Source organism: Nematolebias whitei, chromosome 1, assembly GCF_014905685.2.
Source record: "Nematolebias whitei isolate Nwh7 chromosome 1, NemWhi1, whole genome shotgun sequence".
In the NCBI taxonomy this organism is placed as follows: domain Eukaryota; kingdom Metazoa; phylum Chordata; class Actinopteri; order Cyprinodontiformes; family Rivulidae; genus Nematolebias; species Nematolebias whitei.
In genome coordinates, this window is record NC_056498.1 from 86,936,628 (window position 1) to 86,997,002 (window position 60,375).

Below are 60,375 nucleotides of genomic sequence, written 5' to 3' on the forward strand. Positions count from 1 at the left end.
AAAGCAAAAAAATCTAGAAACGTTTCGTCTCTCATCCAAGAGACTTCCTCAGTCTGAGGTGCTGTTTTCAGCTCAGTCTCTTAAATAGCACCTTCTTAGAGTGGATCAACCAGTTTGCTGCTGACAACCAAAACCAGCTGATCACATGCTCAAGAAGGACCATCAGCCTAACAATGGGTCATTAGCACACTGATGGCTGTTTACTACTCACAGAGGGCTGAGTGATACTAGCAATCACAGCATTGTAAGAGGGGGACAGTTGAACCCGGAGGCCTCCACCCCTGTTTAATGATGGACGATTTCTTTTCACAAAGATGGCCTCCTTTACTCCTCTCTCAAACCATCGTTCCTCTCTATCCAGGATGTGAACATCTTCATCCTTGAAAGAGTGACCGCTGGCCTGGAGATGAGTGTAGACCGCAGAATCCTGGCCTGATAATGTTGATCTTCTGTGCTGGGCCATCCTTTTGGCCAGTGGCTGTTTAGTTTCCCCGATGTAAGACTGATCACAGCCCTCCTGACACTGAACAGCATACACAACATTACTCTGTTTGTGCCGGGGGACTGGATCTTTGGGATGAACCAGTCTTTGCCGTAATGTATTTTGGGGTTTAAAAGCCACTGGGACGTTATGTTTAGAAAATAAACGTCTCAGTTTCTCTGATACCCCCTCAACATATGGAATGACCACTGGTCTGGGTCTGGGTTCCTCCTTTTCACCTGTTGGCTGACTGGAGTCCTGTTTGGGTTTCTTCTCTGCTTTCAGGAAGGCCCAGTTAGGATATCCACATTGCTCTAGAGCCTGTTTTGTGTAGGATTTCTCCTTCTGCCTGGCTCCCGAGCTAGTGGGGATGCTGTCTGCTCTGTGATACAGAGTCCTGATGACTCCTAACTTGTGCTCCAAAGGGTGATGGGAGTCAAACTGCAAATACTGGTCTGTGTGGGTGGGTTTGCGGTACACCTCGGTTTGCAAATGTCCTCTATCCGAGACTGAGACCTCACAGTCCAAGAAAGCCAACTTGCCATTTTTTACATCTTCTCGTGTGAACTTGATGTGTTTATCCACAGAGTTGATGTGGTCAGTAAAATGTTGGACTTCCTGAGATTTAATTTTAACCCAGGTGTCGTCAACATACCTGAACCAATGACTTGGTGGTGTCCCTGAAAAGGACGTCAAGGCTCTCTTTTCTACCTCCTCCATGTACAGGTTGGCAACAATAGGAGAAACTGGAGACCCCATATCACACCCATGTTTCTGCCTATAATATTGCTCCCCATATGTGAAGTAGGTGGACTGCAGGCACAGTTTCAAGAGTTGACATAGTTGTTCTGTGGAAAGCGTGGTCCTGCTGCTCAGAGTGGTGTCTGATTTTAATCTTAAACTGACCACCTCTACTGCATCATCAACAGGAATGCAGGTAAAGAGTGATGTGACATCAAAAGAGACCATTGTTTCATCAGTCTCCATGATGACATCCCTCACCTTATCCACAAAGTCCATGATGTTCTGTATGTGGTGTTCTGAGCTGCCAACTAAAGGGATGAGTACAGACGCCAGATATTTGGAAACATTGTAAGTGACAGAGTTAATCATGCTAACAATAGGTCTTAAAGGTACACCTTGTTTGTGGATTTTAGGTAAACATACAGACTAGGTGTGGCCTCCCCTGGGTACAGTCTGTGGTACAGAATACGGTCAATAGCCTTGTCCTGCTCCAAAATTTTCAGGCAATCTATTAACTTCTTCTTGTAACCACTTCCTGGATCTCTTTTCAGAGGTTCATAAGTGGTTAAGTCACTAAGGAGTGTCATAACCTTCTCATGATAGTCTTTCTGGTTCAAAATCACTGTGCACCTTCCTTTGTCTGCTGGGAGAATGATGATGTTTTTGTCCTTGCTAAGAGTGGTGAGTGCGTCCCTCTCCTCTCTACTGATGTTGGAAGGTGGTGGTTTGGCATTGCTGAGGCAGGATGAAACTTTGATTCTGAGCTGTTCTGCTTCACCCTCTTTCATTTTGTTGTTGCGGATGGCTGATTCTGGGGCTGTGATCATCTCCACCAGAGGAATTGTACTTGGTGCAACCGCAAAGTTCAGTCCCCTGGCAAGAATCTCTGTCTCCGGCTGGGTGAGCTGTCTGTCAGATAAATTCTTCACCCACTTTTCTGTCTCCCTGACATGTAATTGACTACTGGAGTGTTGTCCTACACTGAATGTGTTGTTATTGGAATAGTGATGGTGTTGATGAGTTATTAGTAAGTTAAACTTATTTTGTTGTCGAGTCTTGGACTTGACATGCTGTGCTAAGCGTGCCTGATCTGTACAGTCCAACACTTGCTGAAGTGTGGTCTGATCTAGACACATAGTTAGTTTCTGTTTAATGTGCTCTTCTTTGGCCTACAAGGCCTCAATAGAGACGAAACGTTTCTAGATTTTTTTTGCTTTGTTTTGCTTTTGTTTTTTTGAATGTCCAGAGGACCAGATTGAACTTTTTTGGATTTCCTTTTTATCCATCTTTTCTCTCCCACTTTCCTTTTTATCCATCTTTTCTCTCCATTTAAACTCCTTCATTTCCCATCTTTAAACTCTTCTATTTTGCCAGTAATTAATCTAGATGCCTTCAGAAATGTCTGTTGTTTTTATTAAGTAAAAAGTGCCAAGATTTATTAATCAGAACCAGATCAGCTAATCACTTGTACATTTTGATGTTAAATTTTGATTCTGTTAAATAAATGACCACATTTATTCTGATGGGTCAAAGAAAATTAACGTCTCAGTGTCACTGATTAAACAATCTACGCACAGTTACCTCGGTCACAGGGCTGTAATTTAACGCGAAAAAGAGAGAACCCGTTATTTAAATATATTGTAGTCAAGGGCAGCTAAACATAGACCTTAGAACCCTACAGCCACACAGTGATGATCTTTTGTGTGGGTCTTGAACGTCTCAGCGGTGGGTGGTAGACTGGGGCCAGAAATCTGCTGTTATCTCATAGAGTAATCTAGCTGTTTTTGCTTTTTTTTTTTTTTTTTTGCCATCTTATTTTAATTTGTATAACAAACAATAATTTATAAATAATCTGTATGCCTCTTTTATGAATGTCTATTTTTGTCGTTATCCACTGTTGTCATCACTCTTTGTTAAAATCAGGTCTCTCTTGTAAATGAGTCCTTGAGACTCATTGAGATTAACCTGTCTAAATAAAGGTTGAATGAATGAAAAGAAAGATGGAGATGTGGTCCGAGAGGCCAAGGTGGGAGTGTGATATGGCCTTATATGTGTCTCATATGTTGGTATAAACACAGTCTAGTGTGTTATTTCCCCATGATGGTATGGTGACATGCTGATAACATTTTGGCAGAGTGTCTTTCAGGTTTTTTTCTCCTTTCGGCTGCTCCCTTCTTCAGGGGTAGCAACAGTGAATTAAGTTGCATGAAGACATTGCAATTATTTTTACTCTGGATGCCCTTCCAGACACAACCACAGATCACCGAGCTACCACAGCTCTCTCTGTGTGGAGCAGAGAGTTGCCATACAGGGCGCCCCAGGGAGCAGACAGTGGGGGTTAAAAGCCTTGCTCAAGGACCAAGCGTGGGGCAAATAAAGGTGAAGACTGTTAGCTAACAGGTAAAACCAATTCAGTTCAGCTTTAGCTGTTTGGATTAGCTGCTAGCTTTTAGCTTGTCAGTCCTGTCGAACATAAACTTTATTTTTCAGATAAGAGGTAATTAAAAAAGCTACATGTCTGCAACAAATAGTAATTCTTGAGTTTTTTTTAAAGAACTCAACTATAAAATAGTCTAAATATCCTGTTCTGAATTCTTTAAACAAATAAAGCAATCATACCCAAAAAAGTTCAATCTGGTCCTCTGGACATTCAAAAAAACAAGAAAACAAAAAAACAAAAAACAAAACAGTTTGTTTTGTTTTTTGTTTTCTTGCTTTTTTTTTAATGTCCAGAGGACCAGATTGAACTTTTTTGAATTTTTCTACCTGGATTATTGAACATGTATCAGGATAAAGCAATCAGACATTTGTAGCCAGTGTTAAATTTCTGACTGTAGGATTCGTGTTGTTCTGCATCAGAAGCAGCTCAAAACACCTGATACCATCTCGTTAGGTGTCTGAACAGGAATGTGGTCAATTTACATTCCAAGCAGACTGAGCTGCAGAGTAGAAATGAACCAAGATTTTACTTTAAAGTCTTACAAACACAGTACAAAAATACTAAACCAGAAAATAAGAATACACATTTTACAATCTCTACAATAAATGTTATACTTCAGTTTCATACAACACAGAGGTTAAGTAATCAGTCTACCACAACTCTCTTCCAAACACATTCCAAACATTTTGCATCGAGTACAGATTTCCGAAAGTATTCCTTTAAAAACTGGTTACATTTAACTTCATAGCTTGTTCAGTAACATAATTTTGTTCTTAACAGTGAAACCAAACTGCACTCAGTTGAGCGCACACAGGTTTTTCAGCTGTTGACAGTTTACCACCATACTGACCAACACTTCTCCTTGTTTGGTTGGTTTAACAAATTATAACCAACTGGACAGGAAGTAATGTTTTTCAGATGGTTTTTAAGCTGAGGCTGGTTTACTGTGACATTTGGTGAAAGAATTCAACATGTTACTGTGTATTTCTATTGAAATTTGTCTCAAAGACTCACTGAAGTTAAATCAGTGCAATCAGTAGTGAGGAATGTATTATTGGGCAACATTAAAATCATACTCAGATGATATATTTCAGAGCTCTACCGAGGCCATTACTTATCATGAACTATGGCTGGGGGTGGGGGTGGGGCTATCGGGAACAGTGTTCACGGATTTGCTTCCAAACACACACATGCATACACTCACTTGCACAACTATAAACAAAAACACCTACACCCCCCTGAACATAAGAGGATCTGCGGTGGAAGTGGTCTCCAGCTACAAGTACTTGTGTGTACACATGAATGACAACCTCAGCTGGAGCAACAACATCACCAGCCTGATCAAGAAAGCTCATCAGAGACTCTACTTCCTCAGACGGTTGAGACGAGCTGGTCTGGGAAACTCAGTCCTCACCTCCTTCTACAGGTGTGCAGTGGAGAGCATCCTGTGCTCGAGCATCAATGTGTGGCATGGAGGCTGCACAGCTGCAGAAAGAAAAGCTTTGCAGAGAGTGGTGAAGGCTGCACAGAAATCTGTTGGAATCAGCCTCCCCACCATCACAGACATCTACACCTCCAGATGCAGGAAGAGGGCCACCTGCATCATGAAGGACCCCACTCACCCAGCACACACACTTTTTGCCCCACTCCCCTCAGGAAGGAGGTTAAGGAGCATTAAGTGTAGAACCACTAGACTGAGGAACAGCTTCTACCCTGAGGCTGTTAGACTCATGAATCTCTAACTAGAATAATCACTGTGAAAAACCATATCATGTTGCTGCTGATCTGTTTCAATGTTGATGTGTTCATGCGTGCACATCTGCTCACAGACTCATGTTCATGTTTGTGCTGATGTTCAATGTTTTTATGTTATGAGTGCTTAGTGTATATTTAGTTGATGTTTTTCTTAGTTCATATCTTAGATTTTATTACTGTTTTTCTTATACATTTTATTGTTGGATGTAACTGGGACCCTGTGTACATAATTTCGCTCCACCACATGTACCACATGAGGCGCGAATGACAATAAAGAAACTCTGACTGATAAATACACTCCCCTCAACTCACCGCCTTCACAGGCCTCCCTGCTTTTGAGACTGAGGAAGTCTTTTGGATGAAAGACAATACGTTTCTACTTTTTTTTTTTTGTTTGTTTTGCTTTGTTTTGGTTTTTGAATGTCCAGAGGACCATATTTAACTTTTTTAGCTAGTCCATGCATTCATTACAACCCAGCTGGACTACTGTAACTCCCTTTATGCTGGGGTCTGTCGGGTCTCTTTCTCACATCTACAACTCATCCAAAATGCTGCAGCTCGACTATTAACAAGAATTTGCAGGTTTGAGCATATTTCACCGGTTCTGTCCTCCCTTTACTGGCTTCCTGTGTGTGTCAGAATTGATTTTAAAATTATTCTGCTGACATTTAAGTGCCTCCTCCCTGGGCTGCCACCTTACCGTGGTGGAGGGGTTTGAGTGTCCCAATGATCCTAGAAGCTATGCTGTCAGGGGCTTCACACCCCTAGTAGGGTCACCCAAGGCAGACAGGTCCTAGGTGAGGGACCAGACAAAGTGCAGCCCAAAGAACCTCTACGATGAGCAAAATGAATGGACACAATGTTCCCTCGCCCGGATGTGGGTCACCGGGGTCCCACTCTGGAGCCGGGCCTGGAGGTGGGGCACGCTGACGAGCACCTGGTGGCCGGGCTTTTACCCATGTAACTCGGCCGGGCACAGCTCGAAGAGGAGACATGGGTCCCATGGGCTCACCACCTGTGGGAGGGGCCAAAGGGGTCAGGTGAAATGTGAGATGGGTGGTGGCCAAAGGCAGGGACCTTGGCAGTCTGATCCTCGGCTACAGAAGCTGGTTATTGGCATGTGGAATGTCACCTCTCTGGTAGGGAAGGAGCCTGAGCTGGTGTGTGAGGTTCTGGTTAGAAATAGTCAGACTTACCTTGACACATGGCTCTGGAACCAGTTTCCTTGAGAAGGGTTGGACACTCTTCCACTCTGGAGTTACCCCAGTTGAGAGGCGCCTAGCAGGAGTGGGCATTCTTGTTGCCCACCATCTTGGTGCCTGTACGTTAGGGTTCACCCCGGTGAACGAGAGGGTAGCCTCCCTCCGCCTACGTGTGGGGGAATGGGTTCTGACTGTTGTTTGCGCTTATGTGTCAAACAGCAGTTCAGATTACCCATCCTTGTTGGAGTCCTTGGAGAGGGTACTGGAGAGTGCGCCTCCTGGGGACTCCCTTGTTCTGCTGGGGGACTTCAATGCTCATGTGGGCAATGATAGTGAGACCTGGAGGAGTGTGGTTGGGAGGAACGGACCCCCTGATCTGAACCTAAGTGGTGTTCTGTTATTGGACGTCTGTGCTCGTCATGGATCGTCCATCACAAACACCATGTTCAAGCATAAGAGTGTCCATATGTGCTCTTGGCACCAGGACACGCTAGGCCGCAGTTTGATGATTGACTTTGTTGTCATCTCATCTGATCTGCGGCCACATGTCTTGGACACTCGGGTGAAGAGAGGGGCGGAGCTGTCTACTGATCACTACCTGGTGGTGAGTTGGCTCCGATGGTGGGGGAGGATGTCGGTCAGATCTGGCACGCCCAAAACGTATTGTGAGGGTCTGCTGGGAATGTCTGACTGAGTTTCCCATGAGACGGAGCTTTAACTCCCACCTCCAGGAGAACTTCAAACACATTCCAGGGGAAGTAGGGAACATTGAGTCCGAGTGGGCCATGTTCCACGCCTATTGTCGAGACGGCTTACCAGAGCTGTGGCCACAAGGTTGTCGGTGCCTGTCACGGCGGAAACCCTCGAACCCAATTGTGGACACCAGTGGTGAGGGATGCTGTCAGGTTGAAGAAGGAGTCCTGTCAGGCCTTTTTGGCCTGTGGGACCCCAGAAGCAGCTGATGGGTACTGGCAGTCCAAGTGGCATGCGGCTCGGGTGATCGCTGAGGCAAAAACTCAGGCATGGGAGGAGTTTGGAGAGGCCATGAAGAATGACTTCCGTACGGCTTCAAGGCGATTCTGTTCCACCATCTGACTTCTCAGTGGGCAGAAGCAGTACACCACCAGCACTATTTATAGTGTAGGTGGTGTGCTACTGACCTCAACTCGAGATGTCGTGAATCAGTGGGCAGAATACTTTGAAGACCTCCTCAATCCCACCGGCACGAATTCCACTGAGGAAGCGGAGCCTGGGGACTTTGGGTCAGGCTATCTCTGGTGCTGAGGTCATCGAGGTGGTTAAAAAGCTCCTCAGTGGCAGGGCCCCAGGGGTGGATGAGATTCACCTGGAGTTTCTTAAGGCTCCAGATGTTGTAGGTTTGTGTTAGCTTACATGAATCTGCAATATTACGTGGACATCGGGGAAAGTCCTCTGGATTGGCAGACTGGGGTGGTGGTCCTCCTATTCAAAAATGGAGACCGTAGAGTGTGTTCCAACTACAGGGGGATCACGCTCTTATGCCTCCCTGGTAAGGTCTATTAGGGGGTTCTGGAGAGGAGGGTCAGTCGGATAGTCGAACCTCGGATTCAGGAGGAGCAGTGTGGTTTTCGTCCTGGTCGTGGAACACTGGACCAGATTTACACTAGAGGGTGTGTGGGAGTGTGCCCGACTTGGAGAAGGCGTTCGACCGCATCCATCAGGGAACCTGTGGGGAGTATTCTGGGAGTATGGGGCACCAGGCCCTTTGATACAGGCTGTTAGGTCCCTATATGACCGGTGTCAGAGCTTGGTCTGCATTGCCGACAGTAAGTCTGGCTCGTTCCCGGTGAGAGTTGGACTCTGCCAAGGTTGCCCTTTGTCATAACTTTTATGGACAGAATTTCTAGGTGCAGCCAAGGTGTTGAGGGGATTTGTTTTGGCGGCCTTAGGATCGCTTCTCTGCTTTTTGCATATGAAGTGGTCTTATTGGCTTCATCAGGTCGTGATCTACAGCTTTCGATCGAGTGGTTCACAGCAGAGTGTGACGCGACCGGGATGAGAATCAGTTCCTCCAAATCCGAGGCCATGGTCTTGAGCCGGAAAAGGGTAAAGTACCATCTCCGGGTTGAGGAGGAGGTCCTGCCCCAAATGGAGGAGTTTAAGTATCTTGGGGTCTTGTTCACGAATGAGGGTAAAATGGAGCGAGAGTTGCGGTGTCGGCAGTGAAGCGGGCGCTGTACCGGTCTGTCGTGTTGAAGAGATAGCTGAGTCAAAAGGTGAAGCTTTCAATTTACAGGTCGATCTACGTTCCTACCCTCATCTATGGTCATGAGCTTTGGGTGGTGACCTAAAGAATGAGATCTCATGTACAAGCGGCTGAAATGAGTTTTCTCCACAAGTTGTCTGGGCTCTCCCTTAGAGATAGGGCAGTGTTTCCCCTACCATTATACAGGCGGGGTGCCTCACCCCGCCAAAAAAACTGAGCACCCCGCCTACCAAACTGAATTTGCCCCTCCCACCCCCACCCGACACTGACATATCATTAAGGTAGCGGCACAAAATACAGGCTCTCTAGCTAAAAAGCCCAAGGTAGCACTCACATTGCCTCTTCCCTCATGTTGAACGCCCCCCGCCCCAGCTCAAAAACTGTTAGTACAAGCTGTGCTCAGACATGTCTCTCTTCACCCACCCCCCCACCCCCACCCCCCGCACCGAAAATCATGGATGAGATGAGCACCCCGCCATGGCAAGCTAAGTAGGGGAAACACTGTAGGGTGAGAAGCTTGATCATCCGGGAGGGACTCAGAGTAGAGCCGCTGCTTCTCCACGTCAAGAGGAGCCAGTTGAGGTGGCTCGGGCATCTGGTTAGGATGCCTTCTGGACGCCTCCCTGGTGAGGTGTTTCAGACACGTCCCACCGGGAGGAGACCCAGAGGAAGACCCAGGACATGCTGGAGGGACTATGTTTCTCGGCTGCCCTGGGAACGCCTCAGGATTCACCCAGAGGAGCTAGACCAAGTGGCTGGGGAGAGGGAAGTCTGGGCATCCCTACTTAAGTTGCTACCCCCGCGACCTGACCCCAAATAAGTGGAAGAAAATGGATGGATGGATGAACACTTAAGTGCATTAACGGCCTTGCCCCCTCCTATCTCACTGATCTGCTGCAGCCGTATGTCCCACCGCGTTCTCTGAGGTCAGCGGACCAGTTGCTTTTCACAGTTCCAGGAACCCGTCTTAAGCGCAGAGGTGACAGGGCCTCCTCTGTTGCAGGCCCAAAACTTTGGAACGAGTTACCTCTGCTTGTCAGGCAGGACCCCTCCCTCAGTTTTTAAATCCTGCTTAAAAACCCACTACCATTCCCTGGCTTTCAACACTGTATGATCTGTGTTGAACCTGTATGCATCACACTGTGTTGGTCATTATGTTATTATCTGCTATTATTTTGTTTCTGTTTTGATTTTACATTGCGTTATATGTTGCTGTGTGCTTTGCCTGTTTGTACAGCACTTTGGTTGGCCCTGTCACTGTTTAAAGTGCTTTATAAATAAAATGGTATGGTATATCTCTCCGACCTTCATCCATATGCTCCTTCTCGGGCTTTGAGATCATCGGACCAGCTGCTTTTGGTGGTACCAAAAACCAGGCTGAAGCTCAGCGGAGATTGAACCTTTTCAATCATGGGCCCTAAACTCTGGAACAATCTGCCCATCAATATTCGACAGGCCACTTCAGTCTCTGCTTTTAAATCTCTCCTCAAAACACACCTGTACTCATTGGCATTGAATAGTGTGATCTGATTTAGTATTTCATTGTTGCCAATTGTTTATCCCTTTTGCTTTTATTCCTTGATATTTAACTCAGGGCGATTTGATTTAGTATTTCATTGTTTCTACTTATGTTTCATGTTGTTATGCTTTTATTCTTGATGCTGTAATTATTATGTTTTTTTTTTTTATTTGATGCCGTTATCTTTTTGTTAAGCACTTTGGTAAGTTATGGTTTTAAATGTGCTATATAAATAAATTTGACTTGACTGATATTTATATTAAATGAGAAGATTTGCTGAGGTTAGAACAATGCTTACTGAGGACGCTGTGCAGCAATAAATCATGCTGGTTGAGAAGAGTGAGATTCTTGACATCTGAATTAGTTCAGGCATTCTGCCCCCCGGCGGCCCTGAGGAATGACTTCTGCCGTAAAATACTTGTCCTCTGACAAACACTTTGGGAAACAGACTAACTTTAAAGATTAAAACTCTAAAAAAATGAGAAAAACATTCCTTTATGAGTCAAAGTTTGGTACAAAAGTTTCCACCCATTCCTCAATCATTTTTACTTATCTTTAAGCTGATGTGTTTCCACTTTTTTAAATTTAAGTAGAGAGTTTCTGTTTTAGTGCAAATGCTCTTCTAATCTTTTTAAGTCACAGAGACATGGATCAAATAGTGTCAAAATGTGGTTGATAATGTTGCTGAAAATGAACAAGGACAATTATTTAAGTAGTAGCAAACACCACCTACTTATTAAAGTTAACCAGCAAAACCACAAAGAATGCTTTTAAATCTCTGCCCATCTCTGGTTCAGAGAACAAGAAATCCTGTTACTGTTAAGGAAGAAACATCCCAAGCAACTTTACAGGAAGTCAACCAGATAAACAGAATAAAAAAAGAAACCGAACACAAAACACAATTCTGGTTCTGTCGTTTCAGTATGAGCATCTGAGTCCTGTGTACAATACTGCATTTTGTTTTAGTTACTTTTTTTCTGTGTTCATGCGTTCTAACAAAAACACGCGTGACGCACCAAAGGTAGCAAGGTTTACATCATCCACATACCAAAATGTAGATAACATTCTGTTTGGCTAAAAATTTAAACAAAACTAACGTGTATAGTTTACAATTAAGCATTTCAGCACCTGATCAGTTTGAGACGGATGTAAAAAAATAAACTGCACCATTATTGTTTTGGTTTCTAGGGTACAAAGTGATGGTGAGCATGTGCAAAATAGGCAGCCATTTTTTTTTCTAAAAGCGCTGTACCTGCCGTCTATCCAGGTCTACCAACAATGAGTTCTTTTTTAAAATTGCCATGTTGAAATGTTTTTTAAAATGTTTATTACAGAATTCTTTTGTCAGACAGGAGGCAAACACGTCAGAAAAAAAATTATTCTCTAGAACATGTGTCAAACTCAAGGCCCGGGGGCCAAACGTGGCTCTCGTTGACATCTTATCTGGCCCCCAAGATGATAATTTAAATGTGAAATACTTTTATCACTTTAATTTTTTTTCAGTAATCTTTGATTACGATGTCAAAAGTGCAACAGAGAACGGCAAATGAGACCAATCAAACGCTTGTCGAGGAACCTGCAACCAAGAAAAGATGCTATCTAACTTGACTTAATGCAACTTCTGAAATTGGCCCTTACTTTGAAAAAGGTTTTATTTTGGCCCCCCTTTTGTAAGTGAGTTTGACACCCCTGCTCTAGAATATTTGTAGTCTGGACAGAGCATTATTTTTTCATCCTAATTTTAGTCTGTAGTGAACATCCTGATCAAATGAGACCACTTGATGCTTACACCCCCACCACACCGAGGTGAAGGACTTTCTCAGAGTGGACAGTTTGATCCGTGTTCATTCCTACTATGGGCACTACAGCGTTCTTCAAATGGGCTCAGGCAATGAAAAAATTAGTTTTATTTTGTTTTTAATTTACACATAAAAGCTTTGATGAAGCTGACATCAGCTGTGAAGTGAGAAGATTCATTCTGATTAACTCGAAGCTCATGTTCACACTCTACATTGTTCTGAAGGAACTTCAGTTTTATCACAAGATAACATACCTTAAATTACTTGCAGGTAGGGCATTCTGAACCACCACCCCCCCAAACACACACACATTTTTGCAGTAACTCTCGAATGACTCATGTTTAGTTGAGTGACAACAGGAGCCTTAAAGCTTACATGATACGAGTGTTCACAGTAAGAAAATTCAAGACCAGATAAAATATTCTTGAATTTCTAAAACCCTTGTTTTATTCAAATCTCTACAGTAAGAAACAGAAGTTGATTAACATACACGGTATGTTTAAAAGCTTAGCTTCTCCCCGGAGCACCCAACATAATGTGAAACTTTTAAGGTAATCTCAGACATGGTCAGAAGGTTCATGCTGGATGAGGTCAGTGGACCAGCAGGTTGTCTTTGAATGGAGACATGGGCTCCGTCTTACGGGAAGTCATCTTCTGAGCGTCCCTGGAAAAAAGATCAACAATAATAAAAGCAAAGAAATGAACGTTTTACCACAAAAAACATTATGTAAATTTTTATTTTAACAAGTTTTTGTTTTTTTTAATACCCCTCAGCTTTAGAGCTCCAAAGAGGGCTGGGTTTCCTCATTTATTTAGTCTAATTACAATTTTTTTATGTGAAAATTCTGTTTTTATTCATATTTTAAAATTTCACTTAGTCCAAAGGATGCACTGCTACAAAAGAGCACAGTGTGGTATTCTCAGTCTAGCTGCATATTTTGATGTATTTTGTGTTTGTTTTTTTCTAAAGCTACAGAAGCAGTTATCAATAAATAAAATAAAGAAAAGAAATCCTGTTAAAAATGGGACAATGGACAAATAGTATTAAAGTACTTCAGTGCTTATGCACTGAGACTCCTAACTGCTGCCGTACACATTGCACCGCTCTATAAGTTGCAACTGTCCAAATCTGTCTAATAAAGTGGAAAAAAAAAAAAGTCGCTTCACCATATTAGTTGCATGTATTATGTGTCAGCGATGACGCGTCACGTTTGTTACGCGTCACGTTTGTTACGCGTCATCGTTGACAGCCTGGAAATGTGGGCCGGTGTTGTGTCAAAACTCGATTGGCTGCCAAATGGCGGCTGCAGGTGTGTGCACGGGAGGACTTTAACAAGAATTTAACAAAATTAACTTAAAAACAATTGTTTGTTTGCTCGACATTATAGCACAAGTGTGTCTCAGTCTAACTTGTCCTTAATAAATGCATTTTGATAGTTAAATCAGCTGCATTTCAAAAGCCAATTTGCAGGAGCGTGCAAAGGGAGGACTCGCTGTGCATTTCTTCGAAATTTAACAAGATAACCACCTAAAACGATTATTTGTTTGCTCAGCATTATAGTAAAGGTGTGTCTCAGTTGAACTTTTCCTTAATAAATGCACTTTAATGGTCAAATCAGCTGCATTTTGTTGCTCTAGTGGCTGAAAATGTTAGTGTTTAATATTTTCAGTCAGAATGAATGAAATTGTCAGATCTGTCAAAAACTGAGTTATAAATATGAGGAAAAAACATAAATATGTCGCTTCGAGGTATAAGTTACAGGCATGCATATGTATGCAAAAAACTATGACTTATACAGCGATAAATACAGTAGGTAGATTAGCTGGTACTGTGGTACACTGGCTGCGTTTTTAGTTTCAAAAATGATGAACCAACTCTTTGTAAAGCTCTTGAAAGCCAATAATTGGTCACATCACCAGTTGTTGGACCTTCTGTCAAAAGGAACACACATCAGTGAAGCATTTCCATATTAATAAAGTGAAGAAAAGTTTCCATTTTATAGTATATTATAAAACAAATAAAAATATTCTTACGTTTTGAAGCTGTAGTTCTTCCACAGGCTGCTGATGGTGGCCTGGACTCCAGGGTTGTTCTCATTATTTGTAGACGAGCATTTCTTCACAGAACCAACACTCTTCTTCCTCAGACCGCTGGCTCTGGCTGGACCCAAAGACCGCACCGTGGCTGTTGGACTCCCACTGCTGGACTTCACCCTCGACAGTCCTGAAACCTAGACACCGGAGCAACGAGTGCAGAAAAGTTTCAAACACAGAGGAGACGGGCAGCTCTGCCCCACTTCAAAACAGTCACAGTAGAAATCTAAATCCACAAAACTCTGACTCGAGTTCATTTTTTTGTTAGAATTTCGTCCCATTGCTATAGAAAACACAAAGTAATAGTTTTGTTGAGTTTCTTAGTGGTTTTGAGGACATCACAGGGTGTTTTTCAACAAACCCACCCAGAAGAAGATCATTTAAACTAAAACCTGTTACACATTTCCTCCAGGAGTTACCGGTAGGTTACATGATGTCCTTATCTAAACTTCTCAACAACTTCGTCTCCGACTTGTTTGGAGAGTTCCTTGGTCTTCATGCTGTCTCCTAGTGGTAGACTTTCAGTGTAAATGTTGATTCTGGGGGCTGTCAGAAAATACTGAGATCTTTTGACAGATTGCTCACAGGTGGATGATTAACCCATCATGTGGTCTCTGAGGGTAACAAGCCAAAGAGACACATGCTCACACTGCTTTTCTCTTTGATAGACTTTAATTACCCATTCCAGTTTCATTAAACAATGTGCTCTCATTTAACTTCATTAATTCACTTCTAATCAATTTAGAAATCCACTTAAACTCAGGGCTGCAGAGCAACAAAGCTGAAATAATATCAAGACATTTTCAACCCACTCCAAGTCGCAGCTTGCTGTCCTGAAGGTGACGGGTTTGTATTTAAGTACGAAACAGTTTTATGTGGTTTGTATTTAACAATGAAACAGTTTTATGTGGTTTGTATTTAACAATGAAACAGTTTTATGTGGTTTGTATTTAAGAATGAAACAGTTTTATGTGGTTTGTATTTAACAATGAAACAGTTTTATGTGGTTTGTATTTAACAATGAAACAGTTTTATGTGGTTTGCTTGAGCTTTTGTTACATTTTCTGTTTGAACTCAACAAGCTGAAGGATCTACAGAGGGCTTTCAGTGACCTGGCTCACTTTAACACTGCTGGACTACAGACAAAACATTCACCAGGACCTAAGGGCATTTTATTACTGTGTTAGAAAAGGAAGAAACTATTGGATGCAACTTAAACGTAACCTGACCTTTGACCCCAGCACAGCAGCTTTCCTTTCTGCTTCTGCTGAACAAACGTGACTCTCTGGTTCTGGTTCTACTTCAGTGCTTGAGTTCATTTCCTGAAGAACAAATGAAATACACATGCATTTAAAGCAGCATTAGAAGTGCATTGTTGTGTACAAACAGCGTGAGGGATAATACTGTGCAAAAGTCTTCAGCCATCGCCTCATTTCTTTCTGTCCTGCACGGCTCGACTTCATGGTCAAGTGGAAGAAAGAAAAGAAAGTTTCAGACCTCCAAGAGTCTCCAACAAAACATGAAAGTCAGACCTGATCGTTTACTCAGTGTCAGGGTTTCACTTTGTTGGAGGCAAAATACAAATTGACAAACTAAACTTTGCTAATGTTGGATTTTTTCCAGAGTTTATGAAAAAATAAGTTTTTATTCTAGGTCTTGTTAAAAAGTATGTAAATATAAAATTCATGTGTTTTTTAAATGTTGACACAAGACTGGCTCACTTCTTGAGTCGTTGAGACTTTTAGGACAGAAGATGAGTGAAAAATCAACCCAAGTGTACAATCACTGTGATCAGGACGGCTTTAACAGATGAAGAGATGAGCTGTGGCTTCAGACCTGAGCACCTCCCTCAAGTAACGACTTGCTAAACATCTGAAGGTGGAGTTCCCTGTGAACGTACAGATGCAGCATCCTCCAGGCTGTAGGTGAGAGATTCCTCTTTGTGGAAGGAAATGCGCGAGGACTGGGAGTGGGAGAAGTAAGCGCTGTCCTGGGAGGGGGGTGAGTCAGAGAGTTCGTCCTCCAGATTTTTATCAGGAGATGAGGACTGTGGGGGCGTTGAGCCTCCAGAGGCGCTGTGGATCTTCTGAGATGTAAAACTCTCCTTCTTGTACTGAAACTGCTGCAGGGCGCCCAGGCCCATGGTGGACTTTGTTGTACTGGAGGGTTCGGCTGAAGAGGAGCCTCCTGACCACTGGAACAGCTTGAAACCCCGACTGGCTGAACTGGGGGACGAGCTGCTGGAGGACAGAGGTGGACTAGGAGTTACCTCAGGCGGGATGTCATGAGTGTGGATGCTGAGAGAGGATTTGTCCTCAGAAGGGTCACCAGCTGTGGGCTCTACCTCCTGGTTGGACTCCGTGCTCAGACTGGTTACTGAACTGGAGCCACTGAAGAATCTGAGCACAGAACAAACATCAGAAAACAAGTTTAATGCAGGACAGCTTACTTTGCAGCCCCCCACTCCCCCCCCCCACAGCCCCAATGACATCACCTGCTGCGGGTGAGATGGCCGGCCTCCTCCTCTGTCTCCTGGTTCCTCCTCTGCAGCAGTGTGGCGAAGCGGTTGCGTGGTCGGGGCTGAGGCCTGAGTGGAGTCTTGTGTGGTTGCTGTTCTGATTTGGATCGCTTCTGTCCAGGAGAGGAATACAGCTGGAGGACTTCCTGGTCAGATAAACAAGAATCTGACAGAGACAAACGAGTTCAGCTAAACAAGTAAACAAGTTTAGGACTTGTTATTTACTTTGTCTGAATCCAAACTTGGACCAAGGAGCTCGTCGTCTATGATCTATCATTCCTTTGTCTCCCTTCGTATTTTTGTCCTTATCTCATAAAGTTACAAAAAGAAACTTTTTTGATGTTTCTGACAGAAGTATTTTTATATGTAAATGTTTTAAAGTTAATGTTTTCATTTCCAAAAGCTGAGTGACAGAAAACGTTTAAATCTACAGGCAGCTACAACCATCTATCTAAAAAAGTGTTTCTGGCTGGAAGACCAGATCATTTTTCAGAACAGTTTCATGAACTAGTCTCAGTAATTTCACATAAAGACACTGTGATCTAATAGTCAGTATAAATATGAGAATGTTTTTAGGCCAGATGAGGACAAAATCATTTTAACTGATCAAACGTGTTTAGAAACTGTACATGTGAGGAGTGATGGATCCTTACAGATGTTTTCTTGTGCAAGATGGATTTTGTAAGACTGTAATTTGGTGGCATCTTGTCCCACCTGGTGCTTGTTACATCAGTGAGTTTTTATTGGCCGTGCTCACATGATGAAAATCCTGTTTGCACTAATAATGTCAAATAAATCATCCGATATGAGGTTGACTTCATTCGTCCCTATGAACCTTGTTACTGGTGAGGTCGTAGTTGAGCACCATCTCCAACACTTACTCAAAGTGCAGTTTGTAAATGGACTGTACTTGTACAGCACCTTTCTATCTGATCAAAGCTCTTTACAACACAATCTGTGCCTCACTGAGCCATTCATACAGCACTCTACTAGATCTCTACAAAGATAATTGATCAAATCATTCTAAAGAGACTAATCAGTGTTTTATCACATTCATCCACTGATGGGACACACATCAGAGGCTATGAGGGGTTCAGTGTCTTGCCCAGGGACACTTCGACATGTGACTGCTGGTGGAATCAAACCTCCAACTCTCCGATTGGAGGACAACTGCTCTAACCACTCAACCACAGCTGTCCCTGTGTGTGAGGCGTTTGTGTGACCTCACACTAGTGTATGACATTGCACCTATTGCTATTTTCAAGGTTTGACCAAACAGCTATAACCCTTAAGTTAAAAGTGGAGATGTTCGTTTCTTTAAAGAATGCTACGTCTGTGTTCAGGCTGAGAACTAAAAGTGAGGATGAGTTTTGTTGAATCATGAAAAGATCAGACTGAAAACATTTAAATGAATGAGTCTTGTCTCACATTAATATTTTAAGTCACATGGACCTGGTTTACAAACCAGCACTGAGCTCACCTTCTCTGGGCCTTTTCACCTGTAGCTCTCTGGAGGGCAGCTTCAGGCCCCCCAGGCTGACGACCCCCTCCCTTCCCCTGGTGGAGGGAGGCCGGTCTGGAGAAGCAGCAGGGCGAGGAGAAGAGCCACCAGAGGCAGGTGTGAAGCCCCTGCTCCAAATGCTGGACCCAGCTGAGGTTGGCGAGTCGTTCCAGCTGTTACTGCGAGCCTTACACCTCTGGAAACATTCACTCAGCTGTATATTTTTGGTCTGCGACAGTTCATTTCTGCTGAATGCGATGCAATACCTGTACGTTGGGTTTGTCTGGATTGAAGTTGTCAATCCTCTCCAAAGTGTTGACATCAAGGTTTCCCAAGGCCATTTCCAAACCTTTGTCCTCTTCTAGATTTCTGAATTCACTGCCATCAAGGACCAAGTAATGTACATGCAGCTGAGAGGAATGTACAGCTTACCATGAGCAAATCACAGCTGAAAGTGACTCTGCAGGTGTTGTGATGAGGAACAGGAGGATACAGGCCAGCATAGCTGAGGGTGGCTGGATCTATGTGCTCTGGGTACGGGTTTAATGGAACCACTTTCCTCCTGACAGGATCGAACACCAGCTGGTACAGGAAGGTGTTGTTGGCTCTGACAAACCCCTCGATGTACTGTTCAGGGATGATCAGATTTGTTTTCAGGTACTGACCCATCTTTCTGATCACCTGAGAACGAGGACAGAGGAGCACACAATAAACAGTGCGACACAGAAGCAAAGCTAGATTACATGTACGTTACAGCCTTGAATGGGGTCAAAGTGTCCAGATGACCTGACTGAGAATTATTGGATTTGATACCTGGATGACTGAGCATGAACTTGGTTGTCAGTGTGAGGATAAAGTGTACTCTGATCTAACTTTCATTTAAAATATCAGTAAAAGGTTATTTTCAGGCATAGATTCCAGAAATGGAATCACCTCCTCTCAAAGAGATAATTTAAAGAGTTTTTATTTTCAGTTTATTTATATAATGAAACACCAAGTCATAACAGAAGTCGTCTCAGGGCACTGAACAGAAACATTCATATACATAAAAAAGCCAATAAGTAAAGTTATGTGTCTAAGGAAGCAGCAGATTGTGTTGAATCTTCACTTCATCACAGTCTCCCATCCTGAGCGAGCACAAAGGCAACAGTGGAAAGGAAAAAACCCCTTTTAATAGGTGCTGCTGCTCGGTGTAATGTTTTTATACTACTAGTGCTTAGTGCATTTTTAGTTGAACCTTTTTCTTAGTTCATATCTTAGATCTTATTACTGTTTTTCTTCACAATTTATACTTTTGCTGGATGTAACTTGGACCCTGTGTACACAGTCTGGTTCTACCACATGTACCACATGTGGCGCGAACAACAAGTAAAGAAACTCTGACTCTGAAGAAAGCTGCAGCAGAACCAGGCTCAGGACGATTGGCCATCTGCTTCGACCAGCTGGGTTTGAGAGGAGCAGGAAGGAGGAACACAGTAATCCACTTATAAGAGTATTTTAAAATTATTATGTCTTCATCATCATAATCATTAACAAATAATTAGTAACAAATGAGAAGTCAGGGCATTTGTTAAGGTGCTTAAAAGCACAGCACAATACTGCAACTTTCCACGGGCTTACACTGCCCTCTGGTGGCTGGTTATGCATTAACATTCTCTTTATTAGCCAACAAAAATATATATTTTTTTGTTTTATTTATTTATTTATACAGGCAGTCTCACTGAGTCACGAGGAATCATTTTAAAGAGACCTATTTGTAGGAGCAGATGGTGGGGGTTAAGGGCCTTGCTCAAGGGCCCAGAGTGGGACAAATGAGGGTGGAGCCAGGTGTGGGTGTTTCACCTTTTACACCCACACTTTGACGTTGTCAGTCTGGGGAGTCGAACTGACAACCTTCTGATCACAGGCCCACCTTCTCTAACCTCTGCACCACCACTCCCTTATGTTTATAGTACAGTATATTTCCACATCATAAAACAGATTGAATATCATCAAACACAGAAGGGATTTTTAGGAATATTTTGGCTATTTCTTGCAAAGCTGTTATGTAAAAATAAGAAGTGGTTCATGTAAAGGCCATTTTCCAAACTTTAGACTCCCATCGGTTGCTCAAAACAGTTATATTTATATCAAATCCTATGGCTATTTAAAAGCACAAGTCACAGCAGCAGCTAGCTGTGGCAGTTCTAGAGGAGCCTGACACTTCTAGCAGTAATATTATAAAACAAATAACGGTTTAAAGTTTTAAAAATGGACTTTACATGAATCACTGACATTCTAGAGACTGGAGGTCTTTTAAGGCAGCAGCAGTTCATTGTGTTCCTGGTCCTACTTGGACTAGATGTTAGCTTGTCAATCCAGTCTAGTTGGGACAAACCCAGTCCACTATATCTAAAAAAAAGTTAAGTCTGATCCTCTGGACATTCAAAAAACAAAGCAAAACAAACAAACAAACAAAAAAAGTAGAAACGTTTCGTCTTTCGTCCGAAAGACTTCTTCAGTCTGAGGTGCTGTATTCAGCTCAGTCTTATACAGTGCCTTGCGAAAGTATTCGGCCCCCTCAAACTTTTCAACCTTTTGACACATTTCAGGCTTCAAACATAAAGATGTAAAATTTAAATTTTTTGTGTAGAATCAACAATAAGTGGGGCACAATCGTGAAGTGGAATGAAATTTATTGGATGTGTCAAACTTTGTTAACAAATAAAAAACTGAAAAGTGGAGCGTGCAATATTATTGGGCCCCTTTACTTTCAGTGCAGCAAACTCATCCAGAAGTTCAGTGAGGATCTATGAATGATCCAATGTTGTCCCAAATGACTGATGATGATAAATAGAATCCACCTGTGTGTAATCAAGTCTCCATATAAATGCACCTGCTCTGTGATAGTCTCAGAGTTCTGTTCAAAGCACAGAGAGCATCATGAAGACCAAGGAACACACCAGAAAGGTCCGAGATACTGTTGTGGAGAAGTTTAAAGCCGGATTTGGATACAAAAAGATTTCCCAAGCTTTAAACATCCCAAGGAGCACTGTGCAAGCAATCATATTGAAATGGAAGGAGTATCAGACCTCTGCAAATCTACCAAGACCCGGCCGTCCCTCTAAACTTTCATCTCCAACAAGGAGAAGACTGATCAGAGATGCAGCCAAGAGGCCCATGATCACTCTGGATGAACTGCAGAGATCTACAGCTGAGGTGGGAGAGTCTGTCCATAGAACAACAATCAGTCGTACACTGCACAAATCTGGCCTTTATGGAAGAGTGGCAAGAAGAAAGCCATTTCTCAAAGATATCCATAAAAAGTGTTGTTTAAAGTTTGCCACAAACACCTGGGAGACACACCAAACATGTGGAAGAAGGTGCTCTGGTCACATGAAACCAAAATCCAACTGTTTGGCCACAATGCAAAACGATATGTTTGGTGTAAAAGCAACACAGCTCATCACCCTGAACACACCATCCCCACTGTCAAACATGGTGGTGGCAGCATCATGGTTTGGGCCTGCTTTTCGTCAGCAGGGACAGGGAAGATGGTCAGAATTAATGGGAAGATGGATGGGGCAAAATACAGGACCATTCTGGAAGAAAACCTGTTTGAGTCTGCAAGAGACCCGAGACTGGGACAGAGATTTATCTTCCAACAAGACAATGATCCAAAACAAAAAGACAAATCTACAATGGAATGGTTCACAAATAAACATATCCAGGTCAAAGTCCAGACCTGAATCCAATCGAGAATCTGTGGAAAGAGCTGAAGACTGCTGTTCACAAACGTTCTCCATCCAACCTCACTGAGCTCGAGCTGTTTTGCAGGAAGAATGGGCAAGAATTTCAGTCTCTCCATGTGCAAAACTGATAGAGACATACCCCAAGAGACTTGCAGCTGGAATTGCAGCAAAAGGCGGCGCTACAAAGTATTAACGCAACGGGGACGAATAATATTGCACGCCCCACTTTTCAGTTTTTTATTTGTTAAAAAAGTTTGACACATCCAATAAATTTCATTCCACTTCACGATTGTGTCCCACTTGTTGATTCTTCACAAAAAAATTTAAATTTTATTTCTTTATGTTTGAAGCCGGGCAGCACGGTGGCGCAACTGGTAGAGCTGCTGCCTCTCAGCGAGCAGGTCCTTGGTTCAAACCCTGGTCCAGGGGCCTTTCTGGGTGGAGTTTGCATGTTCTCTCCGTGCATGCGTGGGTTTTCTGCAGGTACTCCAGTTTCCTCCCACAGACCAAAAACATGTATGTTAGGCTGATTGGTAACTCTAAATTGTCCCTAGGTGTGAGTGAGAGGTTGGTTGTCTCGTTTGTCTCTATGTGGCCCTGTGATGGACTTGCGACCAGTCCAGGGTGTACCTCGCCCCTCGCACAGTGATTGCTGGACATGGGCACCGGCGACCCCCGTGACCCAAAATGGAATAAACGGGTAAAGATAATGGATGGATGTTTGAAGCCTGAAATGTGGCAAAAGTTTGAAAAGTTCGAGGGGGACGAATATTTTCACAAGGCACTGTAAATAGCACCTTCTCAGAGTGGATCAACCAGTTTGCTGCAGACAACCAAAACCAGCTGCTCACATGATCAAGTCATCCAGATCAAATGCTGTTACACACTTAGATATTAAACTACATTCTGTAATTTTATACATATAAATACATTTGTTTGTTTGCAAGATGGCAGAACGGTGGCACAACTGGTAGAGCTGCTGCCTCTCAGCGCGCAGGTCCCTGGTTCAAATCCCGGTCCAGGGGCCTTTCTGGGTGGAGTTTGCATGTTCTCTCTGTGCATGCGTGGGTTTCCAGGTACTCCAGTTTCCTCCCACAGACCAAAAAAACATGCATGTTAGACTGATTGGTAACCAAGTTGTCTCTAGATGCGAGTGAGAAAGTGAATGGTTGTTTGTCTCGTTTGTCTCGATGTGTCCCTCTGATGGACTTGTGACCTGTCCAGGGTGTCCCCCGCCCCTCGCACAGTGATTGCTGGACATGGGCACCGGGGACCCCCGTGACCCAAAATGGAAGAAGCGGGTAAAAGATAATGGATGTTTGCAAGATTAAACTTTAGATAAAGATTTGGAGCTTTTCTTCTAAACCTGCTGCACAGCGAGTCTGTAGATTATATTTTATAGACATGTTCTGTACACAGACCTAATGTGTGTAATGAAAACATTTAGAGACATGGAAGCTGTGAAGGATTAGAACTGTATTAAATACTCAGCAGAGTCCACAGTGGAAACTCACAAATGATGAACAAACAAGGAAAAAAGGTTTGTAAGCTCAAGCTTCCAGGTAAATAAATCATAATAGTTAAATCATGTCATCAGGACAGATTCTTCTGTCTGAACAAACAAGGAGCTTCAGCAAAACCAAGAAAGCAAAACTGATTGCAGAAAAATTGCTTTGTCATTTGGAGCAGAAGACAATCTGCTTCCTCTTTGTGAGTCTGTCACTGAGTTTAGGAGAAGCAGTCTAAAGTCCCTCCCTCAGGTAGTTACTGTCCTAATGATCAAAGAGCTGCACTCACCTTCAGGATGTCGGGGTCTTTGGCCAGCCGCAGCAGCTTGCAGGCCTTCCCCAAGCCGATGCCGTGTAGGGAGGGCAGATAGTCACAGCCGGCCAAGATGCACATGTAACGAAACTTCTCCTCAGTGAAAACGTTGCCCAGGGAGCGACAGCGGCCCATGTTGCTCTGGTCTACTTCCAGCCCATTGCCCTGCTTGTCCATTTTGAGAATCACCTACAAAATAATTGTAGAAAACATTGAGTTCTCCTGTCTCCAGACTTCACTCTTCCAGCAACACTCTTCAGCTCGTTCTGGGGGATCCCGGGGTGTCCACAGGTCAGAAAAGGTATATGATCCCTCCAACATGTTCTGGGTCTGCCCTGGGGTCTCTTCCCAGTGGGCTTGTGGCCAGAAAGCCTCTAAAGGAAGGCATCCTGTAGGCATCATGTGACTGAGCCATTTAAATTAACTTCTTTTGTTGCAAAAGAGCAAGCTCGACTCAGGCTCCTGTCAGGTGAAGGAGCTCTTCGCCGTATCTCTAAGCTGAGTCCGGCCACCCTGCAAAGGAAGCCCATTTTAGCTACTTGTATCCAGAATCTTGTTCTTTTGGTCATGATCCAAACCTCATGAGCATAAGTGAGGGTTGGAACATAGACCGACCAGTAAATCAAGAGCTTTGCCTTTTGGCTCAACTCTTTCTTGACCTTGACAGACAGAAGCAATACCCTCATTACTGAGGACAAGGCCCCAATTCAATTCAGTTTATTTCTATAGAGCCAAGTCACAACAGAAGTCGTCTCAGGACACTGAACAGAAACATTCACATACCACATTCACAAACCAGTTAATGTTATTTATCTAAGGAGCCAACAGCTTGCTTTGAGTTTTCACTTCATCACATTCTCCCATCTGTCGATACATCTCCCACTTCATCCTACCATCACTCATCCCATGACGTTCAAATACTTGAACTCTTCCACCTTAAGCAAAGAATCATTCCCGATCTAGAGAGGCATTTCACCCATTTTTGTTTGAGAACCATGGCCTAGGACCTAGGTCTAAGCGGACCTGGGTCCGGATATGGTTCTGTCCGGACCTCTGCCCAATAAATTCAGGAAAATAGATTTTCATGGAGCATTTTTCCAGAGATAGACAGCTTAGATGCCAAGCAGAGACACAGGAGGTGTGTTCTGGAGGTTCACTCTACTTCAGGTGTTGCAGTTATAGCGTCACTCGGTTAATGAGCCAATCAAATCTTTAGTTTTCCCTGCATGGTGCCGTGAGCTCTCATCAGAGAAGAGTTGAGAAGGAACAGAGAGGAAGAGACAGCACGTCGTGCTCCTTAAGAAAAGTTGCTGCTGAAAACTGTTTGGAAGATGAATGGACAGAGAAATTAATGTTCATTCTTCCAGCAGGCAGTTCAAAACCTGTTTGCCTCATTTGCTCTGAAACGGTCGCATTAATTTAAAGTGGCAACGTGAAGCGCTCTTCATCTCTTTTGAGCAACGTTACCTGCTGGAGTCGAGCAGAGAGCAGTAAATTAACTGAACTGGAAGCCCAGTATGACAGATCCACTCTCCTCATCACAAATACTTTACAGCCCAGCAGCGGCTCAATGTTCACTCAAGGTATCGTGGATTTTGGGGCAACATAAATAAATTAGTGACGGGACAGTCGTGAAGGAGTGCTTAAATGTTGTTGCTGAGACATTTGAAGGAAAACTAAAAGACAAGATGTGTGAAACAATCAAACAAATCCTGATGTCAGCTTCAACATCAAGCAGAACATCAGAAATATTGGCAGATGTGCTGGCACAGCTGCATGCAGCTGTTCAGAGTCATCGATGAGTCTACAGATGTTACTGATGATGCTCAGCTTCCTACATGAGAACGGCTCCGACTCCATCCAAGGTTTAATTTAGTGGCAGGACAATCCCATGTCCATGTCTCTCATTAAGAAAAGTCAAATAAATAATAATCAAAAGAGAAAAGGTGTTAAATGTTCTGTTTTCAGTTTTTTCCTAAAAGAGACATTTTTAGTTATTGCTTTCTGAAGATGACGACGTGTTTTACTTGAAAACTTACATTTTTATAGGTTGGTGCCTCTTTAAGAAAAAAAAAAAAGAAAAATCTTTACTTGCTCCGTTTACACTTTTTATACTAAAAGAGCCACTTTTTAAATTGTTTTCTAAAGATGTTAACTTTTTTACTTTATGTGTAAGTCTTCAGTTCTTTAGGCTTGGACCGGTTCAGTTTAAGAGAAAAAGGCTTATTAGGCTCTGTTTGCACATTTAAGATGTATTTTACTCTGAGCTTTCTGTTTTAATGTGAAATAAAGGCCCTACATTTATTTGTCTGGGACTACTTTTAAATATGGTAAAAGAGTTAGTTGTGCAGTGAAAATGTGAATAAGCGTAGACAAGACCATAAAAGTCAAATGTTGGACGTTTGTTTGGACCTTTTACTAGGAGGACATTTTAGTAAGTGGACCTCAGTGAGTTTTAGTTGAATACCCCTGGCCTAGGACTTGGAGAAGCTCAGAGCTCTCATCCCAGCTGCTTCACACTCGGCTGTGAACCTCCTCAGTACACGCAAAGATCAGGCCTGAAGATGCCAATGGAACCACATTAGTTGTATAAAGCAGAGATGAGACTCTGAGGTTCCCAAACCAGACACCCTCCTCTCCACACCTGCACCTTGAGATCCTGAACATCACAAACAGGATCAAAGACAAGAGACAAACCCTGGCAAAGTCCAACATGCACCGAGAACGAGCTCGTCTTTGTGCCAAGAGCACAGCTCCTGAATTCGTTAGAGATCGGATCGGCCTTAAAAACAACCTGGCATCCCATACTGCTGCAGCAACCCCCACAGAATGCCTCGAGAAACAGTCATAAGCCTCTCCAGGTTCAGAAAAGGCACGTAGACTGGTTGTCAAACTCCAAGGCACTCTTAGCAACCCTGCAAGAGTGAACATCTGGTCCACTGTTCCACAACCAGGATGGAAGCCCCAATGCTCCTCCTGAATCAGAGATATTACAATAGAAGACGTGTCAGCCGTGACAGCCCCACAATGTCCAGAGCCTTCAGCGTCTCAGAGCGAATCCTGCGCACTCTGCCATCAAAGCTCGACTGCTTTTATCACCTCTGCCATGGGAACGGACTCCTCTTTCCCAGTCCTCAAATTCTGCCTGGGTCAAATTTTAATGTCTGCCAAACCCCCATCAGCTCTGCTTAGTTACTGTAAATGACGTTTGAATTATTTGTATTAGGCTTTTTTCTTGTTCAAAACCTGGAGTGCTCATAAAAAGTTGTCTGAATGTTACCAGTCTGCAGTATCACCCTCCCAGTCATTCAGACCATTGTACAGCGACAGCTGTATATATACGGTACTGTTCATATTCCTCTGCAGTTCATGTCTGAGGTACCGTTTTGCAGCCAAATGCCAGCAGGTCCGAGTCTTCAGTGATGACAGCCTGAGCCAGACCAGATTTAGTCAGGTACGCCAACTGAGCATCCGCTTCATAAGGAGCCACCACACAGTCCACGCCTCTGTCCCGGGCAGCCTGATTCAAACAAGAACACAAATAATTCACATTATAACGTTGATCTCACGGCAGGGGCTGATTTGCTGTTTATGTGGAAAGATTAAAATTTTTGAAAGAAAAAGCAGGTTTTTAATTATTCACCTCCATCATCTCTGGTAAATCTCCTGTCCTGGCTCCGTTTAATTTAACAGCAGCCATTTTTACAATTAAAGCATTCTCCTCTCACATCTGCACTCTTGTTGGTTTTAAACATGCAGCTCTTAAATGTTTCCACTCATCTTGTCAGAAAGAAGTTTAGTCTAATTAAGATAAGGATTCTTCAAACGTTTCTAATTGTGGAGTTCCTCAAGTCTTTGTTTTAGGCCCCATTATTTATTTTTTTCATTATATGTGCTTCAGGTGTCTTCAGAAAGTATGCAATCGCCTTTCATTGTTTTTAATTGTCTTTGTTATAGCCTTAGAGATGTTTAAACATAGATTATGTTCTCAAACTAAATTAAAATAAAACAGTAATTTTATTTAGACAAACTAATTTAAATGGTTATGAGGGTGATTTTGATCCAGTAAATTCTCATCATCACCTGTTTGCATTAGCATTTGGTGTGGTTCTTGAATTCGCTGTTAAATTTGAGAAACAGATCAACTCATTACTTAAAGATGCTAATCCAGTTAAGACGTCAGAACAAGTTAAGGTCAACATTTATTTAGATATTTATTAAGGTCCAGATGACCTGACTGAAAATTGTTGGTTTGTATACCTGGATTATTGAGCATGGACTATTTTGGTTTTGAACCATTTTGACATGACTGTCGATGAGGAAGAGGGCTGGCATCGGAGGAGGGGGCGTGCCAAAGAGACCATCTTAGCACCAACATAACTGGCTTGTTCCACTTTGGAGTAAGCTGTTTGGGGGAAGAATCAGTTTTGTGCTGTGTTTCCTTGACTGATGAAGCCTTCTGGATGGAAGGTGAAACGTTTCAGCACAAAAAAAAAAAAAAAAGAAACTGTCCAGATGACCTGACTGAAAAAGTTTGGATTGTGCACCTGGATTATTGAGCATGGACTATTTTGATTTCTTTAGATAATTTTGAGACAATAATGTCTTATTTACTTCTCGTGTGGATAACTGTCATAGTTTAGACCAGACATTAAGGTCCTGTTCAAATCGCAGCTCAACATGTGACAGGAAAGAAAGAGTAATTGTATCACACTTACACTCACATTTTCAAGATCTGGTTTACATTTTTACACCTTGTTCTTAAGAGTTTTAACATTATGGTACCTCTTTATCTTTCTATACTTCTAAACAATAAAGACTTAAAACCAGAAGTGACAGTGTTTCTGGTGGGGTCCCAACGCTGTGTAACAAACTACAAGTGAAGCAACTCAGACAATGATCAGTTCATATTACTGCTTTATTTAAAAAGTTCACTGGCGTTAAGTTGCATGAGCAGAATTGACCGATTTGATTGTGTCCGAATAATTGATCTATTTATATGCTTTAAATTTGGTTTTAGTTGAGCTCATTTTATCACTGATAGATTGATCCTATACCTCATAAATCCCTTTGGTCAAATATGGTTATTTTAAATGTACAACAGAAACAAACTTCAACTATATTTAACCAAAGTACACAAACGGCTTTGTCAAAATGTTGATGTAGCATTGACGTTGGTCAATGATACAACATCAACAATTCATAAATTGTCAAAAATTTAATATTGTCCTTTTATTTCTTTACACAGGCTGAATGAGGTTATTCAAGCCAGACTGCAGATCAAAGTGATCCTCACCTTAATCAGGTTGTGGGCCATGGTGGGGGTGATGTTCACACAGCGGGTGAAACAGTCTCGGGCCTCAGACAGTTTACCTTCACGCAGCAGCTGTCGGCCTTTTTGAAGATTAGTTTCTCTGCGCCTAAAAGGCACACAAGAGGCAGAACATCAGAGAAAACATTTGCACAAAAAGGATTTATGATCTTACTTTATTTACAACCTTAAGTTGTGTGAGAGCAGTGATGATACCATACCATACCAATTTATTTATATAGCACTTAAAACAGCAACAAGGCCAACCAAAGTGCTGTACAAAAGAACACAAACATGCACAGCGGACAGGAAAACATAAAATAGAAATACAGATACAAATAGCAGCAGAAGCTAACTAAAATGGCCAACAGAGTAGAGAACAGACCGGACCAAAACAAATCACACCGTGTTAAAGGCAAGCGAATAGAAGTGGGTCTTCAAGCGAGACTTAAAGACTGAGAGTGTGGGAGCCTGCCGGACACTCAGTGGCAACTCATTCCACAGTCGTGGACCTGCAACAGAGAAAGCCCTGTCACCTCTGAGCTTACGACGGGTTTCTGGGACTGAGAGAAGCATCTGGTCTGCTGACCTCAGAGAGCGCGGTGGGACATATGGCTGCAGAAGATCAGTGAGATAGGATGGGGCGGAACTGTTCAGTGATTTAAAAACATACATGAGAATTTTGAAATGGATCCGAAGGTGAATGGGTAGCCAGTGCAGGGAGGCCAAAACTGGCGTGATGTGCTCTCTATAACCTGTACCAGTTAAAAAAATGATGTGGCAGCAGAGAGCAATCACAGGTGCAACTCTGCTTCTTTGCCAAGAATAATAATGAAAAAGAGTTCTGGATGTCGTCTCTGTTCATGTTCAGGTATGTTTATGAAGTGGAAATCTGCTGCTTTCTACATTCCTTTCTGCAAAGTCACACGTAACAATGTTGCTCTGTTGCTGTTGAGGAATGCTGCCCTTTGAATAAACCAGTTATTGTCTCCGTTTAAAGAGGCACAACAAAAAAACACATGATTATTGCGGTTGACCCATTTATCAGTTCACCTCAGATCAGCGTGTTAGCCAGAAATATGAAAAAGTTGTGCCCCCTCATGCTATTGGAGTCACCTTCCACTGGAGAACTTGTGAAGTGGTGGTAAATTGTGATTCTGGGTGCAGTCAGAGGGATTTTTATGCATGTTCAGATAAAACTAATTCAGTTCATTTGTAAACAAGTAACAAGGCAGGGGCACAATGTTCTGACTGTGAAACAACCAGAACTAAAAATGTCAGTTTCACGATATTAAAACAGCAGCTGCGTGAAATTATCACTTTTCTTAAAATTCAGCTACTACTCCTGCTGCTGCCTAAATATTTGACATTGCTAGTATTTTATAATTTTATCTAATGTACAGGTAGGCTACACATAATGAAGGTGAATGTGTTGCCAGTCACTGCTTAAAATCACCATATTTCATGAACTCATGACGCCGTTCACTTCCCATAAATCGTTTATTCTCAACTCTTCATATTTTGAAGATCAAAACTGAAACTGTGATTTCATCACAAGCATTGAAATGAATGTTTTTATTATGAACAACTGAAACACCAGAGAGCAGGCAACACCAGGCTGCTTTAAAAGCCATTGTGATTTTTTTTAAACACAAAAATATAAAATAAACACAGAGAGGTGTTGCACCTCATTCAAATAAAAGGTGCAGAAAGGATGTAACTTGTTTTTGCCATTTTTAGAAAGAAATACATGTTCAAATGTTACAGCGGTTCAAAGTTGATCTGAATGAAGAGTTAGTTACTAGCTAGGAGTCAAGTAAGCATTTCACTGTTAATAAGAAGCCACTTCTCCTCCCACAGACCAAAAACATGCATGTTGGACTGACTGGTAACTTTAAATTGTCTCTAGGTGTGAGTGAGAGTGAATGGTTGTTTGTCTTGTGTCCTTGTGATGGACTGAAGACCTGTCCAGGGTGTCCCCCGTCTCTCCAACAGTGACTGCTGAATACAGACACCAGTGACCCCCGCAACCTGAAATGGAAGAAGCGGTTAAAGATGATGGATGGATGATATGCCTACAGCAGCCTTTATTTCACTACAAGCTGCTACCCCAATTTTATTCTCAAATGGTGTTCCTATTGAATTTGTCCATCCATCATCTTTTACCAGCTTCTTCCATTTGGGTCACGGGGGTCGCCGGTGCCCATGTCCAGCAATCACTGTGCGAGGGGCAGGGTACACCCTGGACGGGTCTCCAGTCCATCACAGGGACACATAGAGACAAACGAGACAAACAACCATTCTATTGAGTTTGTTGATTCCTATAAATATTTGGGTATCTTGGTAAACTCGCATCTCTCTTTTAAGCTTCTTGTGGAAAACAAAGTAAAAAACCTGAAAATTAAACTGTTTCTTTTTCAGAAACAGATCCTGTCTAACCCTGAATGCTAGCAAACACCTTGTATCTGTGACTTTCCTTCCCTCCATTGATTACGGTGACATTATTTACATGAACGCTCCTACAAGAACCCTGCAGATGTTGGATGCTGTCTATCATGGTGCACTAAAATTCATAACTGGCTGTGATTATCGTACCCACCACTGCACCCAGTATTCACTGGTTAACTAGTCATCATTAACTTCACACAGACTCTCTCACTGGTACATTTTCATCTTTAAATCACTTCTTTGTCTGCTGCCTTCATATACCTCCTCCTACATGTCTCTGCGTGAGTGCAGCTTCGGCGTGCGCTCTCAGGACATTATTACCTGCAGTGTTCCCTCAGTGAGGACTGAACTAGACAAAAGGGCCTTCTCCTACTCCGCTCCTGTTTCCTGGAATATCTTACAAAAACATCTGAAGCTCTCGACCTTGACCTCTCTAAGTGACTTTAAACATCTGATAAGTTCCTGGAAAAAAAACCCAATGCAGACATGTTCCTGTTTTTAACATTTTATTTACACCGCCTTACAACCTAGCTGTGTTTTTGCTATTTTCCTTTTAATTACCATTTTATTTTCGCTTGTTGAATTTTTTTAATTAAATTTGTACGCATCCTTTATGATTGTCTATTGTTGTCTACTGCTGTCATCAATCTTTGTTAAAATTCAGGTCTCTCTTGTAAATGAGTCCCCGAGGCTCAATGGGATTAACCTGTTTTAATAAAGGTTGAATGAATGAAAACCTCTGACAGCTCGCTGCAAGTGGTTATTTTCTAAATGGTGTTATTTTCAGTGTTAGTTGTCAGTTCTCTAGTAGACAAGACATGTCCATCTGGGATTGTAGCTGCTGGAAATGACTGACTTTTTCTATTTTAAAATAGGGAAATGTTTAAAGAGTTGACAGCATCCAGCTGACAGCCTGCAGCAACGGGTGGAGTAGGAGGGAAGTGCAACTCTTGTGACAGGAAAAAAAACACCCTCTTCTCTCTGACATTTCACCTGAAGGTATTTAACCACAGGGAAGGTACAAGTTTAACACCTTCAGATCATTTGTTGATGTTAACATTTTTTAGCAATGAAATCATGTGTACAGTCGACACTGTTTTGCGAGTTGTGCACACAAAAACAAGCTGTGAGTTAAGATAGGCCACTCAAAGCACAGTTGCACAGCAGGCTGGCTAAAACCAGCTTCGGATACACCAGATCATTATGATCTCAACACCAGTTCTTCGATGGTCCTGCACTCTGAGGAGTTGTATGTTCTTCCACTTGTACACAATAAAGATTTTAATCCATGCTGGATTTTACTCACTCTCTGCGAGCCCTTTCCACCTCTTGTTTGGAAGGCAGGTTGCGTCCATCGAACACTAGAATGACTTTCACGCCAAAATTCAGCAGCATGTCCACAAACTTCATGCAGTACTGCACATACCTACACACAATGGGACACAATTAGGAGCCATTGAAGAAAGACAGATTAGCAATTACTGAAAACAATTTTCGGCATGTTTTTGTTTATTAAAAACAAACTTCTCACTGGTCAGTTGGTTCCCCTTTAGCAAGCTTCTCAGCACAAGAGAAAGCTCCTTTGTGCAGCCAGCAGTACGTGTCGACAGCTACCGTCTGGCCTTTATACTTTTTAACGTTAACGGGCTCGGCTGCATCTTTGATGAACTGCAACAATCCAGAGATTCCCATTTTTATAGATGGTGAAGAAATGTTAGAGAGTAATTAGAGGCCAGAACCTGAAAAAAACAACAACATATTTTTATTAAGCTTTAACTGCTTTTGTAAACAAATCAGTTTGACATGATGGTTTTAAAAACGTAACGAAAATAAAATAAGATTTATTTTTATTAGCAAGTCACCAAATGGGTATTAACATGCAAAATGAATAGCCTAAAAAAAAGTCAACTCTAAAGATAGGCTATTACACAGATGAACAAAACTATTTTAGAGCAAAATTATTTGGAAATATATAGACAAAGGCTATTTTAACTGAAAGCGCTGCTCACTTCGGCTTTGTAGATGCTGCAACTTCCTTCACCGCAGATAAGAGCAGGGTGCAGAGCCGGACGCGCGCGACCGATGATCCATCTGAAGCTTAACACAACTTTTTTTTTTAAAACCTCTTTCAACCGGCCGGTTGGACCTGAGCGTGCACCTGACACACATCAGCAGGTTTCACTGTGCTGGCTTTATTGAGCGAGCTATTCTGTTTTTAGCTTTTGTTTAATACTTTCCAGCTCCTGTCGCTTGTTGTGGGCCAATTGCAAATCCTCAGATGTGTGATAAGAGCAAAGGGCGGGCAGGGCCACATGCACAATTAAAACCGCATCAAAAGCCTGAGCCTGACCGGACCAGCCCATAAAGCACATAATTTTGGCCCAACCCGGCTCGGGCCAGAAATCACAGCTCTAGTCCCACAACATCCAGAACCATGAAACTGCGGAGCGTTTTAAACTACCTCGGTGATCTCAGTCATGTTATGGACAGACCAACACCAAAGTCCCCTGACTTCACTTTCTCCATGGAAGAGAAGGTGGGATTGAGAAGGTCCGAGAAGTATTCCTTCCACCTCCCGACGACATCACTGACTGAGGTCAACAGCACCCCACCTTCACTGAACAGTGTTAGTAAAGCACTGTTTTTCCCTCTTCAGTGGACTGATGGTTTATCAGTCTCATGGGAGATGACCGAATGTCTCTATCCAAGGCCTCACCAAACTCACTATCAGGTGGTGATCAACTGACAGCTCAGCTCCTCTCTTCACCCGAGTGTCCAAAACCAACGGCCGCAAATCAGATGACATGGCTACAAAGTCATCCATTGATTTATGACCTAGGGCGTCCTGGAGCCAAGTGCACTTATGGACACCCTTATGTTCGAACATGGTGTTCGTGATGGACAAACTATGAATAGCAAAAAGTCCAACAACAGAACACTGCTCGGGTTCAGAGAGGCTGTACCTCCTAGTCACGCCTCTCCAAGTCTCACTGTCATTACCCACGTGGGCATTGAAGTCCTCCAGCAGAATAAAGGAGTCCCCAGTTGGTGCACAATACAGCACCTCCACCAAGGACTCCAAGAAGGCTGGATACTAATCAGAGGTTCACACAGAGCGCGACACATAGGCGCAAACAACCGTCAGAGCCCGTCCCCCCACCCAAAGGCGAAGGGAACCTACCCTCTCATCTACCAGGGAAAACTCTTACACACTGGCACTAAGTCAAAAGGGGAGGGTACAGCCTATGAGTAGACCCACACCAGCTCTGCACCTCATCATGGGCAACTCCAGAGAGAAATAAGGTCCAGCCTGTCTCAAGGAGATTGGTTCCAGAGCTCATGCTGTGCGTCGAGGTGAGCTACACTAGATCTAGTCTGTACCTCTCAACCCCACGCACAAGCTCAGGCTCCTTCCCCACCAGAGATGTTACATCCCATGTCCCAAGAGCCAGCTTTGGTAAACCAGGGTCAGAACGCCAAAGCCCTCGCCTTCGGCCACTGCTCATTGGAGTATTTTTTTTTTCATGTCGGATACAGGCGGTTGAAATGAGTTTTCTCCGTAGGGTAGCTGGACTCTCCCTTAGAGACAGGGTGAGAAGTTCAGTTATTTGGGAGAGACTCGGAGTAGAACCGCTGCTCCTCCATGTCGAGAGGAGTCAGTTCAGGTGGTTCGGGCATCTGGTAAGGATGGCCCCTGGGCGCCTCCCAAGAGAGGTGCTTCGGGCATGTTCAACTGGGAGTAGACCCTGGGGAAGACCCAGGACACGCTGGAGAGACTATGTCTCTCGATTGGCCTGGGAACGCCTTGGAATCCTCCCAGAAGAGCTGTAATAGGTGGCTGTGGAAAGAGATGTCTGGGTCTCCCTGGTCAAGCTGCTGCCCCTGCGACCTGACTTCAGAATAAGCGGGAGATAATGGATGGATGTCACAGTCACGAATCGAGCCATGCCCCCGATTCGTATGGGCCCTCCTGCAGGTAGTGGGCCCAACACAGGAAGGCAAACCCATGGGGCTCGTTTGGGCTGAGTCCGACCAAGCCCCATGGGTAGAGGCCCGGTTACCAGGCGCTTTAGATTCTCTCTTGGTCTGGCCTGTCACCTAGGACCAATCTGCCTTGAGAATGTGGAGACCCACAAAAATAATCCTTGGACCTGATCTACAGGTTGAAAATCCCTACTGTAAAAAAACAATCATTGTTATCATTCATAACAACACCCCATCCCCTGGTAGATCATTGAGAAGATTCAGACATAAACGAGAAAATGATTTTAGCATCTTTAAACGTACATCCAGTTTCAGGGTAAAGTGATTCACAAATCGCTGTGCTCGTCAAAATTAAACACACTATTAGGATTTAAAACCTGGTTCGGGAGAATTCATACCGCGCCGAATTTCACAGAAATGCTGAATTGCTTTGTAAAGCCCTTCGGTCTTCCTTTAAGAGACTATTAGTTGAGTTAATACCACGCGACGTTTTTTAAACGTTTTGTTAAAATTCGTACAGGAACACAAAAGAGCACTTCGTCTCACAACGGTCGGTACAGCAACTCATAGCATCACGTTTGAACAACACGCAAGACGCGATTAAACGAATCTAGCTAAATTATGTATAACAGTCAGACTTACCTTTATTTAGCTAACTCCCACACATACAGATAAATCGATAGCGCAAAAACTAAGACGCGTTTGGTTTTAGCGGTAAAAATACGTGTTTCAGAAAGAGCTGCTACTATTGGTCAAAAGGATTCGACAAATGGACGAGTCAGTGAGTAAGTCATGCTGCTATTGGCTATAAGGGTTGAGGGGGAGGAGCGTGGCTTCACCAGGATGTAAAAAAGTGTTTTTTTTTATGAAAACTTTATTTAGCAAAAACAAATACAAACTAATATGGCAATTCACAATAGTGTAACTCTAAAAAGGGCATAACAGAGGCAGACTTCGATATGAAAAAAAGGAAAGAAAGAAAGAAAGAGGAAAAAAAGGAATAAAATAAACTACAGCAAGGGGTTATATGTTTTAGGAATAGGAATAACATGCATTAGTGGGCAATTCCATTAACATTTCATACAGGTCTTCATGTGTTTCAATATATTTCATAGATTTCAAATATAGATGGAATTCAGATAAAAAATGTTAAAGACTGGGGATGATTTTAGCACTCTCTGTTTATGAATAAAGAATTTTGCCAGACAAAATATCAGATTACAACCGAGTTTCATTTTTTTGTTTTCCAATAATACTCCAAATGTTACCATGTCTCTGGAAATAGATAATAGGATGTAAAAAAGTTAAGTCTGGTCCTCTGGACATTCAATAAACAAAACAAAGCAACAAAAAAAACACCAGGATTAAAAAAAAAAAATCTTTATTTAAAGATTAAAAAAGAACAAATGACAATCTCAAACAAAAAATAATACAGATAAACATGTAAAAAAAATCCTCTTCATACTTCCTAAGGTCAACATTAGCAGAAACAAGTCAACATATTACACAGAACATATTTAAAATTAAGTAACATTATCAAACACAGATAAATAAAAAATACACCTGTCCAGATGGCGTGCTTTAACTGTTTTGTTATAGGCTACACCAGGACTGTTTGTGGGGTTAATGAGACATTTTCACATTTTTTAGAGTTGTTGGACTTGTTGGACATTCTTACAGTTTTGACATACCTTTTTTTTTTTTTTTTTTTTTTTTTCTTAAATTACTTCGATAAGTGTATTTTATTATTTGAAAGCACCAACAACTTATGTGCTTTTCAAGCATTTCATACTTTCATGAGTTTCATCCACTATCATGGAACTGCTCGATGGAAAAAAAAAATGTTAATTACTAAATTTGAAGTATCTGGATGTAAAACTGAAACATTGAGACAGAATAAATATGACTTTGGAAATATGACAACTACATGCAAATAAAAATAATACACAATTTAAAAATTAAATAGCAAACGTAAATAACATAAAAATCTATAAAATAAAAAAACAAAATGATAAAGTACTTGTAATTTTTTGCAATAAGTGGGCAATAGGGTTGTTCTTTATTTTGACACATATTAGGATTTTCTTGTTTTTCTCATCCACAGATGTATCTGCTTTGTGCACTTGTCCAAAAACATGACAGTAACTTGTATAAGTTTAATGTCAGGGAATTTTTGGTCAAGGTTTATGGATGTTTTAACTACTATGGCTGAGAATGTTAATATTAATGTTAAAAGAGTTGGGGGTTTGAATCCACCAACAGTCACATGCCGACGTGTCCCTGGGCAAGACACTGAACCTGTCTTTGCCTCTGATGTGTGTCCCATCGGTGTATGAATGTGATAAAGCTCTGATTACTAGAATGATTTGTTCAATTATATTTGTATCTAGTAGAGTGCTGTATGAATGGGTAAATGAGGCACATATTGTTGTAAAGAGCTTTGAGTATCTTGATAAGATAGAAAGGTGTTATATAAGTACAGTCCATTTACCATTTAGAGAACAGTAACTTAGATCATCTGGTTGATAAATTTACAAATTCTATACAAACTTTACTTGATAAAACTGCTCAGCTGAAAATGAAAGTAATCAATCAGAGACTGGCTCTTTGGTTCAGTTCCGAGTTACATCTTTTAAATCGGGCATCTAGAAAGCTGGATAGAAAATGGCGCTCCACTAATGTCAGTGGATTTTATTTATCTTGGAGAGATAACCTGCTAACTTATAAAAAAGCTCTCTGTAGAGCTATAACTTTATATTATTCATCTTTAATTGATGAGAATAAAAATAACCCCAGGTTCCTTTTCAGTGCCATAACTAGTCTAATAAAAAATCCTATCTCTGTTGATTCATGAATCCCTACAACTATAAGCAGTGATGACTTCATGGGATTATAAATAAAATTATTTCAATAGGGAGATAATTCAAACCATCCTTCTTACAATCACCTCTGATTCCCTGCCAGATGAGGCAACTTTAAAAATGTCACTCGAACCTGATTTTTGTTTGGACTGGTTTTGTCCTGTTGAACTCTCTGAATTGTCAAAAATAATAGCTTCTTCCAAACCATCCACATGTCTGCTAGATCCCATCCCAACCAAACTGCTTAAAGAGGTATTTCCCCTAATTAATGTCCACATTTTGGATCTACTTAATTTGTCTTTAATGAATGGTGATGTACCACAGCGCTTTAAGGTTGCTGTAAAAAGTGTGTGTGCTGGGTGAGTGGGGTCCTTCATGATGCAGGTGGACCTCTTCCTGCATCTGGAGGTGTAGATGTCTGTGGTGGAGGGGAGACTGACTCCAACATCTTCTGTGCAGCCTTCACCACTCTCTGCAAAGCTTTTCTTTCTGCAGCTGTGCAGCCTCCATGCCACACGTTGATGCTGGAGCACAGGATGCTCTCCACTGCACACCTGTAGAAGGAGGTGAGGACTGAGCTTCACAGACCAGCTCATCTCAGCTGCCTGAGGAAGTAGAGTCTCTGATGAGCTTTCTTCATCAGGCTGGTGGTGTTGCTCCAGCTGAGGTTGTCATTCAGGTGCACCCCCAAGCACTTGGTGCTGGAGACCACTTCCACTGCAGAGCCTCTTATGTTCAGGGGGGTGTAGGTCTGTTTGTTCCTTCTGAAGTTCACGATCATCTCCTTTGCCTTCTTCACATTGATGTGAAGGTTGTTCTTCCTGCACCAGCTCTCCAGGTGTTCCACCTCCTGCCTGTAGCTGGACGCATCATTGTTTGTGATGCATCCAACCACCACTGTATCATCTGCAAACTTTACAATATGACAGCCTGGATGGGTAGTTCACAGAACCTGATATTGGAATTACAGGAACGGCTCTAAATTGGTTTAAATCATATTCATCTGATAGATTCAAATTTGTAATGAATCTTCTTCATACTCTGAAGTTGGCCACAGTATGTGAGGCTGCAGAACCTCACCTTGGACACCATACTGAGCAGCACAGGGGCTCCTCAGGGGACAGTCCTCTTGCCGTTTCTGTTCATCCTCTACACCTCAGGTCTTCAGGTACAACTCACAATCCTGCCATCTGCACAAGTTCTCGATGACTCTGTCATTGTTGGTTGCATCACTGGTGACCAGGAAGCTGAATACAGAGGTGTGGTGGACAGCTTTGTGGAGTTGTGTGGACAGTACCACCTGCAATTTAACGTTGGAAAAACTAAAGAGCTGCAGGTGGACTACAGGAAGAAGACCAGCACCCACAACCCTATCAACATCAAGGGTACTAAGGTGGACACTGTACAAGTACCTGGGGGTCCACCTAGACAATAAACTTGACTGGACAGCTAACACCAACACCCTCTACAAAAAAGGGCAGAGTCGCCTTTTTCTTCTGAGGAGACTCAGGTCCTTTAACGTCTGCAGGATCATGCTGCAGATGTTTTACCACTCGGTGGTCTCTTCAGGACCATGCTGAAGATGCTTTACCACTCGGTGGTCTCCAGCGTCTTCTTCTACACTATAGTGTGCTGGAGCAGCAGGGTGAAGAAAGCTGATGCTAACAGACTTGATAAACTCATCAAGAGAGCTGGTTCAGTTCTGGGAGTGGACCTGCAGTCTCTGACAGAGGTGTCTGAGCAGAGGATGCTGAGGAAACTGCTCCAGATCCTGAACAACACGTCACACCCCCTGCATGACACCCTGGACTTTTACCACAGCACCTTAAGTCGTAGACTGAGACCACCGAGGTGCTCCACAGAACAACACAGGAAGTCCTTCCTCCCTGTGGCTATCAAACTTTTCAACTCCTCCCCCTTTCTGCACATAAGACAATAAAATTAATCCTGTACTACAATAAACACTTTAATGTTTTCACATTAAAACATTAAGATATTTCACACATTAAACATTTCATACATGTCTGCACCTGACTTGTTTAGAACTTAATTGCTGGCATTTTTATATTCTCTGTTATTTATTTTATTTTATTTTTTAATATCTTGTGTGATTCCTTGTGTATGTTTAGTTGTACTGAAACTCTGGCACAACAATTTCTTGCAGAATCAATAAAGTTCTATCTTATCTTGTCTTGTCTTATCTTATCTTATCTTAAGTTAGTCATGCAGTTCCTCAGGGTTCAGTGCTTGGACCAATACGCTTTACCTTATATATGCTTCTTTTAGGTGAAGTTATTAAACAGTGTGGGATAAATTTTCATTGTTATGCTGATGATACACAGTAATATTCGTCCATGAAACCCAATGAATCCAATCAGTTACTTAGACTACAAGCATGTCTTAAAGACATAAATTGGAGAGTTGTGGCGCAAAGGTTAGAGGGGGTGGGCCTGTGGTCAGAGGATCGCTGGTTCAAGCCCCGGTGTCGACAACGTTAACAATGTGGGTGGGGTAAGTGGGGTGCCCGCGACTGCCCCCACCCTCATTCGCCCCACTCTGGGCCCATGAGCAACGCCCTTAACCCCCATCTGCTCCCTAAACAGGTCTCTCTTGAAAATGAGTTCTCGTGGCTCAATGAGACTACCTGGATAAATAAAGGGTAAATGAAAAAACATATAAACCTGGATGACCCTAAACTTTTTGCTTTTGAACACAGACAAGACTGAGGTTTTGGTTTTTGGACCTGAGCATCTTAGGAATAATTTTCAGTCTTTCTCCCTCCTTGGATGGCATTAATCTGTCCTCCAGCTCTAATGTTAAAAATCTTGGTGTTATTTTTGATCAGGACATGTCTTTTATCCCCCACAATAAAAACGTTACTAGAACTGCCTTCTTCCACCTGCGTAATATTGTTAAAATTAGAAACATCTAAAAATGATGCAGAAAAACTGGTTCATGCATTTGTCACGTATAAACTGAACTATTGCAATGGTTTATTATCTGGGTGTCCAAATACTTCTTTAAAACATCTTCAGTTGATCCAAAATGCTGCTGCCAGAGTCTTAACTGGAGTTAGTAGGAGAGATCATTCTCTCCAGTTTTAGTTTCTCTCCACTGGCTCCCTGTCAAACCCCGAATCAAATTCAAAACCTTACTTCTAACCTACAAAGCTCTCAACAACCTAGCTCCATCTTATATTACAGATCTTATTGTTCCATATTTTCCTAACAGAGCACTTTGATCTCAGACTGCAGGTTTACTTGTGGTTCCTAGAGTTTCCAAAAGCAGAATGGGAGGAAGATCTTTCAGTTATCAGGCTCCTCTCTTGTGGAACCAACTTCCAGTTTCTGTCCATGAGGCTGACACATTGTCCAGTTTTAAGACTGGGATTAAGACTTTCCTTTTTGATAAATCCTATAGTTAGGATTGGCTTGTTATGCTGCCTTAAGCTTAGACTACTGGAGAACAAATTAACCTCATTTCTTGAATTGTTACAATTGAATTGTTTGCATTTTAAATAATTTCTATCTTGTTATAAAGTGGAGTTACCCAGGTGAACATACTGAGAGTAAAACAGAACCAGGCTCAACTGTAATTGAAATTTTTTTATTTACAGTGGAAAATAAACTATTTACAAGCAGGTTCAGGGTCTGTGAAGACAGAGGAGGAGGATTATTTCTTGGACGAGGATTTGGTCCAACAACTGAATGTTTGGATTCTTTGACAGGCTTACAGTTCAGGTAGTTTGTATGGCTGTGGGTTTTGCTCCTTCCCGGATGATGAGAAGGCAGACTGCAAGGGCAAGTGGTGGAAGGCGAGTTCAGGCAGCTGAGCACCAGGAAGCACAGGTAAGTATCTCCACAGGATCTTCTCCAGTACTTCGAATTACAGGACAGGATCCGGTACATCCAGACTCTGAAATTGTGGACACAAAACAAGGTAAGTCTTACTAAATCTTTAAGCACAGTACAGGGCTGGAAGCATATGTACCGGCAGGTCGAACAATGCTCCAGAACTGACTGGAGCTCCACTGGAGCCTTAAGTACTCCTGGCATCAATTAAGGAAACTGGCCTCAGCTGCAGCTGCTCATCAGCGCCGCCCCTGCCTTCAGGAACCTGGAGGAAGGAAAATATCAAAACCCTACAGAACCCCCCTCTCAAGAATCGCCTCCTGGCGATCGCTGGCGCTTTTCAGGGTGATCTTTAAAAAAATTGGTGATAAGACTGGGGTCCAGGATGAAGGATCTGGGAATCCAGGACCGTTCTTCCGGTCCATATCCTTCCCAGTCCACTAAGTACTGGAACCCCCTACCCCTGCGTCGTACATCCAGAATACGGCGTACCGAGAATGCAGGATGATTATCGATGAGACGGGGGGGAGGAGGGAGGTTGGCAGGAGGGCACAGAGGGCTCTCTAGGACATGTTTAATTTGTGAAACATGGAAAGTTGGATGGATGCGCATTGAAGCCGGAAGACTCAACCTGACAGCCGACGGATTAATCAGTCTAACAATAGGAAAAGGACCAATGAAGCGAGGGGCCAACTTCTTGGGATAGTCCTTTAAATTAATGTCCCTGGTGGACAACCACACCTTCTGGCCGACTGAGTAGGATGGAGCCTTGGAACGGTGGCGATCTGCCATCCTCTTGGTTGCAGCCACGGTGCGAAGTAACGCTGCTTTGGTTTGACGCCAGATGCACCTACAGCGTCTGAAATGGTGCTGTACTGATGGTACAGCAACCTCAACTTCTTGGCTGGGGAAGAGAGGTGGTGCATAACCCAGGGAGGCCTCAAATGGAGACAACCCGGTAGCAGAAGAGGTATGCGTGTTGTGGGCATACTCTACCCAGACCAGGTGTTGAGACCATGCAGATGGGTTCTCCTGGATGATGCACCGGAGGGTAGCCTCGATCTCCTGGTTGCATCTCTCTGATTGGCTGGTAGACTGGGGATGATAACCAGACGTGAGACTAGACGAGGCACCTAAAGAATTACAAAATGCTTTCCAAACCTGAGAAACGAACTGTGGACCCCTGTCGGATACCACGTCCGCAGGAATGCCATGAATACAAAAAACATGTTGTACCAACAACTGGGCTGTCTCTAAGGCGGAGGGTAGCTTGGTCAGGGGAACGAGATGAACCGCCTTGGAGAACCTGTCGATAATAGTAAGGATGACAGTGTGGCCTGCTGATGGAGGTAACCCGGTGACAAAGTCCAAAGAAATATGAGACCACGGCCGACTAGGAGTAGGGAGGGGCTGAAGCAAGCCTGCGGGTGGTTTATGTCCACTTTTGTTTCTGCTGCAGGTCTGACAGGGGGAGACAAATTCTTTAACATCTTGATTCATAGTGGGCCACCAAAAGTGTATCTTTATTAGAGCCATCATGCGGTTGGTTCCAGGATGGCAAGACAATTTGTTGGTGTGGACCCAATCGAGAACGCGGGCCTTCACCGCTGAGGGTACGAACATCCTGTCCTTGGGGCCGGTCTTGGGATCCGGTTCCGCCTTTTGAGCCTCCAAGACCTCCTCAGTGATAGGCCATGAGAGTGCACCGACCACACAGGACGAAGGGATGATGCTGACCTCCCTCTCACCGTCATCTGATGCTGAGAATTGGTGGGACAAAGCATCTGGTTTGACATTTTTTGAGCCGGGTCTGTAAGTGAGAGAGAAGTTAAAGCGATTGAAAAATATGGACCATCTTGCTTGTCTAGGATTCAGACGTTTAGCATTTTGAATGTAAATCAAGTTTTTGTGATCCGTCCATATGAGAAATGGAACATCGGTGCCCTCTAACCAATGTCGCCATTCTTCTAGAGCCATCTTGACGGCCAGGAGTTCTCTATTTCCCACATCATAGTTCTGTTCAGCCATAGACAAACGTTTAGAAAAAAAAGCACAGGGATGTATTTTATTATCCTCTCTACATCTCTGAGACAGGACAGCTCCCACCCCTGTATCGGAAGCATCCACCTCCAAAATAAACTGTCTCTTGGGGTCAGGGTGGCAGAGAATAGGAGCAGAGGAGAACAGATCCTTGAGTTTGTTGAAGGCTGAATCTGCTTCGGGAGTCCACCTGAAGGTCTGTAGTGTAGAGGTGAGCTGAGTGAGAGGGGCTGCCACCTGACTGTACCCCTTAATGAACCTCCTGTAGAAATTGGCGAATCCCAGGAATCGTTGCAGCTGCTTACGGTTTTCCGGGACGGGCCAATCCACCACTGCATTAACCTTGTTGGGGTCCGTGCGATATTGTCCTCCTTCAAAAATAAAACCAAGAAATGAGACCGTGGAGACGTGGAACTCACACTTTTCAGCCTTCGCATAGAGTTGATTTTCGAAAAGTCTTTGTAAAACTGACCTGACATGATGGGTGTGTTGTACCGGGTCAGTGGAGTAAATGAGAATGTCATCCAAATACACAAAGACAAACTGGTTCAGAAAATCACGGAGAACATCATTAACTAAAGCTTGAAAAACTGCTGGGGCGTTGGTGAGGCCAAATGGCATGACCAGGTATTCAAAATGTCCTAACAGGGTCTTGAAGGCTGTCTTCCACTCGTCTCATTCTTTTATTCTCACGAGATGATAGGCGTTACGAAGGTCCAGTTTTGTGAAAATAGTGGCTGAATGAAGTTGCTAATAGATAGAGTCGATCAGAGGCAGGGGGTACTTGTTCTTAACAGTAATTTGGTTAAGCCCTCTATAATCAATGCAGGGCCTTAACGTCTTATCCTTCTTAGAAACAAAGAAAAATCCCGCTCCTACAGGGGAAGTAGAGGGGCGAATAATACCGGAATTTAATGACTCTTCTATATAATTTTTCATAGTCTCTTTCTCTGGGCCTGAAAGGTTAAACAATCTGCTAGAGGGGAGGGGAGCTCCCGGCAGCAGATCAATGGCACAGTCATACGGTCTGTGAGGAGGCAAAGATAGTGCCTGAGATTTACTAAATACTGCTTTTAAGTCAAGGTATGCGGAAGGAACATTGGACAAATCAGATTCTTCTGGTATCTCCTCTGTCTTTTTACATGAGGAGGAAATGGCTGACCATAAGCAATTATTTAAACAGAAAGAGCTCCATCTTTCAATTCTTTGTCTCCCAGTTAATCACGGGGTTGTGAGTCTTTAACCAAGGGTAACCTTGGCCTCTCGGTCCTCCTGGGCAGCAGGGCCGCCCGAATGCCCGCCAGAACTCCTCCCAGAGCGACGGTCACTCCTCTCAGCATGTCTGCCGAGCTCCTCGTCACTGCGGACAGCCAACTGTAGGTGCTGATGGACGATCCTGTTCTTCTGCTGTCATGAGCCGTGTTTCCTGCTAGTTCCAGGATCTCAGTTTTCAGGCACTTGAGCGCAGCTGGCAGGTAGATGAGAATGCGTCCACAAAACATCCTTTTCAACTCATTTGAGATTGGGGGCTGTAGTTGAGATATTATTTGAGCTTTTGAGATGTTAATCAGCTGCTGTTGTTGTAGAAAACTGCCTTGTTGCCATGGTTACACATCATAACAAATGTCCAAAACTAAAAAAAGTTTCAGTAAAAATCCTTCCAGCTGCACAGCATCTGATACCAGAGGAAACAGTCATCCAAAAAATGTGATTTACATCCAGAAAAAGAGGAATTAAAGTTTCCAAAAGCAAAATCTCAGAATGAAAGTAACAGAGCTGCTCCAACATGCAGCCACCTTGAGCGGCACAATTCTAGAACAAAAGTGGAATGAGCTCTAACAACAAACACTTTACCCTAGAAAAGGGCCAAATAACTGATGGTGAGCTCAGTTTGGCCCACCAATGGGTTCATTTAAATAAAACTAGATTTTAAACTGTAAAACCAGGAGTGGTGGTGCAGAGGTTGGAGAAGATGGGCCTGTAATCGGAAAGTTACAGGTTCAACTCCCCGAACTGACAACATCAAAATGTAGGTGGAAAAGGTAAAACACCCAAAACTGCCTCCACCCTCATTTGCCTCACCCTGTGCCAATGAGCAAGGCCCTTAACCCCCACCAGCTCCCAAAAAACGGGTCTCTCTTGAAAATGAGTTCTCTTGTTCTAGAATTGCGCCGCTCATTGGCTGCATGTTGGAGCAGCTCTGTTACTTTCATTCTGAGATTTTGCTTTTGGAAACTTTAATTCCTCTTTTCTGGATGTAAATCACATTTTTTAAATGGTTGTTTCCTCTGGTATTGGATGCTGTGCAGCTGGAAGGATTTTTACTGAAACTTTTTTAGTTTTGGACATTTGTTATGATGCGTAACCATGGCAACAAGGCAGTTTTCTACAACCAACAGCAGCTGATTAACATCTCAAAAGCTCAACTAATATCTCAACTACAGCCCCAAATTACAAGTGAGTTGAAAAGGATGTTCTGTGGATGCATTCTCATCTACCTGCCAGCTGTGCTCGAGTGTCTGACCACTGAGATCCTGGAACTAACGGGGAACACGGCTCATGACAGCGGAAGAACAGGATCGTCCCTCTGCACCTACAGTTGGCTGTCCACAGCGACGAGGAGCTCGGCAGACTGCTGGGAGGAGTGGCCATCACTCTGGGAGGAGTTCTGCCAGCATTTGGGTGGTCCTACAGCCCGAGGGAACCGAGAGGCCAGCGGAGTCTGGATGGACGAATCAGACGGCATCTGCAGCCATTTTCTTAGGATCCACTGTGGGATGGACCTTTACAGGAGATCCTTCCTGTTTACAACCATCAGCATCTATAACATCTTTTAATGAAATGAGGATAACGAGTTACAACAACAAATAATTTCCCTCTGGGATTAATAAAGTATTTTTGAATTTGAATTGAATTGACTCAATGAAACCAACTGTATAAATGATGCGTACATTTAAAAATTAAATTAAATTAAAAACAAGCTTACCCATTGACTTTAATTGCTGGATGCCCGGCCCCTAACTGTGTCCCCTGAGCAATTTAGTTGAATGGACATGCCTCAGAGAGAACACTTTTTTTTTTTCCAGAAAACCCACCAGCAGTTTTACAGTTTAAAATCAGATATTGGTCTGTAATTATTATGTTGCTACAATAAGCAAAAGCGTTTTGTCAATATTCAGGACCGTCTTATTTAATTCCTTTCAGTGAGACAAATTCGTTGTTTGAGTGTTTATTTTTTTTTTTTGATAAAGCATACTTTTCATTTATTTATTTTTTGTGGGCGTTTTTAATCCGGTGTATCTCGTGTCCGAGCCTTACGACTAGTCCTTGAACGCCTCGTGAGACGTGTCTGTTTCCCTACTTCCTTCGTATTTCCGGTTTATTATTTCCCACCTCAGTGTAGATCCCGAACGAAAATAAAATGCGATAGATAAACTTTACAGCTGAGCTGTGGTCAATGACAGCTTCATTACTGAGTCTAGGCGTACTTTACCCACCGCTCTTTTAAATGTCAGTGCTTTGGATTCGAGGGGTGTAGCAGGAACGGAAAAAACAACCATGCAGTTTTCACCGACAAACGGAGATTTCACATTCGTCTCCTCTTCGGAAGCTGAAGGTATGCTAACGCTAGCAGGCCTTAAAAACTGACACGGATCGGGTAATATTTCCAGTCGGTTTTATCCTAGGATGTTTACGTTTTAGTTTTTAATAAGTTCAGAAAATAAACATATTCAGGGTCTCTTTGTTAATGTTTAACAGCGTTATAATGGATAAATAAAATGGAAGTGTTTGTAAATGCGTTGTGGGAAAAACAAAACGGTAACAAGAACCAAAGCGAATTAGCGAATAAACTGGGACTTTATTTATTCCTTTTTATTGTTTATATTACGAGATCTATTTAAAAAAAATTAATAAGCTGTTTTGTTTTATTTTCTCTGAAATTTAAACTGTTTTGTCGCCAATTGTTCACAGTATACAAATACGCCTGGATTTACTTCTCAGCAATAACATTAAACACCTAAACATGCCTAATATACTTATATAAATATATCTATGAAGTAATGTAAATTGAATAGAGTGAACACGGCAATTTATGTCCATTATAATTTACTATATTTCAACATGAATTAATTTTAAATGAATTAATTTTAAAGAATGTGAAAATACTAGGGGTGCACGATAAATCAGCTGCGATTTCCTTAATTTTGGGAAAATGGAAATCGGCCGATACTTGCACGAGAAACCATCCATCCATCATCTTTACCCGCTTCTTCCTTTTTGGGTCACAGGGGTCACTGGTGCCCATGTCCAGCAATCACTGTGCGAGGGGCGGGGGACACCCTGGACGGGTCGCAAGTCCATCACAGGGACACATAGAGACAAACGAGACAAACATTCACTCTCTCACTCACACCTAGGGACAATTTAGAGTTACCAATCAGCCTAACATGCATGTTTTTGGTCTGTGGGAGGAAACTGGAGAAAACCCACACATGCACGGAGAGAACATGCAAAGTCCACACAGAAAGGTCCCTGGACCAGGATTTGAACCAGGGACCTTCTCGCTGAGAGGCAGCAGCTGTACCAGTTGCACCACCGTGCTGCATGAGAAACCGATTATACCCATTTTTTTTTAGTTTTAACAATTGTCTGAACTTCGTTTATATTTCAGAGCACTACCTCATGGCCAGTTAAAACCAGTTTGTATTGTTTTTAGGATATTGTTCAAGGGTATGTTTTTTCAGTAAAATAATAAAATAATATTGGAAAATTGAAGGTGCATTGTGACCTTCTAACACCTGACATTGTTGCTTGTTAAATAAAATCGGTATCGGACAAAATCTGATTCGGCAGGTCAGACTGTTTACAAATCAGCGATCGGCCAGAAAACTGCAATCGGTGCACCCCTAGAAAATACCATGTGCATGGCATAAAAAAAACATACAAACAATATTGTTTACTTTTTTGTACTTAGCAGGGGCATTTTGTACTGATGTACTTAACATATAATCTCCTGCTGTTATAAAAATTATTGGAATCACATACACGACTATAAAAAACCCTCTTTAGTCACAAAATGTATTGTGGCAATGAAAATGCTTCATATTGCCCTGTGGATTATATATTTTAGTTCTATTCAAAGATTGAAGATGCCAGATTTGAGTGGTATATAAAATGTCAGTGTGATCTAGTGTATACCCAGTTGGTATTTGCCTCTGTGCACATTATTGCTTTTTCCAGTCATTTATTAGCTTTGTTAGTCTTCACAAAGAAGGACAATTACTCGTGAAAATGTCCTGTTTTGTTAATATATTATGCTGCTGTGTGTTTGTGTGTTTAAAAAAAAAGCCCACCGTCTGAAAGCATCGTTCTGTCCACAGAACTGAGCGGCACCATCAGCACGCCCGACGTTAAGCTGAACATGGGCAGTGATGGCGGTAAAGATCCGTACGCTACCACCTTCCTGAGGCAACGGGGCTACGGTTGGCTGCTGGAGGTGGAGGAAGAGGAAAACGAAGAAAGTAAACCTCTTCTGTAAGGATGAGGTTTATCTAATCTGTTCACTTTCTTTAAATCCATTGGGGAAAAGTAAAACCGAGTCACATTCTGTTGGTTTCTGATGATGTCTTGTGAAAAGTTGCGAGCGGAGAACTTGATAGGGCAGGCGTGAAACTGTCAGGCTGGATGGTAACTGTAAAACTGATTCTAAAAAGAAATGGTGTATGGTTTTATTTTTATGTTTGCACCTCACAAACTGTTCTGACCAACTCTTATCATTATCAGAGCTGTTGGAGACACTGGGTTGGATGGTGTGATATTCCTGTACGTCCATAAATTATGTTGTGGCAAACAGCGTTACTGGCGTCATAGAAAGGCTTGTGATGTTATTTTATTGCTGTGCATAATTTAGAGCATTTTAAAGCTTTATAATATATTTTAACCTCTCTTTCTTAGATTAAAGATTCAAACAAAACTATCATTATTTATATTGTTGCATCACAGAGCAAAGTGATTTAAAGAACACATAAATGAGGCTTAAGCAAAATATTCACAGCATTACTGTAATGTTAAAGTTGCTCGCTCTATCCAAAAGTTGCAGTTTATACTTTAAAATGCACAACTTAATCCAACAGGATTAAATTAGAAGCAATAATCACAGGACTATCATTGCTATTTACAAACATAAAAGCAGTAGCAGAGACTTCTCGCACTTCTGGGGACATCTAAGGGACACATCTGTCCCAAGTGTGTGTGTGTGCGTGTGTGCGTGCGTGCGCGCGCGTGTGCGTGCGTGCAGAGCCTCAGTGATTCTGTCGTCGTCTGTTGTGTGAGCAGGGAAGAGCTGGACATCGACCTGAAGGACATTTATTATAAGATCCGCTGCGTGCTGATGCCCATGCCATCCCTGGGTTACAACCGGCAGGTAGTAAGAGACAATCCAGACTTCTGGGGTCCTCTGGCTGTGGTGCTCCTTTTCTCCATGATTTCAATCTACGGACAGTTCAGGGTAAGTGGACCACAGTCAGCACAGCTGGGCACATCTGTATTCAGCTTTTTTCTACAATGTTGTTTGTTAGCTTGGCTTAGCTGGTCAGCACTTTGCCGTCATCCTAACTATGGTATTATTTCTGAACACGCTTAGACATTTAATTTTTTTAGAAATATTTAATAAATAAAACATTAACTTTTCAAAATTATAATTGCATGAACTATTTAAATGTGTGGACAGTAGTCCCTCGCTACTTCGTGGTTCGTTTATCGCAGACTCGCTCTGTCGTGGTTTTTCAAAATAAGAGTGGACATGACACACAATTGGCTGATTGATGGATGAGCTGCACGATCAGCATGGATGTTTTATTTAAAATAAATTATTTTAAATTATTTAGCACCTGCTGCACCTGTGTGCAGCCCAGAGCTGCAGGATAAACTTCCTGCTGCAGCTGATCAGCTGTTCTCCAAGCAGAGTGTAGAAGTGGGCGTGGCCAAGAGTGCTTGCAGGTGGCTGAGATCAGATGAGGTAGAGAGAGGGAAAGAATATTACAAGAGTGTGGGAATGGCTTAAAATGCCATATATATATATAAAAATACACTACTACTTACTACTATTCCTTTTTCATGGTTTTTCACTTATTGTGGGTCTTCAGGGTACGGATCGGATCCCCTGCGATAAACGAAGGACTACTGTACATCTGCAGCTGCTAAAATTTAAACTTGCTCACCCATAAAAACCAGTTCTCATGGTTTGTTCCAAGAATGAGCTGTAATGCTGTCTTTGTTTGGTAGAAACAAGCTACTTTCTTTGTAGAATCCATTTTAACTTATTTTGTAAATCATGAGTACAGTATTTATATTCATTAACAATTTTGACAGTTCAGAAAACAGCTGGGAATACTCTGGAGTCCTTAGACGTCTTGTCTGTTATTAAATGTGTTCGCAGGTTGTGTCTTGGATCATCACCATCTGGATCTTTGGCTCTCTAACCATCTTCTTGCTGGCTCGTGTTCTTGGGGGTGAAGTAAGTGCTGCTGACAGTCCTGCATGGTCTCTAACTTTTAGTGGTTCCACATCCAAACTGCGTGTGAGTCATCTTGTTCTTCTGTGCAGGTTTCTTACGGCCAGGTTCTCGGAGTGATTGGATATTCTCTTCTTCCTCTCATCGTCATCGCTCCTCTGCTCGTAGTGATCAGAGGGCTTGAGGTGGTTTCCACACTAGTCAAAGTGAGTCAGAGGGCACTTTTATATTTCTGTCTACTTTTAAGTACTTTGATTGGATTCAAAATGTAACTTGGAAGAAGATGTGCTGGAACTCTGATCACGGATTTAACATGAATTCATCTTTTAAATAGTATTATTCGTTTTTCTCCTGTTAATACCAAGTATGATTATGAGTGTACTCTTAAAAACTGTCTTAATTAAGCTTAATATTTTTCACATTTTCCATTTCATGTGGATGATGGAGTCAGCATAACTACTTCAAAATTGATAAATAATATTTAAATCACCTTTAGAGCAATTTGATAAATAATAAAAATAACAAAAATAACTGTCATCCTTTAAATAGCTTCACTATTTATATTCATGTTTGTTACATTATAAAAGGTAACTCATATAATTTAATAACGATGGACCACCGGCCTCGAAGATGGATGGATGGATGGATGGATGGATGCTTTCTTTCTTTCTGAATGAATCCATCCATCGCAGGGGGACATTCAAGGCATCCAGTAGCATGTTCTAATCATACAGAAAACAACACATGAAATAATCTAAAAAGAAGTAGCATAGCAAGAGGCACATGGAGGTTCTGTTCAGGTGCAGCGCTTGCAGCAAAATTAGCTTCTTTTTTTTAAGGTGGGAAAAAAGCTCCAGAAACACAACCTTTGTCTCACTTTGTATTCATCAAATGGTTTACTTTCAGTAACCCATGTATTTTGATAAATAAATAAATAGTGCCACAGTTGAGAAAAACTTAAATGCTCAATTGTTACCTTGAACTAAGTTTTTATTAATTGTTTTTTTTTTATAATTAATAGTCTCTAAATTAGTTAGTTTTAGTAAATCTCACTGTTTTCATACCTGCTTTGAGAAACAATGTTAAGAACCAGAGTAAAGATGTGTGGACTGAAGTTCTCTGTCGTTGTGACAGATTTCTGTCATTTTGAACGATTTCCATCATCTGTAAAAATGATGAGGGTAAAAAGTCCTGTGTTCTGTTGTTAAAACAATCCAGTCTGATACTGACACTGCTGTCAACCAGTAAAGAGAACCAGAGCCACCGTTGACCCAATCAGAGCAGGGCGGGTCCTGGTGTCTGCTTCACAGTGAGCCCAGGTGTGAGCAGAGAGAACCTGCAGGTGAAAGCTCACCTGCAGCAAGTCCAGGAGGACACCTCACTACACTAACAGGACCGCCCACCCCTTCATGAGGAGGATGATGATGATGTAATAATTTATTAAACGTTCGCGAATATTATAATATTATATTTACAGCAAATATGTGTGTTTCCATTTAACTTGAAATTTGCCCCAAACTATCAAAGTTCTCTCTGAGTCAGTTTCAGGTGTTTGTAGTTTACCATCAATATCTAAATAAATTCATTTCTACACGGTGTTTTAACAATTACAAGGTGTTCTGGCTGAGTGGATGAGCTAAACTTGATTATATTTAGAAACATACTGAGAGGTAATTGTACTGTGATAAATGTAATGGGTCAACTATGACAAAAAGTATAAAGTAACTACATGAACTGAAATCCTGTAAATAATGAATGAAATAATAATTTCAAGAGAGAAATCTTGTCAGTCTGACAAATTTAACAATTTTTTAAAGTTAATTTATTGTCTGCAAAGGACTTACCGTGCTATAATGTATTAAAATATATCTGACTACCCCTCAGTTGAAAACACTGAAACTACATCAAAGTAAACTACAGAGAAGTTGTTAAAACCCAAAGCAAATTGAACTGTTCCTTAAACTGCAGGAGTTGCTTCAGTGGTGTGATTAGTCATCGTCCTCCTGAAATTCCCTCCCAGTCTCAAATTTCTGAAAGGCTCACGTTTCTCTTAAGATTGTCTCCATATTTTGCTCCATCAATCTTCCCTCGACTCGAACCAGTTTCCCAGTCCCTAAGCATCTCCACAACATGATTCTGCCACCACCATGCTTCACTGCAAAAATAATCTTGTTTTTAAGTAATTTTTTTAACAATGAGATTTTTTTTTTCCTCTGATAACCCCCTAATTTCCCCCCGACTTATTATTGTTGTTCCTTCATAAAGTCCAGCTGTGTGCAGCTTATAGTGGTCCAATGGACACACCCTCTCCTCTCTGCAGAAGAGTTTCTCACATTAATGTCGTTGTTCAGAAGCTTTGCTCACAGGTTTGCTGTGGTGGAATAATTTATGTTTGAAGATTATTAAAACGGTTTATCCCCATTTAACGCATCATCTATAGCATTCTGTATATGTTCATTAATGATCAAATTTAAAAAATCAATTTAACTTGCAGGTTTGAAGAACTCCAATTGTGTGAATATTTTTGACTTGATGTGAAATATTACTGACAGCCAGGAGTGGTGAAATTATGATTGGAAAACAAAGAGCTGAAATAGTTTTTGTTGATTTCTTACAGTTTTATGTTTAAAAACTTGTTTTTAGAATGAAATGAGTTCAATATAACATTTTGTTCATGTGTCCAAATGTTTTTTTTAATTCTTATGAAAGTGTCTTGAACTCTGTTGAATCCGTGATGTGACCCTGTTCTCTCCTTCCAGCTCTTTGGAGTGTTCTGGGCGGCGTACAGCGCTGCTTCACTACTCGTCGGAGATGAATTTAAAACAAAGAAGCCCCTTCTCATATACCCCATCTTCCTTTTGTACATCTACTTCCTGTCCCTATATACTGGTGTGTGACTGGATCAGAGAGGACTGTGGACCTTCTTACGGACAGTGACTTTGGTGCATGGAGGGAAAAGTCGTATAATACTATAAAATTTGTTTTTAACAAAGCTGTTCATTTCCTTTTCTAAACGCTGTTCAGTTTTGGACAGTGGGGTTGTGGAGAATACAGAATATTGTAAATAGTTTTGTTCTTCCTGTCTTTGGTCAATAAAATGCGTATGATTTTACAGCTTGGACCTTGTTTTCAGATGTCTCGATCACTGGGACCATTCTGTTCCCATATTTCTGCATTCGTTTCTAGTTTTTGAACCTGAACATAATTGTGGGGTTGTCTCATTTTTAATCCAATTTGCCAAATATTTGTGTGCATACAAAATGTTTATGATGGAGCAGAACTAGCCTGCACCACTGTACGTTTCCTCACTGTTACACGCTGTAATGTTGCACAACAATTGTCCAATAATGTTTTCCAGCTTTCACACTTATTATTTCTGATGTTCTGTAGAGCCCCTGAAGTGTCTTTTTTTTGTTGTGTGCACATTTTGATTATGTTTGTGTCTAAATTTATATTTATATTTGCAAAAGTGCCCACACTAAATAACAACGTCCTCAAGATAAATGTCTTGTCGCTTCAGGGGTTCCACAGTTTATCAGAAGCAGAATCAGGTTGATGGTCATGCTGGATGTGGTGCCTTGTTTTCTCCACCTTGAGCTCTGTCTGATGAATAATTAAAGTAAAGTAGCAGAATTATTTGTCAGGTCAAATATTTTTCATTAATTCATACACCTTTAACTCAACTTGTTACATTCTGACAATAAAAATAAACTATGAAAACATTTGTAAGTACATTATCATTAAGGGCAAACGCATGTCTTTTTTCATAATGCCTGTTAAGCAGGCCAAAAATACATCGACAAGAAACACGTTGAAGCACCCTAATGAGTTCAAGATGAGACCATCTCTAACGAGATGTTGGAAATAAAATGAAACTTTGTCATTTCATGCACTGTAGTAGCCCCTTTAACAACAACACTTTAAAAACTTTGGGTTGAAACGTATTTTACCACTACGATTCAAGAACAGATTGCACTGTGGCTGAATGGTGATTTATGAACGACCAGTTGTCATCTTTGCAGCCATATTGTGGAGCTGTTTTGTGAAAGAGGTTAATTATTACAGGCAGCACGGTGGTGCAGTTGGTAGAGCTGCTGCCTCTCTGTGAGCAGGTCATCCTGATTCAAATCCTGGGCCGGGGGCCCCTCTGGGTGGAGTTTGCATGTTCTTTAACAATTATTTAACCGGTTTGATTCTAGAATTCTAGCTCTGTTACATTCGTTTTGAAATTTTGTTTTTGGAAACTTTTAATTCCTCGTTTTCTGGATGTAAATCACTTTTTGGATGATTACTTCCTCTGGTATTGGATGCTGTGCAGCTGGAAAGATTTTTTACTGAAACTTTTATTTTTGGACATTTATGATGCGTTTTTTTGTTGTTTTTTTACAACGAAGATGCTGATTAACACCTCAAAGCTCAAATAATAGCTCAGCTACAGCCCTAAATGTGTTGAAAAGGAGGTGCCATAGATGCATTCCCATCTTCTTGCCAGCTGTGCTCTAGTGCTTGACCACTGAGATCATGAAACTAGCAGGAAACACGACTCGTGACAGCAGAAGGACAGGATCGTCTCCCGGCACCTGCAGCCGGCTGTCTGCAGCGATGAGGTGCTCAGCAGACTGCTGGGAGAAGTGGCCATCGCTCTGGGAGGAGTTCTGCCAGCATTCGGGCGGTCCTGCAGCCTGGAGGAACCGAGAGGCCAGCTGAGTCTGGGTGGACAGATTGGTCAGCATCTGCGGCCAGTTTCTTCAGACTCACTGTGGGACGGACCTTTACAAGAGATCCTTCCTGCCTACAGCCATCAGCATCTATAACATCTCAATGAAATGAGGATAATGAGTTACAACAAGATTTAATTTCCCTTTGGGATTAATAAAGTATTTTTGAATTGAATTTGAATTGAATTGAATTGTTCTCTTCATGCATGCATGGGTTTTCTCCAGGTACTTCCGTTTCCTCCCACAGATCAAAAACATGCATGTTAGACTGATTGGTAACTCGTCTCCATGTGTCCCTGTGATGGACTGGAGACCTGTCCAGGGTGTCCCCCGCCTCTTGCACAGTGATGGCTGGACATGGGCACCAGTGACCCCCACAACCCAAAAAGGAAGAAGTGGGTAAAGATGATGAGTGGATGGATAATTATTACAATCTGAGATGGTGTGTAGTACTTTGGGCACACTGAAGGTTTTGTTTTGTAGGATGTGGCTTGTTTCTGGATACAAATGGAAATAGTTTTACAGCCATATTTATCTCTCAGCTGTTGCAAATGGCTCTTGAGATTCAGCAAATTGGCACAGGGTCGAAGTTGATTTTCAAGCTGGTCCCACACATTACAATAAGTATATATCAGAGGACCTGGCTGTCCACAGGAGGACCACAACATGAAGCAGGCAGTCCACAAAAACATGGCTGTCTTGTTAAAAGGCTGTAGGCTGATATATTGGGATGGGTAAGACATAGATTTACAATGTCACTGATGTAGTGATGTGATTCCAGGATCCCTTGAATCTATCAGAAGTGACCTGAAGTCAGATTTTGTTTCTGCACACCATAGTACCTGGGGCTACACCAATCTGTTTCTCCACAACATTGTCAGGATTTGTCTCGAGCGACCATCTGAACACACTGGTCATTCAAGGTAGTGTAGAACTGTTGCTAAACACGATACAGCTTGTCATCAATCCATCCCTCCTGGTTATGACACTGATCCTGACTCATATGGTGTTAATGTCTACACATGGGGAAATGAATGTTGTAGTTGGACTGATACTGATTGTGGAGACACTCCTTGTTTGGAGTGGTCTGTTTTGGAGGACCAGAATCCTTCCAGCAGATGTGGGTGCCCTCTCCTACCCACTGGTTCCAGCATCAGTCCACTGTGGCATCTCATTGCTCGTCTACAACTGGTCCAAAATGCTGCAGCCCGATTTTTAACTGGTACAGGCTATAGAGAGCACATCACGCCAGTTTTGGCCTCCCTGCACTGGCTACCCATTCACCTTCGGATCCATTTCAAAATTCTCATGTATGTTTTTAAATCACTGAACAGTTCCGCCCCATCCTATCTCACTGATCTTCTGCAGCCATATGTCCCACCGCGCTCTCTGAGGTCAGCAGACCAGATGCTTCTCTCAGTCCCAGAAACCCGTCGTAAGCTCAGAGGTGACAGGGCTTTCTCTGTTGCAGGTCCACGACTGTGGAATGAGTTGCCACTGACTGTCCGGCAGGCTCCCACACTCTCAGTCTTTAAGTCTCGCTTGAAGACCCACTTCTATTCGCTTGCCTTTAACACGGTGTGATTTGTTTTGGTCCGGTCTGTTCTCTACTCTGTTGGCCATTTTAGTTAGCTTCTGCTGCTATTTGTATCTGTATTTCTATTTTATGTTTTCCTGTCCGCTGTGCATGTTTGTGTTCTTTTGTACAGCACTTTGGTTGGCCTTGTTGCTGTTTTAAGTGCTCTATAAATAAATTGGTATGGTATGGTATCTGTATTTCCCACATGTTGGGCAATGTCAGAATCTGGTCTCATACAAACCCACAACATGACCTCCATCAAATTCCAAGTTCTGGCAATGCTGTCTAACTGGTCTACAAGACATCTGCTGACCTTCAATGACTGTTTTGACTGATTATTAAATTTCTAAAGACACTATCACACCACTTGTGACCCCTGGTGCTCGTTCTTGTTGTGTTAGCTGCATGCAAATCATTTAAATATTTGACAGTGGTCTAAACTGCACCATCATCATAGCTTATGCTAGCCCATCTTATCTCATATCCACTATAAAGAGAAACATCTTTCAAAATCAGTACTTTGAATGTGAGAGATTATTCTCTGATTCAGGGTTCTCATTAGGACTTGCAGCAGGCAGGTAAAAAATAAAAAGCAATTTCATTAAGAAATTTAAACAAGAAAAAATATACAAGACAGTAGCTTATGCACTGGATGGTAAATAACTCAAAAGTTTTCTTGTTAATTTCTCAGTTAACTTTCAAACATAAACACCACCACTTTTGGGATTTACAAAGGAAATGTGCACTGCCAGCAGCAGATTTCAAGTCAGATAAGAAACTATAAATATAACTTGATGAGATGCCCATGTGCTACTGCTTCAAAATCTATCAACTGAGAATTGGTTCTTCCTCTTCATCTTGTTTTTTTTATTTATTTTTTTAATTATTATTATTATTTTTAACTCTATAGGTGGCATGGTGGTTCAGTTGGTAGAGCTGCTGCTTCTCAGCGAGCAGGTTGCCTGTTCAAATCCCGTCCGTGGACCTTTCTGGGTGGAGTTTGCATGTTTTCTCCATACTGCGCGGGTTTTGTCCGTGTACTCCAGTTTCCTCCCACAGACCAAAAACATGCATGTTAGACTGATTGGTAACTCTAAATTGTCCCTAGGTGAGAGACAGAGAGTGAATGGGTGTTTGTCTCATTTGTCTCTATGTGTGTCTCCCTGTGATGGACTGGAGACCTGTCCAGGGTGTCCCCTGCCTCTCGCACAGTGACTGCTGGACATGGGCACCAGTGACCCCCGTGACCCGAAAAGGAAGAATCAGGTAAAAGATAATGGATGGATATTTTTTTTTTTTACCAGACACTAGTCCCTGACCGCTTAAATATTACACCGCAATATATACAATATATACAATATATACACTATATACAATATTATATTTAATATTGTACTGCTGACTGTAAAATATTGTTTAATTAACAAAAACTGACTCAAAAACATACACATCAGTAATTCATTGTAATTTCATGTAAACCAGATTTTTGTACAGGGGTATAGCTGGTAAGTCATTGCTAAATTAAATCCTGTAATGGTTCAGGATCAAAAGAAATTAAAACAAGTGCCCATTTCCTGAAAGTCAGTTTTGGTGAGAATGTACACATCTCAGCCAGTTTGTGTGCAAGGGAAAGACAATTTAAAAAAACCGATTATAATAAAGTAACGGATTATTATTGCTTGACAGCAATACGCTTCCGTACAATATATTATCACATTTGTACAATATAATTATCATGTTTGTACAATATAATTATCATGTTTGTACAATATAATTATCATGTTTGTACAATATAATTATCATGTTTGTACAATATAATTATCATGTTTGTACAATATAATTATCATGCTTGTACAATATAATTATCATGTTTGTACAATATAATTATCATGTTTGTACAATATAATTATCATATTTGTACAATATAATTATCATATTTGTACAATATATTATCACATTTGTACAATATATTATCACATTTGTACAATATATTATCACATTTGTACAATATAATTATCATGTTTGTACAATATAATTATCATGTTTGTACAATATAATTATCATATTTGTACAATATATTATCACGTTTGTACAATATAATTATCATGTTTGTACAGTATAATTATCATGTTTGTACAATATAATTATCATATTTGTACAATATAATTATCATATTTGTACAATATATTATCACATTTGTACAATATAATTATCATGTTT

At 41.9% G+C, this 60,375-nt stretch overlaps 2 protein-coding genes across 2 annotated transcripts; one reads left to right on the top strand and one right to left on the bottom strand.

The window, feature by feature from the left end:
- Positions 1-12,718: 12,718 nt before the first annotated feature.
- On the bottom strand, positions 12,719-36,258 carry exo1 (exonuclease 1). The gene is made up of 14 exons (XM_037688037.1): positions 36,236-36,258; positions 33,141-33,348; positions 32,916-33,035; positions 29,147-29,270; positions 27,233-27,370; positions 23,827-24,039; positions 18,792-18,979; positions 18,565-18,667; positions 18,278-18,494; positions 16,774-16,963; positions 16,180-16,678; positions 15,509-15,601; positions 14,220-14,416; positions 12,719-12,849 (listed from the first exon to the last, which is right to left on the bottom strand). The coding sequence occupies exons 2-14, from the start codon at positions 33,299-33,301 to the stop codon at positions 12,777-12,779; spliced, it is 2,316 nt and encodes a 771-aa protein (XP_037543965.1). The 5' UTR covers positions 33,302-33,348; positions 36,236-36,258; the 3' UTR covers positions 12,719-12,776.
- An 11,457-nt stretch (positions 36,259-47,715) lies between these two features.
- On the top strand, positions 47,716-54,970 carry yipf4 (Yip1 domain family, member 4). The gene is made up of 6 exons (XM_037688049.1): positions 47,716-47,961; positions 49,727-49,880; positions 50,682-50,853; positions 51,784-51,861; positions 51,951-52,064; positions 54,618-54,970. Exons 1-6 carry the CDS (start codon positions 47,904-47,906, stop codon positions 54,753-54,755), a joined length of 714 nt encoding a protein of 237 aa, XP_037543977.1. The 5' UTR covers positions 47,716-47,903; the 3' UTR covers positions 54,756-54,970.
- The last annotated feature ends 5,405 nt before the right edge of the window (positions 54,971-60,375 follow it).

What these genes read in the sequence shown, in the direction of transcription:
- exo1 (XM_037688037.1), bottom strand. Translation starts at nt 33,301, where the DNA reads ATGGGAATCTCTGGATTGTTGCAGTTCATCAAAGATGCAGCCGAGCCC. An exon ending in TGGCCCACAACCTGATTAAG is followed by an intron (nt 27,371 to 29,146) that starts GTGAGGATCACT and finishes TGTTTGAATCAG; the next exon opens with GCTGCCCGGGACAGAGGCGT. An exon ending in GGTGAAAAGGCCCAGAGAAG is followed by an intron (nt 16,964 to 18,277) that starts GTGAGCTCAGTG and finishes TGTCTCTGTCAG; the next exon opens with ATTCTTGTTTATCTGACCAG.
- yipf4 (XM_037688049.1), top strand. Translation starts at nt 47,904, where the DNA reads ATGCAGTTTTCACCGACAAACGGAGATTTCACATTCGTCTCCTCTTCG. An exon ending in GAAGAAAGTAAACCTCTTCT is followed by an intron (nt 49,881 to 50,681) that starts GTAAGGATGAGG and finishes TTGTGTGAGCAG; the next exon opens with GGAAGAGCTGGACATCGACC. An exon ending in CTCGTGTTCTTGGGGGTGAA is followed by an intron (nt 51,862 to 51,950) that starts GTAAGTGCTGCT and finishes TCTTCTGTGCAG; the next exon opens with GTTTCTTACGGCCAGGTTCT.